At 37.2% G+C, this 60,948-nt stretch overlaps 5 protein-coding genes and 2 long non-coding RNA genes across 18 annotated transcripts; 4 read left to right on the forward strand and 3 right to left on the reverse strand.

Annotated features, from left to right (window-relative positions):
• The first annotated feature begins 23,773 nt into the window (after positions 1 to 23,773).
• Positions 23,774 to 29,754, forward strand: LOC147508322 (serine carboxypeptidase 24-like). Of its 2 annotated transcripts, none has more exons than XM_086600866.1 (9): positions 23,774 to 24,377; positions 26,750 to 26,857; positions 26,981 to 27,076; positions 27,203 to 27,295; positions 27,406 to 27,491; positions 27,794 to 28,194; positions 28,298 to 28,393; positions 28,810 to 28,915; positions 29,237 to 29,754. In XM_086600866.1, the coding sequence occupies exons 1-9, from the start codon at positions 24,116 to 24,118 to the stop codon at positions 29,378 to 29,380; spliced, it is 1,392 nt and encodes a 463-aa protein (XP_086456992.1). In that variant the 5' UTR covers positions 23,774 to 24,115; the 3' UTR covers positions 29,381 to 29,754. The 2 variants fall into 2 exon arrangements, with proteins under 2 accessions (XP_086456992.1, XP_086456993.1); XM_086600867.1 differs by having other exon boundaries at positions 23,978 to 24,377; positions 28,810 to 28,899.
• A 1,779-nt stretch (positions 29,755 to 31,533) lies between these two features.
• LOC147508323 (putative xyloglucan endotransglucosylase/hydrolase protein 6) lies at positions 31,534 to 34,222 on the forward strand. Its single transcript, XM_086600868.1, has 4 exons — positions 31,534 to 31,754; positions 31,874 to 31,974; positions 32,319 to 32,512; positions 33,635 to 34,222. The coding sequence occupies exons 1-4, from the start codon at positions 31,586 to 31,588 to the stop codon at positions 34,020 to 34,022; spliced, it is 852 nt and encodes a 283-aa protein (XP_086456994.1). The 5' UTR covers positions 31,534 to 31,585; the 3' UTR covers positions 34,023 to 34,222.
• A 438-nt stretch (positions 34,223 to 34,660) lies between these two features.
• On the reverse strand, positions 34,661 to 41,021 carry LOC147508324 (Sas10/Utp3/C1D family). The gene is made up of 6 exons (XM_086600880.1): positions 40,710 to 41,021; positions 40,550 to 40,605; positions 40,422 to 40,476; positions 40,247 to 40,327; positions 39,905 to 40,156; positions 34,661 to 35,061 (listed from the first exon to the last, which is right to left on the reverse strand). The coding sequence occupies exons 1-5, from the start codon at positions 40,933 to 40,935 to the stop codon at positions 39,924 to 39,926; spliced, it is 651 nt and encodes a 216-aa protein (XP_086457006.1). The 5' UTR covers positions 40,936 to 41,021; the 3' UTR covers positions 34,661 to 35,061; positions 39,905 to 39,923.
• A 29-nt stretch (positions 41,022 to 41,050) lies between these two features.
• Positions 41,051 to 50,224, reverse strand: LOC147508325 (uncharacterized). Of its 6 annotated transcripts, none has more exons than XM_086600871.1 (20): positions 49,712 to 50,224; positions 48,676 to 49,156; positions 47,543 to 47,610; positions 47,331 to 47,461; positions 47,129 to 47,225; positions 46,764 to 46,910; positions 45,790 to 46,090; positions 45,497 to 45,637; positions 44,993 to 45,379; positions 44,636 to 44,754; positions 44,314 to 44,532; positions 44,119 to 44,203; positions 43,974 to 44,030; positions 43,651 to 43,758; positions 43,210 to 43,413; positions 43,059 to 43,142; positions 42,529 to 42,672; positions 42,309 to 42,449; positions 42,075 to 42,218; positions 41,051 to 41,994 (listed from the first exon to the last, which is right to left on the reverse strand). In XM_086600871.1, the coding sequence occupies exons 1-20, from the start codon at positions 49,919 to 49,921 to the stop codon at positions 41,210 to 41,212; spliced, it is 4,053 nt and encodes a 1,350-aa protein (XP_086456997.1). In that variant the 5' UTR covers positions 49,922 to 50,224; the 3' UTR covers positions 41,051 to 41,209. The 6 variants fall into 6 exon arrangements, with proteins under 6 accessions (XP_086456997.1, XP_086456996.1, XP_086456995.1 ...); XM_086600870.1 differs by having other exon boundaries at positions 44,338 to 44,532; positions 44,993 to 45,415; XM_086600869.1 differs by having other exon boundaries at positions 44,993 to 45,415.
• LOC147508326 (uncharacterized) lies at positions 41,891 to 42,525 on the forward strand. The gene is made up of 2 exons (XR_015218039.1): positions 41,891 to 42,029; positions 42,204 to 42,525. It is a non-coding gene; the product is annotated as an uncharacterized LOC147508326 (long non-coding RNA).
• Positions 44,327 to 45,144, forward strand: LOC147508327 (uncharacterized). 2 transcript variants are annotated; one of them, XR_015218038.1, is made up of 3 exons: positions 44,327 to 44,442; positions 44,539 to 44,764; positions 45,006 to 45,144. It is a non-coding gene; the product is annotated as an uncharacterized LOC147508327 (long non-coding RNA). The 2 variants fall into 2 exon arrangements; XR_015218037.1 differs by having other exon boundaries at positions 45,002 to 45,125.
• Positions 50,225 to 50,376: 152 nt separating the features above from the next.
• LOC147508328 (uncharacterized) lies at positions 50,377 to 58,371 on the reverse strand. 5 transcript variants are annotated; one of them, XM_086600878.1, is made up of 17 exons: positions 58,164 to 58,371; positions 57,345 to 57,825; positions 56,355 to 56,422; positions 56,143 to 56,273; positions 55,938 to 56,034; positions 55,632 to 55,784; positions 54,420 to 54,813; positions 54,115 to 54,258; positions 53,614 to 54,033; positions 53,279 to 53,397; positions 53,137 to 53,194; positions 52,951 to 53,013; positions 52,656 to 52,823; positions 52,495 to 52,557; positions 52,076 to 52,300; positions 51,424 to 51,567; positions 50,377 to 51,345 (listed from the first exon to the last, which is right to left on the reverse strand). In XM_086600878.1, the coding sequence occupies exons 1-17, from the start codon at positions 58,293 to 58,295 to the stop codon at positions 50,537 to 50,539; spliced, it is 3,669 nt and encodes a 1,222-aa protein (XP_086457004.1). In that variant the 5' UTR covers positions 58,296 to 58,371; the 3' UTR covers positions 50,377 to 50,536. The 5 variants fall into 5 exon arrangements, with proteins under 5 accessions (XP_086457004.1, XP_086457003.1, XP_086457002.1 ...); XM_086600877.1 differs by having other exon boundaries at positions 53,125 to 53,194; XM_086600876.1 differs by having other exon boundaries at positions 53,119 to 53,194.
• Between the last annotated feature and the right edge of the window lie 2,577 nt (positions 58,372 to 60,948).

The raw sequence follows: 60,948 nt of genomic DNA on the forward strand, positions 1-60,948 counted from the left end.
CCATTAAGATTTGTCAACATAATATAATCCTCTAGAATCCCCAAATGTTGATTTGTAATAATTCTTTTTCGTTAGCTATTTTTCAAAAGGTTTATTATTATTATTATTATTATTATTATTATTATTATTATGAGTGACGTGTGTTTTTCGATGGATCATGAGTGAGTTTCGTTAGAATTAGTTTAAGTATTTAAATCTCCACTTCTATCACCATCCCTGCTATGTACTGTTGCATACTAATAATGAATGACACCATTTTGATTATGAGTGAGTTCCATAATACCCTGACGTCAACCATGTAAGTTTGTGAATATAAGAGTCTCAGCTTGCCGGCAATAGAAAACAATTTTTTTGGTATGTGTTCTTATTATACGCATATCTTGCATTGAATCCGATTGATTATGTAATTTAGTCAAGATAGGGACGAGGATTTTTTGAAAAATAGTTTAGTCAAGATAAAGGAAAATTTGTCTCTTGCAGATGATCAAGAATAGAAGAGAAAAGTACAACTAGATTTAATGTATTTTGCTTCATGCTCATCAATTTTTACTGGTGCCCTGCTATACAAATTAGCTATATGCATGTGTTAATGACTCAATTAACTACATAAGAGGAACTTAAGTAGTTTCTTCTACATGCTTAATTTCCCCTTTGTAATTTTTAGTGTTATTCTAATGATTTCTTTGATGCTTTGTTACAGAGAAAAAGTGGTTTTGACGAAGCAAGTTATAGCAGGGGATAACATAATGCTGAAACGAAAGGCACTTTGAATTTGGCTTCAGACCATTGAATCTTTGTATTTTGTTTAAAGTCTAGAAATCTATGTGTAATAATCGATTGTATACGTACTAGATGTGCCTAAAGCTAGCGCGTAAAATATTGAATATAGTTGACTAATTCATGGCCATTTTCTGGCAAAGGAGTATGACTAGGGAAATGGTTTGTAAAATTTCAATCTCAGCGTATATTCACATGAAATTGATAAAAACAATGTTATGCAAGTGCCAGGAAAGATAAAAGGTTATCTTTGCGACTCTGCCCCACTATAATTAGAAATTGAAGTACTACTAACATTCTAGCACCTTACCTCTAATTTTGTATTTTTATTTTGTACTACTACCATAATTGAATTTATATTATATTAGAACATTAATGTTGCAGGGTAGATTATGGCATTCACCGTACAAAGGCATTCACAATGCCGATTTCTTTTATTATGATGTTCTATTTGTAATAGTCATCTAACTTTGTTTGAAAAAGTCCCTTGACATGCATATTGCACATGAAACTGCCCGTTCACATTATTATTATTATTATTAACAATGCATTCACACTGCACAAGTCACCCAAATTTGATAATAAATAAATTCACGTGCAACGCACGTGCACAAATGTAAGTTATTATAAAGCCTAAAGCATATCCATAGTATTGTTAGCAATTCGGGATACGGAAATAATTCAAGAATTATTCAGTGACTCTAAAAAATAGTTCAGTCAAATATTCGCAATACGGAAATTATGCGGTGTTTAATTAATACGCGTTTTAAACGTTTGGTTGCAAAAATTCATGATATTATGTTAGAAAATATTAATAATAGTTGTCATTCTTTACAATATAACAAACATATCCAAGCAATTTCGCTATCAAAAACATTGAAACTAATTGAACGGTCCATATAGATAGCTTCATTTATTTGTTATTGGATTGAAATTACAATTCAAACTTCAAAATATGTACACATTATGGCATGACAATTTAAATATTGTCCAAAAAGTATAAAAACAAAGTTTTTGAATTAATTTATCACTAAGAATGTAAAAGTGAGGGATTTAAGTAAGAGTGAGGACACAAACTACATAAAAAACGACAAAAGTGCAACCGAATTTTCATTCACTTTTTTTTTTTTTTTTTTTAGCCAAATTTTTTAGCCGAATTTTTAAAAATTCATCAAATACCGAATTATTCGTTTCAAGGCAAAAAATCACGAATCATTCCAAATCTTTCAAACATTCAGAAGTATTATACGTATGACCTTCAAAAATTCGCGAATTGCTATGCCTTCAAAAATTCGATTTGCGAATTGCTAACAAGGATTCATGGTAGTGCTAGTTATTCTACTGTACTTGTCAAAAAGTACCAATGAGTAGTATATTGATTTTCTTTTTTAGAAAAATTATAATAAATGAGGCCGACTTACTGACTTACGAATTATGGTATTGTGAAATGTTTTTTAATTCACATAATCAATGCCTCGAAGCCAGGACTTAGTTAGAGATACGTAAATTTAAGATTCAGTCACCATTGGGACCATATGACTATATATATGAGAATGCGAGGCTAGGTTTGTTTGTACATGAATACATCAAACGTTCATAAATAGAGGGGTGAAAGAGATGTCTTCCACTACAGTAGAGGAAGTCTCATGACCCCTTCCCTTCCCCCTCAGGTCGCCTATCCGACCCACTTCCTGTTGCCCGCCCATGCCCAGCACGATTTCTCTCCTCCCCAGTCATAATGTCGCTATTTTCCCTATCCATCAATGACTCAGTCGAAGGCCCTCGAGCAGCTCGTCCATGCACCCTCTTCTTCTGGTTACGCCTTTTCAATCTAACCTCACGACCTCCCCTCTCTATGAAGTAGTTCGCTACCTCAGGAAGTTTTTCTTGTTTCTCAGCCTGGCTCCGCCTAGCAAACTTTTCAATCACACTGCGCTCAGTCCGTTCTCTGATAGCGACCTCTGCAAAACAATACAGAAATATATCAAAATCAAATCCAACAACTAAGACATCAATACAAAAGACAGTATACTGGTATATACCAGCAAAATTGCAAATCCTAGTGTGTACACCAAACCTACTAGCACAGAAATTCCCAATCAACAACAACGTCCTTCTCTCCCAAGGCTCGTTGCTTACACCGTCCAGAACGCTAGACTTCCCAGTCAAGGTCTGTAAGCTAAAATTGTTAGCTCTATATCATTTCACAGCAAAATGCTCAACAATATCTGCAACCCCAATGTGGTACTCACCACTCCCATTCAACAAGTCAAAAACCTTAAGCAACCGCCAGGTATTACCAACGAACTGGCAATGCGCTTTTTCACAAAAATTTAAAAATTCACAGGTAAGCTTTGAGAACTGTATCCTCATTCCAGCTCGCAACTGCCCCTCACACACAATGACCCCGTAACCTAGCGGTGAGAATGCATTGTTAAAAACATCTGCATCATCTCCCAGTTCATGTATTTCCAGATCGCTAACCTTTATACCATATGCCTCCCTTAATTCTAAAAAGCTTTCTAAAGCTCGCTTATCTACTATCCTGGGTGGCAAACCACTAGAGGACGATGACGTCCCACTATTTGAACTGCTAGCTATAACAACAACATAGTCAAATTTAACATCCTCCTCCACACCCTCAAATCCTATTGACTCCGCCACATCCTCCTCTACCTCGTCATAACCCAAAGACACTTCTCGAATCTCCTCAGATCGAGTGTCATCTGAATCAGACATATCTTTGAGATATTATAATACCAACAACAATCACAACTAAAGACGACCTTAAAACCAAACAAAAATAGCAATGGCAGAAGAAAAGGGAAAAGCAAGCAACAATGGTAGGAGGAAGAAGACTAACCTTACGCTCTCGTTTTCAATTGGAAGCAAAATGAGAAACCCTCAGTTCTCCAGGCGTATATTGCAAGCCACCGGTTCATTTCCCAAAGAAACGTAATCATTCTATTTAGCCCTAATGTGCCACGTCTTTCCACAAAACGAGGCGGTTCGACTGCAACCTTTCAAATCAACCGTACCACGTGCCACTCAAAACTCAAGTCAGGTCGCCATTCAAATAACGACCTGATGAGAGGGGTCGGTTGCTATCTCTGCACAAGACCATTCGCATCCTCACATATGTTTAACACGTGATATTGTTCTCTCTCAGCAGATCGCTCCTTCGCAAAAAACGACCTACTGAGATGGGGTAGTGTGAGGAAGTAATATTCACATCCAATGAATATCACACACGTGTCCAGCATATATAGAACTACCAACCGACCTAGTATCCTCGTCCTCAGAGCTCGCTTCATAGTGACTCTGATCCCCTCAGGCAAGCAGCTTATTCAACTCACACCCAGAGCAGTGTCATCATCAACCGATCTCACGTACTCCACCTGAGAGCTCGCTTCCAAATTACTCGAAGTCGAGTAGACAATCTCACTCATAAGCGACCTCCATAGCGCCCGCTCTTCTCTCTTCACAATGGCTCGTAACGTAAGCCTTCATTGCAACCATCAAGACCGAAGCTTCAGGCACGCAGCTCATTGATTCTTCATAACTCGTCTTCATGGCTCATAAGTGACCTGAAGCAGAAGAGCAAGAGATACGGGCTCCTTGTCTATATAAAGAGGATGAGGAACTACGTCTGACCTGATTCAAGTTTCCCCCTTAGAGAGAACTTGATACTTAGGCAGTTCGTCCATACAAACTCGGTCAAACTCACATTCATACATCATCTCCCTCACTCTCTTGAATATGTAGGGTTAAACCAAATATAACATTTACACACTTCATGTGGAACGGTGGAAGCCTACACCTTAAGGTGCGGCCCGTATGCATGATAAGGAAGCACCATGAAATATACACGACAATTGCATCAAGGACTTGTTTTAATACCTTTAAAAAACAAGTTAGCTGTAATTGGATGCTTTAAAAAATTGTTGGTTACGGAAATACTTGCAGTATATGCTTAATGCATCTTATATGCACCCTCACATATGGAAACCCTATTGTTCATAGACCTCAGCCTAATATAGTAATGGTGCATTTCAATTAGCTCAGAAACCACCGTAACCTTTGTCTTCTTTCTTTCAAATCTATAATCAACATGAGCAAGTCATTTACGAGAGTAAAAAAAATATCATTGGAACAAAATGACAAATTATAAGAGCAAAGCACTCCCCTTGCAATCCCCTGTACAGGAGCAGTCACATGTACTCACATTCTAAGTTTCAAACCCCGTGCTAGGTTCTCATGTTGGGCCAGCATAAGCCCAAGGCGGAGGAGTAAGTTATGTAAGGAGATCCAAAAGATATCCAATAATTACAAGCAAGTCCAATATTGCATAGAGACTTGGCCCAGAGCAAAAACTTAAGAGTAGAGAGACCCTTTTTTTTTAATAATTGAATTTTAGTAGAAACAAAGAACTGTTGTGAGGGAGATCCTCACACACAGGGAGAATACATCACAAGCAGGACCCCACAATACATGAGACTAAAAGACTAACAGAATGGCATTAATCCCACGTACACCTAGAGGCTAGAGCAACATAGCATATCAGGTGAGAGACTTTTCCTTGATTATTAAATGCTAGCTTAATTAAAGCCATACTAACGGGTCGTTTGTTTTTCTGAGTCTCTGAAAATGCTGAATGCTGAACTCAGAACTCAGAAAAAACATGTTTGTTTTCTGTCACAATGACCTGACTCTGAATGCTGATTATAAATTATTTAGACATTTTTATCCTTACAATCTATTTTGAACACTAACTTGATTACTTGTAAAACAAAAGAGTTAAAAATGGATTTGATATATTTTCTTTTGTTTATTCAACATTTTGACGCCTAAAAGACTCATATAGTAATATGAGATAAAAAAAAAATACTAAAAATATAAACATAAATAATAGTTTAATAACCATAAGGTCATCCATAAAATCTGAATACCAAGTGAAATGACATTACAAGTAACTCCAAAGTTTGGCTCTTGTAAACTTGATCATATATGTCCATTAAACAATTGTTCTGCAAGTTGAGCGTGTACTCATGTGTCTCGGGTCCAAATGTGTGATTTATACTTGGTGGTGTTTCTGGTCTGTCAAAGTTAATTGAAGACTTCACTGGAATAGTCACATTTTCTTTTTCATGGGGTCCCAGTTGTGTGTTCCATGTTCTCCTTTGAGACAGACCATTATTTCATAAGTACATTCGGGGAGCATTGAGTGGACAGTTTGGCATAGCTAAAATCATGTCTTCACTCAAAGAACGTTTCTATTAGCCTACTATGCGTAAGGAGACTAATGCTTTTATTCGTGGCTGCTATGTTTGTCAGACAGCTAAGAGTACTCACTCTAACACTGGTCTCTACACACCTCTCACTTTAACGTTTGTCAGACACTCGCGGAATCAATTGCTCCACCGGAGGGGTCGACACTATGAAGGAAGTGATCTGACAGTTCTTGTTCCTGATTACTTTCTAAAGGTTCTTAACCTATAACAAAAGGATATTCTCCACATCCTATATTCGACTAGAACATCATGTGCCTACCATTGCCTTGTAGACACAATGCCTCTGAAATTTTAAGACCACCATCCTAGTATCTCCAAGCAATAACAGGATGTGATCATCTTCTAAACCATAAACAAAAACCAGAAGGTCGTCTTATACAAGTTGTAATACAGCATGAAGGACGAAGGAATCGATCTGCCTATTTAGTACGTAAAGCTTTTTACTTTATGATCTATGCTTAATTAGCTAGGTAGTCTTATATAAATAACACATAATAATCAATACTAGCTATATGCATCATTCAAAACATGTTGATTAATCAATACATATTACAATGAAGGAATTGTTTCCAACGCATTCAAACATCTTTGTCAATCAAAAGAACAACAAAAACACAAAAACAAACATATATATAAATGGTACACACTACATATTAAGAATGGATCAAAGATAAATAGAATAGAGAAATCGATATTTGTTGGAAAAAAATAATAAAACACGACTTTTACGTACCTAGTTATTATAGCGCAACAACCAAAAGTGGGAGAAGCTGAGTTACATTGTGGAAGAGTTATCAAGTTATGGATGTTGGGGATTATACCAATACCAATCGATTCCCCCACTACACAGATAATTTGTATTTGAACACAATTCAACTCCGGACAAAATCTAAATATCAACTACAGCCTATACTAACATGCCCAACTCGCTAAACAACTATCAACAACAAATAATAATGCAAAGCAGTAAAGGCAAACCACAACACAAAGATTTACCGTAGTTCGGCCAATGATGCCTACTTCCACAAGAGCCAGTTCTTTATAAAGTGGGAAGGAAGATTACAATCTCTCCTTTCAGTCTCTCACCTTACTAGATCACTCTTATCTCTTTACAGGGTTATATCTCTGTAAAGGTTATCTCTCAATCTTGATAGCTTTCAAGATTGGGTTTCTCTCTCTTTGTTTTAGTCTGGTTCTTAGTCTTAGGTTTTTCAAAACCTTGATTTTTGGTTTTTTATCTCCAAAAACCAAATTTCGCGGTTAATGTAGCGAAGCCCACGAAAATTAGACACGAGCGAGTCGCTTTGAAAGCTGGTCGCCTAAACACTGGAGCTATGAGCGCAGGTGCACCTCATATGAGCGTGGGTCGCGCCCAAACACTGGAGCCATGAGCAGCGCAGTCGCCCCCGGCCTTGAGGCACACTCTCGACATCTCCAACATCCCAATCGACTCGTTTTCTCTCCTCATGTGAGGGATAACTCCAACAATCTCCCCCTCCCGAACAGTGAGGGGGGATACCTCCATGCAATTTCCAAATCAACAGGAGGAGTCTACTACCATTCCGGCGGTAGCACAACAAATATCAAACTTACCTTTCGGTAAGACTTTGGTCATCATATCCGACCCGTTCTTGTCGGTATGGATCTTCTCGATACACAAATGCTTGTCTTCGAGTACTTCTCTAATCCAATGATAACGCACGTGTATATGCTTGGATCTAGAATGAAAACTCGGATTCTTGCTCAAGTGGATGGCGCTCTGACTGTCACATAGAACTACAAATTGTTTCTGCTTTAGCCCTAGTTCGTCGAAGAACCTCTTCATCCATAGCATCTCTTTGCAACACTTAGTGACTGCAATATACTCGGCTTCTATAGTGGAGAGAGCAACACACTTTTGCAACTTAGATTGCCAAGAAACTGCTCCCCCTGCAAAAGTAACCAGATAACCGGAGGTGGACTTCATCGAGTCAACATCACCTGCCATGTCTGCATCAGTGTAGCCTTCAAGTAAGGGCTTACTTCCACCAAAGCACAAACACGATTTGGAAGTGCCTTTGAGATATCTCAATATCCACTTAACACCTTCACAATGCTCCTGACCCGGATTTGACAGAAATCTGCTTACAACACCAACGGCGAAAGCAATATCCGGTCTAGTACACACCATGGCATACATCAAACTGCCCACTGCGGATGCATAAGGAATCTTTTCCATCTGACTCTGCTTATGCTCACCCTTAGGACACATCTCTTTGGTCATGCGGAACTGGCCACCAAGCGGACAACCGACCGGCCGGCGATCCATGTTGAATCTCTTCAACACCTTCTCAATGTAGCTTTCTTGAAAGCCACAACTTCCCACTCTTTTCTCTCACGAGTGATCCACATCCCAAGTATCTGCTTTGCTTGACCCAAATCCTTCATCTCAAAGGACTTGCTCAAGTCTTTCTTCAGCTTGGATATCTTGTTGATGTTTGGGCCAACTATCAACATATCATCCACATACAGCAATAGCACTATGAAATCCCCATCTGGAAATCTTTGAACAAACGCACAATGATCGGAAGCAGACTTCTTGTATCCTTGCTTCGCCATAAAGGAGTCAAACTTTATGTACCACGCACTGTCTCGGTGCTTGCTTCAACCCATACAAGCTCTTTATCAGCTTGCATACTAGGTGTTCCTTGCCTTTGACCTCAAACCCCTCTGGCTTTTCCATGTAGACATCTTCTTCAAGGTCTCCATGAAGAAAAGATGTCTTAACATCTAGCTGCTCAACCTCTAGGTTCATACTTGCGGCCATACCCAATACCACCCGGATAGAAGTCATCTTCACTACGGAGAAAAATCTCATCAAAATCAATCCCTTTCCTTTGGCCGAATCCCTTCACAACAAAGCGAAGCTTTGTGCCTTGGGTGAAGATTGTTCTCCTCATGCTTGACTTTGTATATCCACTTATTCTTGAGAACTTTTCTCCCCGTGGGTTTCTCAACTAACTTCATAAGTGTGATTCTTATACAAAGAATCCATCTCGTCATGCATGGCCTTCAACCACTTTTCTTTGTCTGTACCTTCAAGTGCCTCTTGATAGTACATAGGTTCTCCACCATCCGATAGTAGCACGTACGTATGTGGTGGATACCTGGTTGAAGCTAGTCTCCCTCTGTCAGACCTCCTTGCCCCATCTGCTGGTGCCTCAGGAGGATGCACTTCTGCTTGCTCTGGTGGTGGTTCATGTATCTCATCTGCATCTTCTATACCAATAGGTTCTATTCCATCATGAGCAATAGGATCCTCATCATGAGCTTCAAACTCATGGTTCTCTGCATTCTCAATGCCTTCTGCACGTTCCATAGTAGGAACTTCTAGTTCTGAATCAACAAGATCATTGGTGAAAGCCTGTAGCTTCTCACCCTCCTCAAAGTCTGCTATGGTTTGGTCTTCTAAGAACACAACATCTCGACTTCGGATTACCTTCTTGTTAATCGGATCATAGAGTTTGTAACCAAACTTTTCATCTCCATAACCCAGAAAAATGCACTGCTTGGCTTTGTCATCAAGCTTGGATCTCTCATCCTTCGGAATATGCACAAATGCCCTGCACCCAAATACCCTCAAGTATCCATAATCAACATCTCTGCCTGACCATACTCTCTCTGGATAATCACTATTCGTAGGCTTTGCGGTGACAGGTTGATCACATGCACGCACAATGCGCGCGTTATCTACCCAAGTAGCTTCTAGGTAGCTTAGAGTGAGATAGCATGCATCTCATCCTCTCTACAATGGTACGGTTCATTCTCTCTGCTATTCCATTCTTTGGGTGTCTTGGGAACGGTGCGCTTTCTCATGACGAATCCCATAACTCGGCAATACTCTTCAAATGGCCCAATGTACTCACCCCCATTATCTGAGCGAATACACTTCAACAACTTCCCAGTCTCTCTTTCCACCATGCTGTGGAATTTCTCAAACACGCCAAGTACTTCATCCTTAATTGGTCTTTAGACTATAGGCCCATATCTTTCTTGACGCATCATTAATGAATGTCAAGAAGTACGAAGCTCCTGGTGGGACTTTACTCTCATAGGACCACATAAGTCTGTGTGCACTAGTTCAAGGACAGTGTCCTTTCTGTGAGATGGGAATCTTTGGAAAGACACCCTGTGTTGCTTTCCTACCAAACAATGAGTACATGTATTTAAATGTGTACCTTTAATGTAAAGCACGGCCTTTTGCTTAGCAAGAACTTCCATTCCTTTTATGCCCATGTGACCGCGGTCTCTTGTGCCACAGGTCGGATGAAGTTTCTTCTTACGCGCGTTCACTCGCTTTACACAAACTAGCGTGTTTTTGTAAAGAGAGCAAGTTTTCTTTCCTCAACTGCTACAATGGAACCTCTGCTTTCGGTTTCCATACCCCATTACCAAATGAGTTTATAAAGCCATCGTCATCTAATTTCCCAAAATTAAATTAGGCTTAACCAGATGTCGGGGACATGTCTTACATCCTTGAGTGTCAAGGTGTAGCCGACATTAGTTTCTACATGAACATCTCCAATGCCTATAATCTTGAGACTCCATCATTTACCCATCCTTACTTCACCATATTCACCACAAATGTAGGTAGTGAAGAATCCCCAATGCGATTAATGGCGTGATAGGATGCTCCTATATCTATCACCCACTCAGTATCGACATGAGGTACTAAGGCGGACACACCACAATCGACCTGATTCCCACTAGGTCGCCGACTAGTCGCGGTAGTATCTCTGCTGTGTTTCCGTTCCTTTGCACCATGTCTTCATGTACACGTTATTCTTCTCATCCCTCTTCATTTCTACACTCATATCTGGAAGTGGCCTTTGGTGGCACAATAGTAACATTGCCTCTCGCTTTTAGAGTTCTAGCTTCACCCCTAGATTTATACGTCATCACCTCTAGAACGAGATGGTTTTCTGTTTTGACCTCTTCCCCATTTCTCTGTGAAAAGGATCTCTCGAGTGAGAGGAGCTGCTTCTTGCACTCCTTCTAGTCTCCTCATTCAACAAAGGCGTGGTAGCCATCTCCATGGTAACAATTCCATCCTTGGTTGCTCCGGTATAGAAAACCGCTAATGTAACCCAACTTTCGGGTAGAGAGCCTAATAGGAACAAAGCCTCAACTTCGTCTCCCAAATTGATCTTCATCAAATGCATCTGATTGATGATATTTTGTACTTCATTAAGATGCTCAGACATTGAAGAACCTTCTTGGTACCGTGTGGTGCGCAAACTTCTTAACGACTAGCACTTTGTTTCCACCCGACTTCCTCTCATAAAGGTCTTCGAGTTTCTTCCACAGATTGAAGGTTGTAGTCTCTTGGGGACACATGGTGAAAGACACTTGTCGTCAATCCACTATCGAATGTATCCAATCGGCTTTTACGTCAAGCTTTTTCCACCAAATTCATCGATCTTTTTTCGGTTTTACTCCCTCATTTTCAATGGGAAGTGTCAAGTCCTTGCAGTATAGCAAGTCTTCCATCTTGGCTTTCCAGATGATGTAGTTCTTCCTATTCATACTCATCATGCGAGTGTTCACGGAATGGTCCATCTCTACAAGTTATTTAACCTCAAATCTTCTCTCAGGAATTTAAATCAAACACCTTTCCCGACCAAGATTCGGATAACACCCTAGGCTATTCTAACCAAGGCTCTGATACCACTTGTTGGGGATTATACCAATACCAATCGATTCCCCCACTACACAGATAACTTATATTTGAACACAATTCAACTCCGGACAAAATCTAAATATCAACTACAGCCTATACTAACATGCCCAACTCGCTAAACAACTATCACCAACAAATAATAATGCAAAGCAGTAAAGGCAAACCATAACACAAAGATTTACCGTGGTTCGGCCAATGATGCCTACTTCCACAAGAGCCAGTTCTTTATAAAGTGGGAAGGAAGATTACAATCTCTCTTTTCAGTCTCTCACCTTACTAAATCACTCTTATCTCTTTACAGGGTTGTATCTCTGTAAAGGTTATCTCTCAATCTTGATAGCTTTCAAGATTGGGTTTCTCTCTCTTTGTTTTAGTCTGGTTCTTAGTCTTAGGTTTTTCAAAACCTTGATTTTTGGTTTTTTATCTCCAAAAACCAAATTTCGCGGTTACTGTAGCGAAGCCCACGAAAATTAGACCTGGGCGCGGGTGCGCCCCCTTTGAGCGCGGGTCGCGCCTAAACACTGGAGCTATGAGCACGGGTGCGCCTCATATGGCCTTGGTCGGCTTCAAACATCTGGAGCCATGGCATTAGGTCGCCCATCCGGCCTTGACGCGCTCGACATCTCCATGCGAATCACTCCGTTTCTCTCCTCATGTGAGGGATAACTCCAACAATGGAAGGGTAGAGGTGGAAACCTATAACTTGTGCGACTCTTTCTTCAGCGTTCAGTGAGAAAATAAATACGGAATGTTGAAGTTGGTTTGGTACCTTTGAATGCTGAAGACTCCAATAAAAACAAACAACTTACCTTTTGCTAAATGTTGAAAACTAGTTTTCAACCATGTTGAATGCTTAAAAATAAAAAAAACAAACAAGCCCTAAGCTAAGATGTTTTAACTTTTAAAAGGTGTCCGTAACCACAAAAGTAGCAAGTTGAAATTCAGCATCACTTGAATGAGAAATTTAGTCGATTTTGGGCGACTTATTTGAAAAATTATTATGTACGTAAAGACAATTGATAGGGGCAAAGTAGCTAGTTCATACTTCATACATCATACTTCAGAAAATTAATTCAATAGAATTAGGCAACTAGCCAAAGATTTCCGATCCTGTCAGTTCCACTTAATCCAACATTCAGTTCTTCATTTCATTTGAGTTAACACTACCTACATTTGTTGGGTTTGTGGAACCGTCGAGCTTTGCTCCGGTGATGGTAGTGAGGAACTAACAGTTGTGAAACATAGATGGCTGGATTAAGCCAGTTTTTCACTCTTGGACGGCCCGTCAGCACTGTCCCACCTTTGTGTAGTTTTTACTCTCCTGCATCGAAGTCAGCCTGATCTGACCAACTTTAAGAAGTTTAGACGGCCCAAGAGAACCAACTGAGATTCATGCACATTTCTTCCTTCCTGTTTCGAAGTCGGCCTGATGTGACCAACCTTGAGAAGTTTGGATGTCCCAGTGAAACCGACCGAAATTGCCTTGATTTAAATATTATGAAATTTTGACGGTTTGTCGAAATTTCAATAACCAAATCCACTTTCTCATGAAATTTTCTCCCCACCTATATAAAAAGAAACTTATGGTTAGGGTTGAGATAACTTTTGAGAGATTCATTTCTTGGGTATTGTGGGAGCTCTATTTGGGGGTTTGAGTGAGGCATTTTGTTCTTGATTCTTGATATCTCTTGTAAACTCTCCAATCTTTGCTATAAAGGAAACTCGGCTCTTGTGTGGATGTAGGTAACATTTACCGAACCACCTAAATCTTTGTGTCTCTTTGCATATTTACTTCCTTATTTATTGTTTACTTGTTATGGGTGATGATAAATTAGTGGCTTTGCTTGTTTGAGTTTGTTGTGATAACTACCAAAGTCTTGGGTGGGTGATTTCCTTGGTGTGATCTCCAAGTTGAAATCATTTGGGATAGAAAGTAGCTAGATTGAGGTGTGACTTTCTAGTGAAATCTCCCAACAAGTGGTATCAGAGCACGGTTTTGAATCATTGGAACAAGGTGTGTGAGGAAAGACTCCACCTTTAGCATTGAGAGCTAGGTGTTTGAAGAAATTCCTCTGAGAGAGTCTCCACCGTTGTATTGGTTCAAGTGGAAGTCATGACGACCGAAAAGGAAAGCTACAAGATAGAGAAGTTTGACGGAACAAACTTCGGCTATTGGAAGATGCAAATTGAGGACATACTCTATCAAAAGGATTTGTATGAACCTTTGATGGGAGAGAAGCCAGCGAGTTGCGAGCAAAGTGAATGGGATTTGCTAGATAGAAAAGCATTGGCGACAATCCGATTGAGTCTCTCGAAGTCCGTGGCCTTCAATATTAAAAATGAGAAGACGGCGACGTCTCTCATGAAGGCACTAACGTGCGTGTATGAGCAACCTTTGGCCGCGAACAAAGTCTATTTGATTACCAAGCTCTTCTCCATGAGAATGTCGGAGAATGATTCCTTCAAGGACCACTTAAATGAATTCAACCAAACGAATGACCAATTGGAGTCGGTTGAGATTACATTTAGTGATGAAGTGAGAGCGTTGGCGATAATAGGACAAATGCCTCCAAGTTGGAAGGCTACGGTTGTGGCTATTAGTGGCTCGGCGGGAATGAATAAGTTGAAATTTGACAATGTGGTTAGTATGATACTAGCGGAGGAAATTCGAAGGAGTTCGGATGGGGCCTCGACATCGGGTTCGGCTTTGAGTACCGAGAGCGAAGGGATGCACATGCACAAGGGTCGTGGTAGACCGAGAAATAGAAGGGGGAGGATGAACTCTCATGCCCCTAGTGATGAGCCTAGAGATGATAGTATCATTATATGTTACAATTGTGGTTTGCCTGGCCACTATAGTAACCGATGCCAAACACCAAGGAATGACAACTACAAGAAGAATCAAGAAGCTAATGTAGTTGAAGTGGAAGATGATGCCCTGATATGTTCGATGGAGAACAATAAGGAGTCTTGGGTTCTAGATTCCGGCGCATCATTCCATGTGACCTCAAATCGAGAGTTCTTTGTGAACTACACCAAAGGTGACCTTGGAAAGGTCTTTCTTGGTGATGACCAATCTTGTGCCATTGTTGGCAAAGGTGATGTCCGTGTCATGTTGAAAGATAGGACATGGTTATTAAGGGATGTTCGACACGTTCCGGATTTGAAGAAGAATTTGATTTCAGTGGGTCAATTGGCTAGTGAAGGATTTGTTACAATCTTCATGAAGGATACTTGGAAAGTCTCTGTCGCTAAAGGCGACAAGGATGGTACTCTCTACATGACCACACACGGGTGTGGGTCGAATGCTGTGGCAAATGGCAAAGAGGATCCGAATGTTTGGCACCGCAGACTTGGTCACATGAGTGAGAAAGGAATGCAAATCCTTCACTCCACTGGTAAACTCCCGTTAGAGTCGACGGACTTTGACTTCTGTGAGAATTGCATGTTTGAAAAGCAGAGAATGGTGAGTTTTCAGGAGATGGGTCAAACTCTGAAAGCTAGGAAGCTTGAGTTGATTCATACAGATGTCTGGGGGCCAGCTAATGTCTCTTCACTTGGCGAAAAGTTATATTTTGTGACTTTCATTGATGACCATACTAGGAAGGTGTGGGTCTATTTCTTGAGACACAAGTCCAAGGTATTGGAAGTGTTCAAGACGTGGAAGGCCATGGTTGAGAATGAGACATGCTTCAAGGTGAAGAAGCTGAGATCTGATAATTATGGAGAGTATGTTGATTCAGGTTTTGAGAAGTATTGTGCTAACAGTGATATCAAGATGGAAAAGACTTTGCGAGGGACACTTCAAGAGAATGGGGTCGCAAAGTGGATGATTAGAACACTGACAGATAGGGCTAGGTGTATGCGTACATTAGCAGGCTTGCCTAAGCAATTCTGGGCAGAGAGTGTTAGAACAGCAGCTTACCTGATCAACCGAGGACCGTCAGTACCTTTGGATTTCAGGATTCCAGAGGAAGTGTGGAGTGGGAAGGATGTGAACCTTTCCCATTTGAGAGTGTTTGGGTATGAGTCCTATGTGCACACTAGTGACCAAGCTAGGAGTAAGCTTGATGTCAAGTGTACCTTCATTGGATATGGCGATGATGATCTTGGTTATCGTTTTTGGGATGACCAAAACCGGAAAATTATTCGAAGCAGAGATGCCTTGTTCAAATGAGATGGTTTTGTACAAGGACGAAAAAAGCTACGGCACCGTGGAGCCGGTTCTGGATAGTGACACCGAAGATGTTGAGTTGGAAGGCTTTGATATGAGTCGTGGTGTTGTGGAAGTTCCACACCGATGATTACTGATGGTGACTTCGGTGAAGAGACTACGCCACCAAGTCCATCTCCACCTCGTGCACTAAGGAGGTTATCCAGGCAAACTGTACCGAGCATGAAGTGTCCTCCCTCCACCCATTTATTTACTGATGATGGTGAACCTCATTGCTATGATGCGGCATTAGAGATTGGTGATGCTAGCGAGTGGGAGCTTGTTATGCATGATGAGACGAAATCCCTCGTCTTTAATGTCACTGGGAGTTTGCCAAAGTACCCGAGGACATGACTCTACACAGAGCAAATGGGTGTATCGAGTCAAGAAAGAACATGATGGTTCCAAGAAATATTTGGCAATGATATTCTCCCCAATACTTTTCGGTCGGTGTTTAGTATTATTGTAGCGGAAGGTTTAAATCTTAAGCGCTTAGATGTGAAAACCGCTTTCACCTCCATTGTGACCATGTTGAGGAGATTTACACCACGACAATCGTTGGTTTTCCTACCGGAAGGATAGAGAATATGGTGCGCAAGCTGAGAAAGAGCTTGCATGGTTTCCAACAAGCTCCTAGGCGATAGTACATGGTTTGCACGCACCCGGATATATCCCATGCAGTGGGAGTTGCTTGGAGGTTTATAGCTAACCTTGGCAAACATCATTGGGAAGCGGTGAAACGGATATTGTGTTATCTATGGAGTACCACGGAGACATGTCTATGTTATGGTAGGGGTGTTGTGAAGATGAAGTTAAAGTGTTCAACTTCGTCTGGTCTTCTTGCTTGAAGACTATATTGGATGAGCCGAATGTTTCATTAGTAAATTGGATTTGGATGGAGTTTTTACAATTGAGATGTGATGTGCTTGTAGAAAATCTCGACAGGTTCCAAGTGGGAGATTGTTGGGTTTGTGGAACCGTCGAGCTTTGCTCCGGTGATGGTAGTGAGGAACTAACAGTTGTGAAACATAGATGGCTAGATTAAGCCAGTTTACTCTCCTGCATCGAAGTCAGCCTGATCTGACCAACTTTAAGAAGTTTGGACGGCCCAAGAGAACCAACTGAGATTCATGCACATTTCTTCCTTCCTGTTTCGAAGTCGGCCTAATGTGACCAACCTTGAGAAGTTTGGATGGCCCAGGTGAACCGACCGAAATTCATCTTGACGAAATATTATGAAATTTTGACAGTTTGTCGAAATTTCAATAACCAAATCCACTTTCTCATGAAATTTTCTCCCCACCTATATAAAGAAACTTATGGTTAGGGTTGAGATAACTTTTGAGAGATTCATTTCTTGGGTATTGTGGGAGCTCTATTGAGCTAGGGTTTGAGTGAGGCATTTTGTTCTTGATTCTTGATATCTCTTGTAAACTCTCCAATCTTTGCTATAAAGGAAACTCGGCTCTTGTGTGGATGTAGATAACATTTACCGAACCACCTAAATCTTTGTGTCTCTTTGCATATTTACTTCCTTATTTATTGTTTACTTGTTATGGGTGATGATAAATTAGTGGCTTTGCTTGTTTGAGTTTGTTGTGATAACTACCAAAGTCTTGAGTGGGTGATTTCCTTGGTGTGATCTCCAAGTTAAAATCATTTGGGATAAAAAGTAGTTAGATTGATGTGTGACTTTCTAGTGAAATCTCCCAACAACATTTTGTTCCATAAATTATATGGTCGATCTGTTTTTTAAAAGCGAACCCTAATCTTTGCAATACATGGCATCATATCCATTGATCCATGTAGTCATAATTTTTTAAAATTATTTATTCTCCTTCTCTATTCATCATTTTTTTTTTTAATGACGTCGCAAAAACAGTATACAATCAATCAGCTGATGGGCCTTTCAAAACATTAGCTTTTAAAACATTTGCACGCTCGGAAGAGATAAAGGTCTTCCAACAACAAATGACGAACGGAAATCGAAGTGAAATATAAGTTACCAGTTACCACCTACTAGAAACGTAATTTCAAAATCCGAGCCATGTATGTAAAACAAAGGTGTTTCTAGTTTGTCGGATTATCCATTTCCATTGTACCAATAATTCATGTTCTGAGAGTTACTAGTTATAAAAAGTATAACAATGACTTGCAGTATAGCTGCTGGAAATCTGGAATGAAGACTTGCAGTTATACCAAATAGAAACTAGAAACACTAGGAGAGATTCCTGGGCGTGGTTAGCTGTTATCACTATCGGTGGTGCTGTTTTATGTATTTGATGATGAGAATGTGCTTATGTGCCACAGAGAAATCTTTTGCACGCTTGAGAGCACATGGGTTCCGTAGATGCTGGAAACAAAAGATTTGGAGCACATCTCATCTTACATTTCAGTTCACAAGTTTCGTCAGGTTGACAGATTTTGATTACTACCATTACCCATATATATATCTACTTGAAGCAATAACAAATTCTGTTGAGAGAAAAAGTGACTGAATGGTTTCTATATATTGAATGGTGATCATTTGATCCAATCATTGTTCATTTGTTCATCATAACATCATTCTGCATTTCCTGTCATGATCATTAACATGGGAACTTGGGTGGGCTACGCCTGTTACGTACGTTTCAATTCAAGTTCGTCCTAAGCTTTAAAGAACTCAAAACATGCATCTCAAAATATTTTCAATTTCGGGTTAATGAGGTTGCCGTGGGCAGTAACTTTTATTTAGATTCGCATTCATAAAGTTCAACTATCTGATGGGTTCCAGTTCTAGTTCTCGTTTGGATTATTGATCAAGATTTGAAGAATCATATTTTATACATGCTAGTGAGGCTACACACTAAGCATTTCTGTGAAAATATCCTTCCTAATTAGCGCCTATTTATACTTGAAATTTCACTCACCCAATTGAGTATCTTCCCACAAACTTTTGATTAAAAAGTGGAATATCACCGCTACTCTGCTAAGTCAACATATATAGACCTATATCTTTTGCAAAAAAAAACATATTTTTTATGGAGTTCATCTTTACTTGGAAACCTCAAATTTTTATGAACAAACAATCATGAAACCGAAGTACTTGGACAATAGTGACTTCCTGATCAATGCCCCACCTAGCTCAAAACTGCCTCTCCATGTGCAGAACATTCACCAAAGTAGATCAATGTTTTTTTTTTAGCAAATTGGCCAATGGCTCATGAAAATCAATGCTTAGAATGATTGGTAGGTGGACATCTCACAACTCATGTCTGTGTACTCTTATTCAGTTGCCGAAGCAACCATGCATGATCCCGCCCAGCACTCACATAAGACAATATCCTAAACTATTTTGACTCGACTCTTGGGAGTCTTGAGACCATCACCCTTCCACTCTAGCAGTCTTCTAGCTAATGAAAACTCAATGAAGAAGAAACAGAGAAATGGGGATTCACCTCTAATTGAGAAAATGAAAGTTTATTCACATGATCATTCTCAGGTTAAGTTCGATCTATTTATATGAACTCATTACAGTTAAACTTTAACTACCGTAACAAACCATTGCTTACTAGGATTATTCTATCAGAATTAGTTACAACAGAATCTTAAGTTGACTAGTCTTCATTCCTTTGACTCAGTGACTTTGACTGATTGCTCATTACTAGCTAGTTTTTTTTTTTTTTTGGTATAGGTAATTTAAGAAATTGTGTAATGTGGTAAGCTAAATGACGAAAAGAAAAACAAATAAAACAAATAAAGAGAGAAAAAACTTGAGAAAATATATTGTAATAATAAAGTCATATACAGTTAAACGCTTATCCCTAATACCTTGAACAATGTAATGAAGATTAGTTAATTAGTCTCCATATTAATTTATATCACATTGAACAAAAAATATTCATATGAAGCTTCGTCAGAAGTAAAAGTTCAACAATAGAGGATCCAAAAAGTTTGGATTATTGTTCACTTGCATTGGAATTTAATTATTTGATTATATATTAGTGAAAAAACATTAAAAGTCAAACTATATATAAGGTTCTTTCTTGCACAAGATTACTATTTAAAATATGTTACAGTTTATTATATTGTATGGATTGATTGCTAAGAGTAAGTCTTCCATATTTTGTGTTGCTTTCGCTATATATATATACTAGAAAGCAAACCCGTGCAACGCACCGACTCTTTTAAAAATTTGCTCAACAATCATAACAAATTGTGATTTACTGTTTTAAATTAAGCTAACTTTGTTTTAATTTCCTAACAAATTGTTTTAATCAAGTCTTAAAAATCCGTTTTAATTTCTTAACAAATTATTTTAATTAAGTTTTAAAAACCCGTGTTTTTTAATTGGGGGATGAATCTCATTTTAATTTGGAAATAAAGAGTTTTTATGCTACTATTTGAGTTTTGGTTTTAAAAGGAAAGGAGATTCCCGTTTTAAGTTGGATTCTAAAAGAAAAAAAAAATCCCGTTTTAAGTTAACTATTAAATTGATGGCGTGAAATTTTAATAGAGCTCGAAAAATACCCCTTGTGGGAGCTTTAATATTAAAATTATAAATTAGACCCGTGCATACGCCCGCTCTTTTAAAAATTTGCTCAACAATCATAACAAATCGTGATTCCTATTTTCGTCGCTAACCTGTTTTAATTTTCTTACAAATTGTTTTAATCAAGTCTTAAAAATCCGTTTTAATTTCTTAACAAATTATTTTAATTAAGTTTTAAAAATCCATGTTTTTAAATTGGGGGAGGAATCTCATTTTAATTTGGATATAAAGAGTTTTTATGCTATTATTTGAGTTTTGGTTTTAAAATGAAAGTAGATTCCTGTTTGAAGTTGGATTCTAACAGAAAAAGAGTCCCGTTTTAAGTTAACTATTAAGTTGATGACGTGGAATTTTAATAGAGCTCGAAAAATACCATTTGTAGGAGCTTTAATATTAAGATATAGATATATAAGTGTGTGTATATGTGTGTGTGTGAAGATCAAATCCCAACTTAATTAAATATGTGAGCTACAACTTTTTAAGTCTTTAACTATTACTTAGTTTTAGCTAGAAATTAATACTCTGTTTTATACCATTTTTGAATAATATGAAGAATACTTATTCAACGAACGTTTCAAACCTAAATATTAACACATGAATTCTATAGTATGGGCTTATAATTGTCGAATAATAAGATTTGATCCGTATTTTTAAATAAATGACAAAAATAGACTTCTTGTTTGTCCACTGAGATGAATCCGTATGTTTGGAATATATATGTGTGTGTGTGTGAAAAGATCAAATCCCAACTTAATTAAATATGTGAGCTACAACTTTTTAAGTCTTTAACTATTACTTAGTTTTAGTTAGTAATTAATACTCTGTTTTATACAATTTTTGAATAATATGAAGAATACTTATTCAACGAACGTTTCAAACCTAAATATTAACACATGAATTCTATAGTCTGGACTTATAATTGCCGAATAATAAGATCTGGTCCGTATTTTCAAATAAATGACGAAAATAGATTTCTCGTTTGTCCATTGAGATGAATCCGTAGGTTTGGAATCCACCATATATCACTTTAACCAAAGCTTCTGACTCCAAAACCTTCAAATGAATCTATGAAGGCATCCACCAATTTGTATTAACATGAATATTCTATATACATATATAAAAAGGCAATCCGTAAATATTTGACTATCTCGGGATGCCATTTAGCTTTGCCCGATTGATATGATGCACCCCCGATCGACCAGAAGTTTTATGTGGCTCATACTATGGCATGTGTTCAAAAAGTGCGAACCTTACTCAATTCCTAACGGCATAGCAATATGGCAAATGTTAAAACTTTGAAATGGAAGATTTTTGAAAATATATTTAAATTAAAACTTTCAATACCAAGAGAATATCAAATAAAAAGTAAAATTTAGCAATTATATATATATATATTCCTATTTTGTGGCTCATTAAGCCCACGAATCCAGTCCAATACTAAATCTAGTCCAGCAATTTAGATAAATCCAAGACAATACCCTTCAATCAAATAGCAGCGGGCGGAACGAGGCGGCAAGACTTATAGCACTGAGTCACTGATGATGCACGTACTCAGTGATGCAGTTTCCACACTCTACTTAAAATTTTCACACCCTCCATATTAGCCTACTGCTGACATCACCTTATATTGTCGACTTGGCTAAATTGGAGTGTTGGAACACGTGAGCTATTTAATATGATACATCAGACAGCAAAGTAAATACAAAGTGACGTGCACGCACACACGTACTGACAGAGTAGATTTGCACAGCTTGGTAGTTAACCAACTCATGGAGTAGTATATCATCCTTTATATACTGCTATAGCCTAGCTTCTGTGTACATACATAATACACTCACAATCTCACATGCATGCATTGATGCACATTCATAAATGATTAATGGCCTAATTTGCATGCATGCATGCATGAACGGATCTAGGATTCAGAGTTTGCGAGAGTATGTGACCAATAAATCAAACAATTGACAAAATTTGTACTGGTCATAAGGATTTCTACTAAAATAAGAATAAGACTGCAACGAATTGAAAACATATAAAAATATAAAAATACATCTTTTTATTTGTCATTAACTTAAAAATATGATAAATAATTATCAGTCCTAATTAGGCAATAGAAAATGTACCCGGCGATCTTTCTTCATAGCAAAAGCGTCAATCATAGAGTCTGTATCGAATTTTCGAGCAAGCGATATATTTCCTATTGTGCAATTTAGTCTTGACAGTTTTCATTGCTGAGAATGCATGTTCAGATATAACAGTGAGAACGGACAATGTCACCACAAAACCAATCAATCTATCAACAAGAGGATAAATTGTTGACTTACCTGTTTTTACCAACATTTGACACAACTTTTATATTGTTGACAATTTTTGAAATTTCGGATGTACAAGAACTTCAAACTCATAATTTTGCAATTGGTACCTTGTATGTAATTTTTCTTGCTCACTGAAGTCCAGGGTTAAAATTTCTCCGTGGATCTTTTCTATTTTTTTTTCTCCAACTTTGACTCTATATTTTAAGAAAATTTGGTGGTGGGGGCAGTAATAAAACTTCTTAAAAGAAAATTGGAGTGGCAAATCTTTTACTACTTCAGCAATTACACATTCCTACACAAGGAGTCAAGGACTACATATATATCTATGGGGGTTTTCAAATTTTTGGGGTGGCAGTATCCGTCCCTGTGCATGCATTGCATTGATGTATATATATGTGCGTGGGACGACATATATTTTACTAATTATTATTAATATTAATATTGTTATTTTACTAACTATTATTTTGGAACTTGGGATTTACGCGGAGGCTGAGAATTGAAGGTTTTTTCAACAAGTTTAGGTATGTTAATTAATGGAGTCCACTAGTCGTCAAAATTCAAAATCCCACATGATTCAATAGGAATAAATATATACAAGCAAATATATAACGAACTATACTAACATATGATACAACGAAATAGAGAATTGTACGTACAGGTCATCACCAACCCTTAAACATCTCACAGAAATGTTTATTTGTTAAAATAATCACATAGAGACACTAAAACAAGAAATTTATAATTCTGATGAAGATTTAAGTGAATTGGCTGGCATGGTGCCCAATTTGGCTTTAAAGTTTAAACAACTTTGTCTTATATCGATGTTACAATTCAAGAAATCAAAAATGCAGGCTGGTTTGTATTGTTGTTAGACTTTTAGTGAAGGTGGTCACAACTTATAGCCACAGGCCACAGTACATCATGTGTAGGACCACAGCATTACCTGAATGAGCAATAGACTTGAGACTTGAGAGAAGATAGGGAGTCCTGTGAGATGCATTTAATGTCACTGCTTTTATTTGGGTTAGAAACCCCAGTTCTGATCTAGTTTTAAATGGTATTGTGGACAGTACGTAGACTACTTATCAGCTGTTCTCAAGGGAAAAGGTCCACATACATACCTTACTGCCCAACCTACAAGGTTTTAGTGTAATGTGTAGTTGTGTATTTATATAGTTACGCATTGAAAACTCTCTGACTCTCACACAAACACCAGATTGAGAGAGTTTTAGAGAGGCCGGAGAGGGAGTGAGGACTACTTCACTACTGATGAAGGGTGCTATGGCAAGACATGGTAATAAGTTGAACCTGTTCTTATTCTTCATCTCTTTGGCAATTGTCATTAAGGCTGCACACACTTCACAATTGCATGATCGAGTAGTGGCACTCCCTGGACAGCCACAGGTGTCCTTCTCCCAATACTCCGGCTATGTTACCGTCAATGAGGGACACGGTCGGGCTCTCTTCTATTGGTTGATAGAATCCAGTAGTCAGCCAGACAAGAAGCCTCTTGTGCTTTGGCTCAATGGAGGTTAGTTTTTTTTTTCTTTTAGTCTTATATCTCAAATGTAATATCGATCAGTTTGGTCTGTGCTTTTGGTTTCAACCTTTTTAGTTCTGTTATAAAAAAATTGGTATTTCGGAAAATTATTCAAAATAGCAAAACTAGGTAGGCTAAAGTGCTGGAACGAAACACATTAAAAGAACTTCGATATTTCATATCAATGGAAGTATGGAACTGCATTTTTCAAATATTCTCTACCTAATTTTTTTTTCCCTGTTTATTCTATAGGTTTAGATCAAGAGATGACAGACTAACAAACGTATTTCTAATATATTTATTTATATTTCATTGGATTGAAAACTATGTATGGTCAAAGATGTTATATGAAAAGAATATTGTACAAGTACTCGAGACATCAATCAAAAATAATTATTGAAAATGAAAATACAAAAAGAAGACACGTAAGTAGTCAATCAAATTCCCTTTGAGCAACTTTTGAATCATTAATTTCGTCATAATTGTTGGTCTTTTTCATAAAAGTTAGTGTTTTGGGAAGTTGAGATTTATTCCGAAATGATGAGCACAGCAAACTTCATAAAGGTTCTTTCTCTCAACATGCCACTATTAATCATTCATCTTGCTATTCCACAGAGTTGCATTTTAGGATTGTTAGCAAATGAGTAAGGATAGAACTAAAACAATGAGTAATAGACAAAGGAATATAAACGACACAATAGACTTTGCATCATCACCGCAGGTTAGCAGATCAACGCATAGTAGTGCTACGATGCGCCAATTCAGATTCACTTCGATCATTGAATAAAATTTCGTTTCACGAAGTATTTTGGTATTTCAGAAACTGAAAAGAGGAACCATTATTTCGATAACGGTACTCTGATGAGGGGACTACATCACATAGCCCAGCAACAAAAAAAAAATATCCGAAATCGGCTGTGATTGGGTGGTGAAGAGAGAGTTTGACTCCTTATTTTATTTTCACCAACAATCAGAATCGACTTAGGTCGTTTTTTTTTGCTGTGTTAGTTCTATCCTACTTTAATATGTAGCAAACCTCTTGCAATTTTGGTAAAACTTTCCCAAATTTCAAGCAATTCAATATTTTGAACTGTGCACTGAAGAGCATGCACCAAACCGGTTTTTGAGTTATTGGCTATTGAGTGCACCAACTTGGTGACTCGTGAATTCTTTCTGTTAGTTTTCTTTTTATTCCTTCAGTGAGTGAAGATTATTCTCTAAATAAAGGTTAAAAAAGCTCTGTAACTTTTCGTCTTTTCCCAAAATGATGGATGAACACTGAACACAGAACTACAATAGGAGAACAAGGCATCACATGAAATAAACCGACTTTTTTTTTACTGACTTCACCATTTGTCTTCATGAAAAGATGCATATTTTATGTCTCTATCTCTTGTTCTTTTTTGTTGATGTTGCTTTCGATCAGTCAATTCTTTCTTTGATCTTTCTTGACTGGAAAAATGTGGAGGTGAATAATGACGTTAATGAAGACTCTACAGTCCACACACTTCCACTGTTGAGCTTTTCAAGAATGCCTGACAAAGTGCCAACGGCATTTCACATCACAGAATTGGGCTGGACCTAATTTTTTACTCAACCACTGAAACAGATGTTGAGTACGGTACAAAAATTTGACAACCCAAAATCAAGTTTGGTCCAATGCTGAGTTAAAAGATTCATGTTAAAAGATCCAGTACTAAGAAATGGTTATTATCGCCCTGAGCCCTATTAACACCCCCAGTTGCAATCTTGACTAATCATTTACCAACTAAAGTTACAAAGTTGTTTAACAGTGGAGTCACTATAAGGTTATATGAACTCTACCTTATAGTGACTACCTTATAGTGACTGCAAAATTAATCCACTTCTAAAAGTAGATTTGCAAGATGAATTAATGTTTAATTTTTTTTGTAGAGATATACATCACATCACATGATGGTCAACACTCTCATCAGCTCAATTAAATATGTTTAATTTTATTAAAAATTGTTATGAAGTTAAAAAAATTTGAGCCGTTAGATAATTTCGTAACATTCTAAATGATTTTTGACAAGGCTGTACATCTTCGAATGAACTGATATTATGTGAATATAATTTCTATTATGTGAGAACATCTACACCAAAAACCAGCTTATAATTAATTGTATTTAGTGATGGAGTACTTTGGACTCACTTTAAGTGGAGCTCATATAACCACCCTCTTTACTACTAATCCATCCACGTTTTATCTTCTATCATTTCTCTGTCATTTTTTTTTTCTGAAATGTTTTTCGATTACAAGCATATTGTTTTAGCTCAAAAGATCATATACAGTACATTTTTGAGTGTTTTTGTGGATTGAAACTCTATATTGGATGGTGCAGGCCCAGGATGTTCATCAATTGCATATGGAGCATCAGAGGAAATTGGGCCGTTCTTTATAAACAAAACCGGCTCATCTCTCTATCTCAACAAGCATTCATGGAATAAAGGTATACATACATTCTACTGTTCCCTTTGATAGTATTTTTCACTTATGGGCTTTAGTTTTATACAATTATGTCCTTAAGATGTTAACCATGATAGTGTTCACTTCTTTTAATTATCTTCTGCAGAAGCTAATCTTCTATTCCTAGAGTCACCAGTTGGTGTTGGTTTTTCCTATACTAATACAAGCTCTGATCTCAAACATGCTGGAGATGAACGAACAGGTAAAACAGGGGTAACATGAGCAATTAGTTTGTTTAAACAATGTACACTTTTCAAAAATATTTTTAAGCGATTCTCATTTTTTATAATCTAACGGTTACATACATTTTCCAACTTCCACTGTTCAGCTCAGGATGTTCTAATATTTTTGAATAGATGGATATTAAGGTTTCCTCAATACAAATATAGAGATTTCTACATGTCTGGGGAGAGCTATGCAGGTAAATAAAACTTACAAGTATTTTTACTGTATAATTAAATACATCGACAACTTTAAAGTTCAAAACTATTTCTAAGGTCCTAACATTTCATTTTATTGGTATCTCTGAAGGACATTATGTTCCTCAAGTGGCGAAGAAAGTCCACGATTACAACAAAGCTTATTCAAAGCCCTTCATCAAACTTAAAGGATTTATTGTAAGTTCAGTTTAAAACCCTTCACTATTCAGACGGTATTCAATCAAATTAAGGAATAATAGGACTTAAATGAAAGTCATTTGTGTTTCTATCTGTGTGAAAGTTTAGCTTGATCAGACGTATAAACAAGCATTAGTGCTAGTTGGCATATTGCTGTTAGATGCATAAATATAGATGATCATATGAAAAGCACTCAACTGTTTACTGCTTAAACTAAGCTATTTTGTATGTACATGCTTATAATTTTCCTAGAAGTAAAAAAAGTTGGTGTCTATGCTTAGTTTCTAATTTTGCCAATTTAGGTAGGGAATGCCGTCACAGATAGTCACTATGACAGCATAGGGACTGTGACATATTGGTGGAGTCATGCGATGATTTCGGATCATTCCTACCACACCATTTTGTCTCTCTGTGATTTTAAGTCATCTAATACATCCGATGCATGCAATCGTGCCATTGGTTATGCCATGAACAAAGAATTCGGTAACATTGATCAGTACAGCATCTACACACCAACATGTCCTGCTGCAACAACAAATTCTACACGATTAACAAGACTCAAGAAATCCCTCTTAAGACGGCGTGTTTATGGATATGATCCCTGTTCTGAAAATTATGCAGAAAAGTACTATAACAGACCTGATGTCCAGAAGGCTATGCACGCAAATGTAACTCGCATTTCTTACAATTGGACGGCTTGCAGGTTTATCTCTTTGTAATTTTTTGAGTGAATTTATGCAATTTCACTGAATTATATTTCAATAGGGAACTGACTGAATGAAGTAATTGAGTTTTGAATTTTGTAGTGATGTGCTTTTTAAGAACTGGAAGGATTCTGACTTTACAATGCTACCAACATACAAAGAATTGATTGATGCTGGCCTTAGGATATGGGTTTTCAGGTAACAAGTCTCTAATGGATGGTATTGAGGCAGTGAGGTGCAAAAGTGCATTGCGAATTTATATCATGTATGATGAATTCCAGATATCGGAATATGCATTTGAACTCATAGGTGTCATTGTGTGATCAAGTGTCAGATCCTAAAACAGAATTGGGCTTTTTACAATATCAAATTACAGGGAGCGTTTCCACCTCAAAAACATTACAGGGTTCCTGGCCTGTTGTAAACCTACAGAACTTTAGGTCCAAGCACAGATCATTCTGCCCGTAAAATTTTCAATTCGCTTACAAATTACAGTGCAACTTATATCAAATAAAGTTCCTTAGCATGAAAGAGCTGCACCGTTTAGATCACTAGCTAGTTTCTTAACTCAGATATCAATTATTTCTAACTTCTATTGCTGATTCTATGCACAGTGGCGACACGGATTCAGTAGTTCCAGTGACTGCGACAAGATTCTCCCTCAGCCACCTCAATCTCACTGTCAAGACTCGATGGTATCCATGGTACTCAGGCGGCCAGGTCCATTATAATACCTTACCAAAATACAACTAAGGCACCTTAATTAGTAATGAGTAATGAATGTTCCAGCAGGTGATGCACCTTGTGAGTTGCATACGTGCTCTGCAGTAACTCACATGGTGCGTTGGTGACTTGGTGTTGCCTTCTAGCATCTTGTATTTCAAGTTTTTTCTTGAGAAAGGACCTTAACAAAATGCCAAGAAACATTACGTCAAAGTTGCATAGAGACTATTGAAAGGAAACACAATGGTTTCCTTGGAAGAATAGAAACTCAACAATGGTGCTATCTGACAGTTCTAAATTCATGTTTTTTTTGGCTAGGTGGCTGGATGGACTGAAGTTTACAAGGGACTAACCTTTGCCACAGTGAGAGCAGCAGGTCACGAGGTTCCGCTCTTCCAGCCTAAACGGGCATTTAGTCTATTCCAAGCATTTTTGGCCGGGAAGGAATTACCAAAATCTTAATACTAGACATAAATATGTCAACAAACTTAAAATACAAATTTATAGAGGGACTTAGTCTGAGCGGATCGATTAAAACATTTAAAAGACATGGGTATCAAAATATCATTCATTTATGATTCGAGCAAACGATTTGTACGTCTGAAACCGTTCCATACAAAACCTGAGGATTGGAACCCTTAGAGCAGGTTATTCATGTAGCTGTTTTTTTCTTGTATGTTTGCTTGAGACGTTACATTCAAATTTTTCATCAAGATGTATAATTTGATAGTTGTTTTTGTATTCCTCATTTTAGCACAAAATGTATAATTTTCTATTTCTTGTAAATGGATTTTCATGTTCAACTTTGATAAGAGGAAACAAACTTGTAAGAAGAATTGCCATTATTTCCGACTTTTAGTTTAATTTTCGGTGAAAAAATTTCCATTGTTCACAATAAAACCCAACAAGCACACCCAAAATTAGCATTTAGCAACATCCCAACAACCAAGAACTTGAAGTTTTGTTTAAGTAACATTTTGAAAACAACCCGTGCAAACTTGAGGATGCACCGTTTGTATCTTTAAAGTTCCCGCAAGCACAGGGTAAATTTAAGGGGCCATCTGGGTTCCTTGTGTTGGAGATTCAATTCTTCACTGCCATATGACACATGGATACAGACTAGGATCAAACGTTAGTAATCACTTTATCTAAGGAACGTGTCAGTCAGATATCCATCAGTTCTCAATCTTCATCACTTTCCTCATTTCTATGCAGATATCCAAAGCTCGATCAGCTTATCCAACACTGACACGTTAGAATCTGGACAATTTCTTGTAACTTTTGCTACTAATTCAACAACGTTTAGTATGATGTTCTTTTAAAATGCCACTCTACCACTTTTAAATTGGGTGACATTCCTCGTTTTTTTTCACTTGAAGGAGTTATCTAATGAGATTGAGATGCGATCATTCAAGAAAAAGACTCACGCAACATAAAAATTTGAAATAGAGATTGGAAAACGAATAGAGGATATCCTGTTGTACCTCATGTCCTCATTACAAGTGATACGAAAGAATTGAAATTGAGTTGGTACATCACTACATTGTCTTTTTTAAACAAAGGGATGAAAATAACAATGTACCATCCCTCAAATTGCAAATGCTCATATAGGAAACAAATTATGACATCCGTGTGAGTAAAAATATGGAAGACCTTGCACACCACCGGCCTTACATAATTGCAATAGAAATGACATTATGGCAAACCACGAAAAAAGGATTGAATTTTGCGGTGGATAAAGTAAGGGGCGAATCATAACAGCTAGAAAAAAAAGAGGAGATGAACCAAGTGGGGGTGGTGGAGGGCCATGGAGGAGCTTTGAAGCTCGAAATGAGCTGGATGAGAATGTCCACTGGCATCTCCCATACTGAAAGGCTTTGAACCGACAACCATAACTGCATTCATCCCATACATGTTAAGGAAGGATAAAGATATCTCAATTCTGTCCAACTTGTGACAACCATGGCTGTAAAATAATTAAATTGAAGCAAAAACGGTAGTAACAATTTAATACATGGAACCCAAACATAAATCTCGAATTATAATTATTGGTTCTAAGAATTGCACGTTATTTCCCACCTTCTTTATTAGAAAGCAATTTCCTACCCCCACCTTCTAGAAAATTTGCTCAGGAAAACTAATTATTATATTTTTTTCACATGTTTTTATTCCAGACTCAAATCCGTACAAATAAACATTCTAATAAGAATCCCACTTGATAAAAACTTGTCGGTATCAAAGGCAGATAATTGCGTATGATATATTCTCGTAAGCACTCAAACATAACAATAATGCAGTTTCTCGAGAAAATTTCATTTGTAATCTTTACAGAACATGTAGCAATTGTTGAGAAAAATGGTCTAAGCAATTAATTAAACTGTGTTAATTCTTAGTTTTTCCTGCTTTTTGTAGTATTTACTTCCATGTGTCCTTTTTAATTAATTAAGGTTGTTTTTTACTTGTACCATGCATTGAATTGGTGTACAGTGTACTTACCACTAGCTACATGGTAGTGTACTTAGGAGTTAGGCCTACATATGATTAATATTCATAAATTCTGTACCATTACATACACTTAATTATAATCGTATGATCGTAGCTGTTCTATAAATGAAGAGCCTTTCCTCACACACAACCAAAGCTTTCTTCTTAAAGCTTCCAAAGCATATGGCAAAGCTCCTACTTATATATGCAGTTCTTGTTCTGCAGCACTTTTGTCCATCAATTGCAAAACCAGCTACATTTCTACAAGATTTTCACATCACATGGTCAGAAGGTCATATCAAACAATTACAAAATGGCACTGCAATCCAACTCCTCCTTGATCAATCCTCTGGTAAAGTGCCCTACTTAGTTGGTACATCAATTATATTTCGTAGCTAGTTTTAGCAGTGTCATTTCATTTTCTTGCTCTAATACCATTGATCATATTCTTTTGTTTCCATCTATGTTAAGGCTGTGGTTTTGCATCAAAGAGCAAATACATGTTTGGACGTGTGAGCATGAAAATCAAATTGGTACCTGGGGATTCTGCAGGAACTGTGACTGCATTTTATGTAAGTACTTCAGACTTTATCTTTATTAGATTGTTGAAGATGACTTTAAGGTCTTTCTTCAACACCAGAGAAATTTTTCAAAGTTGTACAATTTTCAGTTTGGAAGAGAGACCGATCGACAAGTACATTGTATACATCAACTATGAGTAAAACAGCTAATATTAATATTATATATAATGTTAGCAATCCCACTTTTTGAATCTATAACATCTTTATTCATATTATAGAGTACTTCGGGATTTTGCAAAGGTGGTGCAAAGGCAGGCATCACTTGGATAAGCTGACCTGATAATATTTCAATTTTTTTTACTTTACATTTTTATTCAAAACCTTTTGGTATTCAGATGAATTCAGACACTGGGAACCGAGATGAATTGGATTTTGAGTTCTTGGGAAATAGAACAGGGCAGCCATACACGGTTCAAACGAATGTATTCGCTCGAGGGAAAGGTGATAAGGAGCAAAGAGTGAACCTATGGTTTGATCCATCAGCTCAGTTTCATACATATTCTATCTTGTGGAATCGACGCCACATTGTGTAAGTGCAACGCGAATCTTCCCTGTCCGATAATAGTTATTTCTTCAAATTTGAATTGCATATAACAGAGGTTTTCATATACTAAGGTTTCTAGAATTTGTACATGCAGTAGTTAGCTTCAAACGATTTTTTCCTATACAGAACTCCTTCATTCCTTTATCACTAGCTATCTTCGCCTTTTCACTAAGACTGAAAATGTGAGATGCTGTAGGGACCAGTTTTGTGTATATAACTATATATTGTGCACATGAATACATGATTGATACCCTACCATTACATTACATATAAATTGTGAGTGTTGGATATCTCTAGCTACTTCAAAAATTATACAATAGGGTTTGTATGTACTTCACCTGAAATATTGTTTTTCATTGGACACTAACCTTCAACTAGACTAGTACATACCAAGTACAAAAACTCAGCAATCAAGTCTCCTAATACAACTAAAATATAACGGTCAAATAATTAAATGTCGGTTTTTTATTTTCGATAGTCATAAAATAATCTTGATAAGATACTCGATCAAATATTACAAACATCTGAAGAAAAGAAAAGGTGGGGGTACGGTGTTAATTTTGATTTGGACATGACTGCAGGCTGCTTTTTACTATTCGAATATAGTTTAATGATATGCAAAAGCAAAACTGGTGGCTTACACCATATATCCATTTATGTGCAGTAATAAACTAATAATCCACCACCAGGTGGAAGTGCATTGGGGAGGAAAAGACCTACCAATTTTATAACTTTTATTGGACTGAAAATATAAAATACTCAATTACTCACAATACCACTCTGCAAGGAGTAAGGAGTAAGGAGCAAGGACCACATTTTGAAACTATTGGGACCTAAACAAATGCCAGCAATTGACTCAACCTCATATTGGGGAAATTGGCGCCCAAGTTAATCCATGCAGCCATACATTTGTGGTCCTCAAAACTTGTTGCACGCTTTGTTGAGAGTTCAACTTCAATTCATTTACAAAACAACTAAATTGGATTCTACTCATTCAAGTTCTTGAGCTCCATGATTCAAGAGTTCAAAAACTTATACAATATTTTGTTGATAAACTGAAAATGGCACTTTAGGAGCACTTTACGACAGATATTACTTGCGTTACAGATTCTACGTGGACGATGTTCCGATAAGGGTGTACAAGAACAATGAGGCCAAGGGGGTTGCCTATCCGAATTCACAACCAATGGGGATTTATTCAACACTTTGGGAAGCCGATAATTGGGCAACACGTGGAGGATTGGAGAAGATCGATTGGTCCAAGGCCCCATTCTATGCCTACTACAAGGATTTTGACATTGAAGGTTGCACCAGTGGTCCTGCTCGCTGTGCCTACAGTCCTAAAAATTGGTGGGATGAACCATTGTACCAGCAGCTCAGCACAATCCAAGCCAGAAACTACCGCTGGGTCAGAGTAAATCACATGGTCTACGATTATTGCACTGACAAAACGAGGCACCAGGTTCCACCACCAGAATGCTTGGCCGGCATTTGAACAGCGATTCGCTACAACTCAGGTCTAATGTGAATAAACAAAGTGATGTACTTAGTGTTTGGTACCATGGGCTACTGAATAATCTGGTTTGTAAAGAATGGGAAGATTATCAAGAAATCATAGCCCATCTTTTGTGCTTCTCTTTTATGTCTCTCTAATTCATTACAAGATATAAAGTTCATATTCTCTTTTCACCATAATTATAGTACCTACTGTTAATTAAACCTACTAAAAGCCAATTGCCATGCTGTTGGGCAAGACTGTCTTAATCCATATTTCAAGATTTTGAAAGGTAGCCTTTGTTCATTACTTAGTACACTTTTGTTCCCTTCTAAATTCTAACGAGGACTTGTAGGGTCAGATTCTTTTTTCCCTTTCGATACATTACCTGTGTTTCCAGTAGCAAGCACTATCGAGTGGCTAAACAAGTCGAAGTGCTCAATCACTTGCCTTTTGCTATCGATAGTATATCCTACATTCACTTAAGCTTTTCTACATGCGTCCCCGTACAAACTACATAATGAAATTATGGGAAGAGCTCAAGAGCCTAGTTCTTAAGCAGTGGGTTTGAAATATTTTCTAAAGCTTCAATCCAACTGTACAAGTAAAAATGATCAATATACACACAAGAAGAGTGATTCATACAACTTCAATCCAGCGGTGCTGTTTGTTTTTTTTTCATTTTTATTTATAAAGTGAACATTTTATATTAGACAATAGATAAAAGATTTTACAAGTAATACATAACTTGGTATGTAACAAGACTCAACGAGGATAAGGATTCTATTACTGACAACAACATTGAGTTTTACAACCTTTCACCTAACATTAAGTCTCTATAAACACAAAATTTTGCAGAAGAAGAACTCTTCCATCAAGACTCACTTCTTGTAAAAAGAGAGAACTAACACAAGGGATAGCCAGTTGTTCCCCTTGTGAACTGATGTCAATTCCCCGCAAGCAACCAAACTAAAGTCACAATAGTCCAAAGCTGATTGAAGACCTGCCTTTTGTGCTGCAATTTTGTCTTCCTCGCTCCCTGCAATGTCAGATAATTGAGACTGTTTTGAAATAACAAACCAAATTCAAGCTTCATATGTTTGTTTACAAAAAGAGCTACCAGAACCCGATGCGGATTTAACTTGAGGTTTTCATTGGAAGTTCATATTACAGACCCGATCAGCATTTATAGATGATGAATTAACTCAGATTCGATCAGTTTAAATAGCTTCATGTGTTTGTATAACTCCCACCTAAATGCATTTGCACTGTCCTTTTCACAGTTTTGCTAATATATATATATATATATATATATAATCGGGAAATGAGCTATAGTGTTGCTTTAGACAACTAAGTAATGACCATGAAGCATCTCTGTATCTTACAGTCTTAACCTTTAACAGGTAGCACAGTACTCCTAATAGTTACAAGTACCAGTATTGGTCTTTGCACATGCTTGCCCATCTCAAATGATTAATTTGTTTCTTATAGGAAAATCTGAAGCTTCTCAATGTAAGGTGTTGCTTCGCATATCATTCATTGTCCTGCTTAAAGACCCTAGGTTTCGGACCCCTATGATTCTAGTCTTAAATTTTCTCCTTCCCGATTGATTGATCAACAATATAGCATACGGCATACCTATTCTGACAATATAGAGTTAGCCCGGGACATGTCTTCCAATGGAGCACTGATCACAACTTAGCTCTATATGCACTTGCTTTCAAGGTCAACAAGGACCAAGCGTACACCACTATACCTCTGGCTTCAACAGTTAAACTCCCTCGAAACTCATCTAATTTATCCCATTATACACAAAAGCAACCAAGACAACAACTACTGTTATAAAACTAGATACTGATCTCTTATCCACACCTAGACCTACATAATAAATTTAAAGGCTTGTTTTCTAAAATTCCCAAATTATTGGTATTGAACCATCAACTATGGGTAGGGAAGATACTAGTCCACTGTCCAAATATTTACAGGTCATCTACCCTAAACCAAGGAATAAATTTGAAAGGAAAAAAACAATGCCTGGGATATTCTTCTCAACTACCATTTACGCTAGCAGAAGAATTTTGGTCTCAATGTTGTTTTGGTATTTTTGATAGACGTTTAAAGAGAGATAAAACAGAAGCTTGAGCCCGGTTTTGCTGTCCCAGAGATTTCGTGTCCAGACAATCAGAAGGCTTGAGAATAGGACATCTTTGCAATTAAATATTTCTAAGATTTTGCAAAATTTTGACAATAGTCCCCCCCTAATTCAGCCATTACTATCTTTGTTTTCATCTTAATCTTCTCCAACTTTTCTCCCTTTGTTTACAATTCCTCCATCATATTCTCACCAGAAACATATTATGGTTGACGAATTGGAGAAGATGTTGTATGTAAAATATAGAAGTTTGATATATTATAGAGCATGTTAACCTGATCTAAGAGACTAAGACCAAGATTAACCATTCTTTCTCTCTGATTAAAAATAAATAAAAACCATCTTTCTCCGTCTCCCTTTGGATTTGTTTAACGTTAAATTCATTTATTTGTCAAAGAAAATACTTCTCTTCTTGTCAATTCCATTTAGGGTAATTTCTCAAGTAGTAACCCATAATGTCAATGTGTTCCCAAGTAGTAACCACTCTCCAATTTTGACTTTTCAACCTAACTTTAGACACTTTTGCCCTTCTTATTTTCAGCCAATGCCCACGTGGACCTGCAACACTCTCTTTCTTCTGTTAGTAATTATTTTCTTGATTTTAACTGATTTGATGGGTGTGTGGATAGATACCACAAATTATCTTAGAGATGAAGAGATGCAAATTAATAGTCACGAACGCATCTGCGGTTTGAAAGCATCGAGATTCGTAAACATTGAGATGAACAGTTTACATTAACACTGTTCATATTTTTATTATCAAAAAAATATTTTTAATAAGAAAAATGTAGAGATATTAACAAGAACCAACAAAAACATTAATTATGGTAAAAAATAATAAGATTATGGTAAAAAATAACAATATAAAATCATGAATTAAACCCTTAAACCATCAACAAAGGATGAAAACAAAACCTACACATCATCCACAAGACATGTTCTAGTTCCACAACTATCAACAACAAAATCACCAGAAACTAGGACAACATAAACACAGAACATAACAACCCTTAATCTTCGTCGTCATAGTCATCGTTTTCATCTTTCTCCTCGTCTTCATCACCAGAACTGGAACTATCATCATCATGTTGGTCTTCCCACATGTAATCAGTAGGGTCTTCATCAAAATAAGGATCAAACATCACTTCATCGTCTTCTTCTTCGTCAGTGTAATCATCACTTGAATAATTATCTCACATTTTGTCGTCCTAATCACTTGAGTAATCAGTGATTTCACTGCTTGAACAGTTAGGGAATCCAGGAAGAGGCATGTTGATCAAAAACGATAGAGAGAAAAGTTTTAATTGGTCGATTGTTGCTAACCAGTAAGAAGCTTAGAATGTGAGAGAAATCAAATTGTAGATGACTATTACCCACTGTTATTTCGAAGTGGTTCTAAAGATAAATGTTTGCGGGAAACGAGACATTGTAATTATGTGGGGTGGTTAGTTTTCTTTTCACCTTTCTTAATGTACCGTAAATGGTCATCATAACACAGAAAAAATGAAGGGACAGGCAAGACCAAATTAATTTAGAAAATGAAGTGAATTTTGACCCTTTGTCAAACCCAATGTAATTCGTAGCAATTAGAGGACATGCAAGTATGCAACTCCAGGGCTTGCAACTCCAGGACATGCAAGTATGTAATTCGTAGCAATTGCTACGACTAAAGGGTCAATTAGAGTTGCATACTTGCATGTCCTCTAATTGCTACGAATTACATTGGGTTTGACAAAGGGTCAAAATTCGCTTCATTTTCTAAATTAATTTGGTCTTGCCTATCCCTTCATTTTTTCTATGTCAATAATGTCATGATGACCATTTATGGTACATTAAGAAGGGTGAAAAGAAAATTAACCACCCCACATAATTACAACGCCTCGTTTCCCGCAAACATTTATCCTTAAAACCACTTCGAAATAATAGTGGGTAATAGTCATCTACAATTTGATCTCTCTCACATTCTAAGTTTCTTACTGTTAGCAACAATCGACCACTTAAAATTTTTCTCTATCGTTTTTTATCAACATGCCTTCTGGATTCCCTAATTGTTCAAGCGGTGAAACCACTGATTACTCAAGTGATGAGGACGACAAAATGTGGGATAGTTATTCAAGTGATGACTACACTGATGAAGAAGAAGAAAAAGACGATGAAGTAATGTTTGATCCTTATTTTGATGAAGACCCTACTGATTACATGTGGGAAGACCAACATGATGATGATAGTTCCAGTTCTGGTGATGATAAAGACGAGGAGGAAGATGAAGATGATGACTATGACAAGATTAAGGGTTGTTATGTTCTGTGTTTATGTTTTGTCCTAGTTTCTAGTGATTTTGTTCTTTTTGTTGTTGATAGTTGTGGAACCATAACATGTTTTGTGGATGATGTGTAGATTTTGTTTTGTTTTCATCTTTTGTTGATGGTTTAAGGGTTTAATATATAGGTTGACTTAATTCATGATTTTTATATTGTTATTTTTTACCATAATTCATGTTTTTGTTGGTTCTTGTTAATATCTCTACATTTTTCTTATTAAAAATATTTTTTTGATAATAAAAATATGAACAATGTTAATGTAAACCATCCATCTTAATGTTTACGAATCTCGATGCTTTCAAACCACAGATGCGTTCGTGACCGTTAATTTGCATCTCTTCATCTCTAAGATAATGTGGTATCTATCCACACACCCATCAAATCAGTTAAAATCAAGAAAATAATTACTAACAGTAGAAAGAGAGTGTTGCAGGTCCACGTGGACATTGGCTGAAAATAAGGAGAAAGACAAAAGTGTCCAAAGTTAGGTTGAAAAGTCAAAATTGGAGAGTGGTTACTACTTGGGAACATATTGACATTATGGGTTACTACTTGGGAAATTACCCTTCCATTTAATTGAGAACACTTGTTTTCAAATGGATTTTTTGGTTGAACTTCCGTTCGAATTTTATCACCATGGTGGTAGCTATCCATACCTTCTCTGGTTTCTAATACTCCAAAACAATATATTTCAAAGAGATGGTGAGGTTGGACTTGGGACTTTGGAGAGGAGAAAGGCAAAACACCAGAAGTTTATTCTCCGGTTTTTATCTTTGTCTTCAGAAGTTTCCGTTGAATCCCATTGTGAAGTACAATCAGGAAACGTTTGTCAATTTAGTTAAGGACTTGGGTTGTAATTTCAAAGAGTGACTAAGAATAATTGTTTTAAAAAGTCCCTATATGGTCTCTTCTGATTGGCTGGACAACTGGACACCAAATCTTTGGGACAGCAAAACCAGACTCTATCTTCCTGTCCATGATATAAAAGTACAGGCTTAAGATTGGTAGTGTGCATAAAGTGTGTCAGGTATAAATAAACCAGTGCTCTAGGTTTACATACATACCTATGTTCACCAATTTCACTGTCAATTACACTGACAGGCTTATAAGAGTAGATAAAAAAATCACAAACGATTGTTAGAGCAATACGTTCCATGCTAACGAAAAAAAGCTTCTCTCATGTCTGTTTATTGCAGTGGTGAGGTTCTAACTTCTAACAACTAGTAGAAAAGAAATGTTTTTTTTTCATTCCATAAGGCAATTAACAGTTTAACCTTAAAAGAAAATCAAGACAAAAACATTATCATCATAAAAACTTTAAACATTCCAAAAGTAATTAAAAATCCTAAAACTATTGCACACAGCTAAACGAAAGAATAAAAAGACAATCCACAATAGTGTTATGTTACCTGAGTAACAAAGCGAGAATTAGTCCATCGGTTCATCCTCTCCATCTGAAATTTCATGGCGAGAGGGTCCATTGTTATCACCATTATTAGCACCTAGAATCTCTTGCCTTGCCTTTTCGAGAAATTCTTGGGCAGCGGTTCGAACAGATTTTTTCTCTGATGACTGAACTTTCCTTTTCTTTTTTGCATTAAGGTGCACCCTACTTCTCACTGTTTCACCCCTACTGATATCCCTCATACTCTGCCTTTGCACTACAAAAGCATACAATCCTTCAACTATATAATGATGAAAGGAAATCACTTCAACCATATAATTTATAATAAACAAAACTTGTCACACACCACTAGTAAGATCTGGCAATGAATGTTCAATAAAACGAGTCGCAGCTTGATAATTCAATGTAGTAGAACGACGCAACGGCGCTGCACAAAACGTATTATAAAATCAAACAAAACTAAAGAAACATATAGAATGACATGAATTAACAAAACAACAAATGCCCAACAAGAGAAATACCTTTACTTATCGCCATAAACCGCTCCAGCTTATCTTCATACAAGTTTAATCTCTCCTACAAAAAAAAAAACACCCATCATTCAAATTCATCAAAATAAACACACCCAACTCATCAAAACAAAACTTACGAGCTCGGTTTTAACAGGGTGGTCATTTGGATGAACACCATTACATCTCAACCGCACTATAAACATTTCAAACCAAAAAACAAATCAACCCCAAGTTAAAAAAAAAAAAAAATAAATAAATAAGTAATTAAAATGCAAACAAAAGGGTTTGATTAATTACATGCAACGAGTGTAGAAGTAGCTTTGGCCAAAAGGAGAAAAGCTTGAGCACGTTGAAGAGGAGGGAGTTGGGTAAGAACATCTGGTTCAGAAATAGATGATAAGAAATCTTGGAGATGAAGTCTTAAATCTTGTGTGTTTGAAAGGCTTTTATTTGCTGCTTCTATTACTGATTCTGGTATTATTAATGCACCACTCTCTTCTCCATTTTTTTTACCTTGTCTCATTTTTCGATTGTGAGTTTTTTTTTCATCTCTCCTCAACTTTTAGGGTTTTTGCTTTTTGTGTTTTGCGTTGAGAATGACTATTTTAACCCCCAAAATCCGGCCCAGGCCCAATATCGAAGTGGTAATGCAGAACCAGAAAGGGAAATAAATTCGTACAACAGTACAAGTGTTCAAATACGAGGTTTAATACATATATATACATATACAGCCCAGGATCACTGGATACAAAAGTCCTAGATGTTTTGCACATTCACTATCCACCTTCTAATGCTACTTACCAAGGGCTAGCAACCAAACTGTTGAATTCCGATATGGCATCTTGAATGCTTTCTTTGATTGCATCTATGGTCCTTTGTAGGTCAGCTGCACTACGGCTTTTCGACTCCTTATCCACCGTAAGCACTTGGAGATTCATATCCAGTTGCTTGATATGTTCTTGTAACTTATCAAATTTAACCTTTTCTTCAACGACTTGCCTTTGAACTGTCTTTGAATTGTCATCAACCTCGTTGTAGCTATCCTTGATCCTTAGCAGCTCTTCAACTCGAGTTCGTATTGGTTGAACAGTAAAACCACACTCCTCGATATCAGTGAGCACCTCCAACTTGTTCTCAAATGAACTCCTAGGTTCGTCAAGTTGCAGCGCCATTGTTCTTTCCATCAAACTGGCAAATATCAACATTTGCCCTATAGCCATCCCTTCACGAGAATCCTCATTGTACTGTTCTAGGGGACCAAAATGCGGCTCTTGGGGCAAAATTTTGAAGACTTCCATAGACTCGATAGTTCCCCACAGAAGTGAGCTCTTAAGGAAAGGCAAGCTTCTACATGCTATAGGTTGAACCGCACCAATATGTTGCAATGGAGATGAATGTGTAGTTGCTGTGACATCAACTGAGGAATTTAGAGCTACTTCATATCCTTTTGCATTGTTGTATTGATCAGCACAAGATTCTACCGACCCAAATAGATTCCCCACCACATTTGATAATTGTGGGTGTTCAAAACTGTTCGTTGATGCCACTGCAGTGATTGCTAGATTTGAAATTAGCTGTTGATCTGTTGAAGATCCAAGAATGGAACTGGTGATCAAGGTAACAATTTTAACAATGGAAACTTTTCAATTTATTTAACATTACCTCCATTCATTTCCACTATAGGCACATCGGGGTTTTCATGACATGGAAAGGAAGTTGGATGATCCTTTTCAGTGGGGCTCAACAATAGTCTACATTCTGTCTGGATAACCATCATTTCTTTGCTGCCAGCTTCAAGTTCAGGACCTACAAATTGAGCAAAGTGTGCAATTCAATATGGACAACTACTATGTACATCACCAGAGTTAACAACTTTAGCAATGTTTTTGAAGTTACCTCCAGTCTTTTCCACCATTTGCGCATCGGAGTTTTCAAGAAAAGGACACAAAGTTGGATGCTCTTCACTGGGGCTCAACCGTTCTCTACATTCTGCCTGGATAACCGTCATTTCTTCGCTGCCAGCTTCAAGTTCAGGACCTACAAATTGCACAGAGTGCAATTCAATCGAGACAACAATTTTAACAAGAGAAACCTTTATAAATTCATTTAAAGCTACCTCCAGTCTTTTCCACTAAACACACATCAGAGTTCTCAGGAAATGGAAACAAAGTTAGATGCTGCTCTTCAGTGGGGCTCAACCAATGTATACATTCTGTCTGGATAAATGTCAATTCTTCGCTGCCAGCTTCAAGCTCAGGACCTACAAATTTGACAGATTGTGCAATTCAATATAGACAACTACCATACATCATCGGGTGAGGATGGGAGTCTGATCAAGTGAAAAGAAAATTTTAGTCCATGCCAGATGCGGCACCAAATCTCATTCTCTCGAAGATAGAGTGACCAACAATTCCAGCAATTAGTTTCCTTAGGTTAGCAGTTAGTTTCTGTTTTCTTGAGGGGTCTTAATGGCAACGACAAACCCTCCAACATAAATTTATGCACAAAGCAGGGCCTTTACTATCCGTTTTCTCAATCTCTTGGTTGTTTTTTTTTAAGTAGAGATACTATAATAAAAAAAAATTAAAATGTGTGGCTCTAGCATAGGAGTTCCTAATCATAGAAGAACTTCAGACTTTTTCACACCTGCTTCTGATGCTTTTATGCTAGAGCCTTTTGGTAGTCCACCATTTCTTTTCAAAACATACAGCACTTGCTTGTCCACCTCTTCTACATTAACACATTAACAATTAGCCAAACTAGGCTAACAATGCATTACAAAGCAATTCTAGATTACCTCTATTTTCTTTCTGTATTGGAGAATCAGAGTTGTCAATGGACATATAAATAGGTTGATGCACTTTTCCATAAATGCTCGTCTGAGATTCTGTTGCTCCATTGATGATAGATTTACGAAACAGTGGAAGAGATTGATTCTCTTCCACATTATAGCTTGTCTGAGAACCTGTCACTTCATTGATGGCAGATTCCTGATCTGGACCTATACAGTGCCACAAAGGATTTACAAAATAGATCCATTTGAAACATGACTTGGCGAAGTCCTATGGAATAAGTATCAAGTCTCCGAATAAAATATAAACTTCCAACATAAACTTTACCCAAGAGCATTGCTTATAATCTCCCTCTTCCTGATTTATTTTGCTTCTTTTATCAGTGGATTACAAGGACCCTGAGTTTTAGAGAAGTTTCCTAATCAGAAAATATAAGTATTTCATACCTCCCACTGATGGTTTTTTGCCAGAATCCTTTGATCGTCCTCTTTTTCTCTTCACGACATCGACTACTTGCTTGTCCACTTCACTGATGGCAGGTTCATGCTCTGGACCTATAAAGCGACACAAAGGGTTTACATAATGACAAATTTGATACAATTTTAGGTTTAATTTAACGGGAAAAAATATAATTTTCGTAATAAAATTTGTACAGGTTTAGTGATGGAAATAAAATGCACACAAATGTTGCACACTTTGCACTGTCCCAAGGATATAAACGCGTCTAGCGCTTTCCAAATCCAGTGTGCTATGATTAGTCTTTTCCTACCTTTTGATTCAAAGGCCATGGCCATACACAATGCTTCAGGCATTCCTCCAATATTACCTACAGAGTTAAACATGTGATGTCAGTTTTCGCAAAAAAAACAAATCCTGATAAGGAAAATAATATCATCCATTCAATAATTCACCACCTTTCCCCAATTCTTTATTAAGTGAACCTTTTGGTTGACTTCTTTTCCTTGTTGAAACACTCTCTGTTTGACTAGCCACCCCATCCTGTAGATCAGTTTGCAAAGCAAGTAGAGCATAAGACAGGTAATTAATTAATTAATATAATTGGTGATCACATAACAAAGAAACGCTGAACATGGTAAAAATATAATTACAATGCTATGCAAAGGTTCTTGAACCTGTCGTGTGGGTTGAGTAACATCCTGTTTTTTCTGACAGTGCACCAGAGGCTTAGGAAAGCCAAAACCAGCAGGATGTTCGGCTTTGACGACATTTGACTGAAGGTGAGAACTAGAATTTTTGTTATGTGAACCTTTCGGTCGATCTCTTTTCCTCGTCGAGGCATTCTCTGTTTGACTTGCCACCCCTTCCTCCTGTAGGTCAGTTTGCAAAGCAAGTATAGAAAATTAATTATTGAATATATACTTTTATGGTCACATATCAAAGAAATACAAAATGAGAAAAGGATAGAATTACAATGCCACGCGAAGGTTCTTGAATCTGTCTTGTGAGTCGAACAACATCCTGCTTTTTCTGACAATGCACCTGAGGCTCAGGCAAGGCAATTCCCTCAGAATGTTCGGCTTCAACGACATCTGAATGAAGGTAAGAGCTAGATTCAATTGACAGATTCCTTCTTACATTAATCAATACTAAAATACCTTTTGCCTTGTAAAACAAATATACAAAGGGTACATAGTTGTCTTGGCTGTACCTTTCAGATGGGGAACATTACTAAAACCAAAATATATATATGTTAAAAAACACAATATCTAGTAATACTAGAAAATATCTGGTTTGGGCTCTTGCGTATTGCAATTTACGGTCTTTTACCTTTTGAAGTTAGGGAGGAAAAGCTATATTGTGCCTCCACATGAGTGCAGCTTCGCGCAGATATACCTCTTGCATTGCATGCTTTCAAGGACAAGGAAACTTCTGCTGCTTCTGCCCTTGCCTTCCTAAAAGGTCTTGATGATTCTTCGTCTCTCTCAGGAGCTGACAGCATCATATTCTTCTGGCTCACAAATACAGCATCAGAAGGCAGGTCTCTTTCCCTAGGAGTTGAATTTGAAGTTGTTGAAACATCAACTGAGGAATGAAGAGCTCTCTGATCTCCTACTGCTTTTTTATACTCGTCATTGAAAGTTTTCTCCAAACCAAATGAACTCTCAACCACATTTGATAACTGTGGGTGTTTGAGACTCTTCATTGATGAATCTTCTGCAGTGATGGCATCATTTGACATATTTTGATCATCTGTTGAAGCTCCAAAAGGGCAGTAAAGATCAACCTAACCAGTCTCACAAGGAAATGAATAACAAATTTATTCGAGGTTACCTCCATTTTCTTGCAAGATAGAAGGAACGGACTTTTTAAGGCAACGAGTCAAACTTTGATGTTCTTCTGAGTTGCTCAAGAATTGTCTACTTTCTAAATGGACTACTTTCATGTCTTTGCTGGAAGCTTCACGTTCAGGATCTAAAAGGAAAACAGCAAGAGCCTCGTCATAGACAAATATGATACAAATTTGGGTAATTCATGTGTTTGAAAAAGTGGTAACAATAAAGAATCCAAGCAGTGGTAGAATGCAAACGATAAAAAAAATCTAAGCTTTCTATATTGCGACTTACATCTATTGCCTTTTGTAGTTAAAGAGCGGACATATTGTGATTCTACATCAGCATGACTTCCAACAGACGTTCCTCTTGCTTGGCACGCTTCTAGGGACATTGGAGCATCTGTCGCTTCTCCTTCCCTTGCCTTCTTCAGAGGTCTTAAAATTTCAGCAATGCCTTGAGGACCATTTTCACAGACTTTGTCCTTGGCTGCACTTGAAGTTTGTTGAGTAGCTATAGCAGTGGTAATAGCAGGGATGGTTGGTGAGCTAAGGGATTTGACACTTCTATCATTATCTGCAATGGTCGAAATTGCCTGAAACAAACGACGAATATAATTGTGTTGATCATGCATTATTTGGAAATCTGTAATATTCTTAAATTTCTGTATCCTAAAGAATGCAACATCCCATCTAATTTATTTATAAAATGAGACGAAAAACAAAAATCTCCATCCAACATAGAAAAATGAAACTACTTGCACAATGAAACCAAAAAAACAATTTGATGCTACAAGAACACATTATATGTCAACCAACCAACCAAATTACATTGAGCCAACTTTTATAAGCATTCAAAAAGTAACAGTCTAATTTGAGGAATTATTTTGAAGAAACAGTGCTTTTCCCTGACAATGTAGGTCCTGCTCCGCTTACTGGTTCTTGCCTCTCGTATCGATTAGATTCGCCTTCCATCTGTATCTGAACAAATCTACTGAATTTGGGGCTAAGGTAATAAGGTCTCTGTACAAAGTTTAAAGATCTTGTTTAATAACAACAGGCTCATATGGATTGCCTATCAATTGCGTTCTACTAACAAAATTTTATTTTCTGAGGCTTTATTGCCTTTCAGCTTGATTTCAAATCATAGTTCTAAGTCAACACTATATTTCACTAATTGCAAATCAGGATGATTCAACAGTCCACACTATATAGAAGATCCTGATCATGCGCTGAAAATAATAAAAGCTGGTCAGAAATGCTGCTTACTTGTTGTCGGTGGTTGCCATAAACTGGATAAGTCCCATATGCTGTGCTAGACGTGCTGGGATCTGGAAGTGTTGTTGCAGGTAAACCTTCCGAAATCTGACTCCTACAATATGCTCCATTCAACTGATTCCCATAATCCACCATCAACTGTCCAGCGAACATATGTGAATCATAGTAAGAACTTATAACAAAGTGAAGATCAAATACAGCAATAAAAAATGGCTTAAAACTCTTTCAAACGGATACCCAAAGAATATGAGGCAAAAAATTCAGCTCAACCTTATAAAAAGTATCGCATCAACATTTCACTTCTAGGTACTCATTTCTTTCTTTCTTGTGTCTGTGTGTGTGGACACTAATTTTACCTGCTTGTTTAGTGGATTTCTGCACCAAGAAAGACGAACAATTTCATTTCCAATAACTTTCATATTAAGCTCCCGCAATGCCACCTCAGCATTACTTCTGCAAGAGGAATAAAGACATGACAGAAAACTCGTTAGCTGAAGAATGCAACCATAGGCAACTGACTTGCATTTTATTATATTTCATGATATGATTTCCCCGTACCTGTTGGCAAATTCAACAAACCCGAATCCTTTTCGACTCGGAATTCTCACAGACACAACCTCCCCATGCTGAGAAAATATCTTCTTGAGATCTTCCACACTTACACCCGGATCTAATCCATTAACATAAATCTACAAAAAAGCAAAATTTTAGTCACCAAATTACATAAGTAATTAATGGGCAAAACAGACGGGTATGAGTGTATGACTCACGGTTGCGCTGATAGAGTTGCCATTGCACTCGATTGTTTGGGCAAAGCCTCCAGGTGATGCATATTCATCTACGATTATCGCAAAAGCTAATTTAAGAAACTTAAAAAGAATTGTTTAATAAAGTGACAAAGTAAAAAAATGTTCATTTGCTTCCATTTACAAATGTGTACTACTATTATGTAATTAATGCATTCTAATGGTTACCTACGTCATCAACCATCAAGGCATCACATGATTAATCAATAATCAGTAGATTGGAAGTAAGGAATGAAAGATTATCAGAACTTGTAATGCATCTCAGTACAGTGTTCCAGGTGTTTGAAGCCTGCATACAGGGTTCATTAAGAGCAGAGCTTCCAACCTGTCTCTGGATATATTTTTCACAAAGCTTTACATTTTTCAACCTCCTATCCAATTCCTTCCTCCCCAAGTAACATATTTGCTTGTCACTGTTAGTGGCAGATCCTATTTTCTCCAGGGTTACCATTCCTCACATCGAGGGTCTAGGGAGTATATAGACATACCACTTGTCTAATTTTTTTTTTTTTCTGGTACGGCATTACTATTAACACCCAGGTTATATTCATAAAAGAAGTTTCTTCCCCCTTCTTCTAGAGTTCCAGCTTGTACTAGACAGATAGAGTAATCTCTCTTTTCTCTCTTCGTTCTTCTTCTCTATCGTCTGTAATTTTCAGACACTGTCATCTTTCTGTGCACCTTTTAAAAGACTTGGATTAACTGAACGTCTGAACTCCTTTTGTAAGACTTAACCACTTCAACTGAGCTAACTCCTTGAAGTTTGGTTTTGTCTGGCAGAGTGAATTTCAGAATTTTAGCATGTGTGTTTTATGATACAGTTAGCAGGAACTGACTGCTGATGTAGGAACTAGCTTAGGATAACCAAAATCCTTCTGTACAACATAGCCAAGGTTAATCGACATCCCTTTGTACCTTGGGGGAAGGCTTGGGCAATGTGAACCGGTGTCTTGTAGTCTTGCAATGCACCAGTGCCTAGAAGTGTCATGTGATTCGGGTTTCTCAGACATGCAATTATCTCACCTAGATTCATCAACAAACCTAACCCACCTATATATGCTCAACATGCATTTGCATGAAAAATCCTTACCACATACCTTGTGATGGAGATTGTTGCTGAGATCCACACGATTTCCTGCAACTCGCAAGTCCAGTGCGCATGGGCCAACTACCACAATATGCTCCATTCATTTCAGCCATTGCTTCTGACATCTCATCATAATTGCCAAATGTCACGAACCCATAATTGTTTGAACGCCGAGTTTTTGTGTCAATGGGAATATGGGCCCCTATAACAGATGGATATATACAGGCAAAGGTTTCTTGCAATACAGTATGAGAAACATCTGGAGCCAAATTTCCAACAAATAAAGAGTACTCAGAATCCAAATCTGAACGCTTATCACCTCGGTTTAATGATTCCCAGTTGAGGCGGAAGGGTTGTTCAGTCTGAGGCATAGTTGTGCGGTTATAAGTCTTAAAAACTTTCTCAGCAGCTGCATGAGTACTGAACTTAAGCAATCCATACCCTTCTGATGCATCAGTCTGCTTGTTGCGGACAACCTTTGAGCAGAAAACCTGCAAGATGCCAAAGGTCCGAAATCACATTTCTATTACCCAGAAAACTTACTAAAAACATAAGAACGCTAATCACATTGCAAATAATTTTAATTCATTCCACCTGATATAGCCGAAAGAAAATGATGTATAAAACCAAAAGATAACACTTTCATTCATTTTTATCTAAGATTTTGGCTTGACATGTCCAATACACTAGTGGTGACAATCCCATCCACACACCAATCATGGCATTACAATGTGCCATGGTGACACCCTTCACCTACACAACTCATCACATTCCTCAGAAAACCAGCTTGCCCACAGACTATACTTAATGTTGCCATGGTAGAATCCCAAACAAGAGTATAGAAAAAATCCGAAATTTCTACTAAAACTTTGGTATTTTGACATATTTTAGTAAGCAAAGTGTGGATAAATGATGTATACGTATATTCCGTTTCAAAATTCCAAAAAAAAACTGAAACCTTTTTCCCAAGTTTCAACATTTCCAAGCTGGTAAAAAAAAATTTAGTAAGTAATAAAACAAAGCAGAGAATGATTTTTTTTTTTTACCTCACCACAGGGAGCAAAGCAAGCGTTTAAGTAATGTTGATCCATCCAAGAACGAAGGTTTCCAACTCTTAACGTTTTCTTGTCCACCTCATCTTCTCTTGTTGTATATCCTTTCCGCCGTTCCATGTTGGAGAGTTTAGGCCAGAGCTCAAACTGAGATGAAAAGGTGTTCAGGTGGAAAGTGTGGACTGTTTGTCCGAAACAGAACATAGAGTGAGCTGGATACTCTTTTTTTTTTTTTTTTTACCTGCTTATTGGTTGCCAACTGCCTTTCATCCACGTGTCTTTTTTCAAAGGCTTTTGGAATTAATAATAATATTGATTGAAGCAAGGAGTTGTTGAACGTGAAATTATACACCTCATTTTGGATGCGAGATAAAAAGCGCTTTAACTTACCCAGAGCCATATCAAGGTTTATTTTTGTGAAAGAAATTATGAATGATGAATAATAGGTTCAGTGTTAGGGTAGATGACATTATGACAATACCATAATAGGTTTCTCACGATGAACTGAATCTTCTGTGTGTATTCAATCAAGCTTAGAAATACTACTGGGCTGACAATAAAGGTTATGGGTAGAAATTTAATGATAATTTCACGTTAGAGATAAGTAGTAGTTAATATCTACAAGATTCTCTGATGCAATGCACTAATAACACAAGTCCTCAAAAGTCAAAACAAGGCTTGATAGATACCACCAGCTAAATGCCTAAATACATATAAAACCTGAAGTGACTAGATACAAAAATTCCACAAATTTCTTGATATTGTTTCAGCATGGAAGTTTTTCGCTGCATGCTCACTGTTTACACAGATCAAAATTTTCTAGATATTTTGAGAAAGTTCATCTCCAATGCTAGTCCACCAAGGAGAAGCAACCAACCTATTAAATTCAGATCTGACATCTTCAATGTTTTCTTGGATTTCATCTATGGTCCTCTGCAGTTCAGCTACATTATGGTCTTTCATCTCCTTATCCATCACAAGTACTTGGAGTTCCATGTTCAATTGCTCGAGAGAATCTTCTACCTCGTCATATTTAAGCTTTTCATCACTGACCTCCCTTTCAATGGCCTTTGACTTGTCATCAAGCTCATTGATGCTATCTTTAATGCTAAGCAACTCTTCAAGTCGAGTTCGTATTGGCTGAACAGTGAAACCACACTCCTCTATGTCCATAAGCGCCTCCAACTTGTCCTCAAGCGTACTCCTAGGTTCGTCAAGTTTTACCCTGCCTGTTTTTTCCAACAAATTGGCAAAGATCAACATTTTACCTATAGCCATCCCTTCACGAGCAACCTCATTGTATTGTTCTAGGGGACAGAAATGTGGTTGTTGTGGCAAAATTTTGAAGACCTCCATAGACTCGACACTTTCCCACAGGAGTGAGCTCTTGATGAATGGCAAGCTTCTACAAGCTTCTATATGTCTCGATGGAGATAAATGTGTAGCTGTTGTGCCTTCAACTGAGATATGAGTATCACTTTCATATCCTCTTGCATTGTCATAATGGTCATCAACAAATTCTACCAAACTAAGTGAATTCCCCGCCACAGTTGATGACTCTATGTGTTTGAAACTATGTGTTGATGCATCTACTGCATTGATTACTACATTTGGCATAAGCTGTTGATCTGTTGAAGATTCAGAAAGGGAACAATGATCAACCTAACTATTAGAAAAGAAAACTTTAGAAATTCATATAAAATTACCTCCATTGTTTTCTGACATAGGAGCGTCAGAGTTTTCAAGGCATGGAAATGAAGTTGGAGTCTCCTCTTCAGCAGGGCTTAACAATTGTGTGCATTCTGTCTGGATAAACATCATTTCTTTGCTGCCAGCTTCAAGTTCAGGGTCTACAAAATGAACAGTGTATGCAATCCGTTATTGACAAATAGAATAAATAATGGGAGTCTGATAAAGCGAAAAGAAGAGACTGTACATGACAGAGTTAGCAGAAAGTTTCTCTCTCAAGGATAAGAGCGGCCAACAATTCCAGCATTCAGTTTGCTTAGTTTAGCAATTATGTTTTCTTGAGGAGTCGTGGAATGGGAACTACTGTCTACTGACCTCCCAACATAAATTCATGCACAAAGTAGCGCTTTTAGTCTTCCTCCACTCAATCTCTTGGGGTTGATCTTTTTAATCGTAAGTTTATTTCAAAATGTGTGGCTCTGGCAGAAGAATTCCTAATCATAAAAGAACCTCAGACCTGCCACTGATTCTTTTTAACTTGAACCTTTTTATAGTCCAGCTATTTTTTTTCGAGACAAATACCACTTGCTTGTCCACCTTCCCAACATGAAAATGCTAATTATTAACCCAACCACTTTACGAAGGCATTACAAAGTGATTCTAAATTACCTTTATCTTTGTTGTCTACAAGAGATTCAGATTTCTCAAATGACAAATAAAGAGTATGCTGCTCGTCTGCGATAGAGCTTGTATGAGAATCTATCGCTTCAGTGATCATAGATTCATGGAAAATGTGATGAGATTCATGCTCTTCCGCAGTATGGATCATCTGAGAACCTGTCGCTTCATTGGCGGTGGATTCACGCCTGGGACCTATAAAGTGCCACGAAGGAACTACAAAATAGACAAGTTTGAAACATGTTTTGGTGAAGTCGAATGGAATAAATATATAAGTTTCCAAAATAAAATTATACAGTAGTAAGTGATAGAAGGTAGAATGCAAACAGAAATTGCACTCTATCAAGGACAAAAGCATCCACCACTTAAGAATTCCAGTGTGCTTTGATTAGTCACTACTACATACTAACCTTGTACTTCAAATGTCATGCCAGAAGACACAGCTTCTGGCCTTCCTCTCTTCTGTTTTCCACCTACAAATTTGAAAAAGAGATGTCCATTTTTGTAAAATAACTTCTTATCAATGAAACAAGCTCACATGTTCAACACCATTCACCAAATGCTTTTTTACCTGAACCTTTTGGTCGACCTCTTTTCCTTTTCAACAAATTCTCTGTTTGGTTGGCCACACCTACTTCTTGTAGGTCAATCTGCTTAGGAAGTAGCGGTTGAGACTCTTCTGCAACATAGCTCGTCATAGAATCTGTAACTTCATTAATGGTAGAATCATGCTCTAGACCTATAAAGTGCCACAAAAAGGTTTACATTATAGACCAATTTTACACAAGTTTTAAAAGGAGAAAATAATTGTCCCAAAAAAATAAATACTGCTCTCCCAAATCCTACTTTCATTAGTCATTACCCACCTTCTGATTCAAGAGCCATGCCCAAAGACACTGCTTGTGGCCTTCCTCCACTGCATTTTTTACCTACAAAATTAGACATGGGATGACGGTTTCTGAAAAGTAATTTCTAATAAAGGAAGGAATTTCATTTGTTGACTAATTCAACACCTTTCACTAATTTTTTATTACGTGAACCTTTTGGATGACCTTTTTTCTTCGAGACATTCTCAGTTTGACTGGCCACCCCTTCCGGTTGGTCACTTTGCTGTTCAAATAAAGGAAATGAATTAATAGAAGTATTTTGATGATCACATATCAAAGAACGCTGAACTAGAAAAGAGAGAATTACATCGCCACACAAAGGTTCTTGGATCTGTCCTGTGGGTTGAACAATAAAATGCTTTTCCTGAAACTTAGCATGAGGCGCAAGCAAGCCAATGTCCTCAGAGTGTTCAACTTCAATGACATCTGAATGAAAGTGAGAGCTAAATTCAATTAACAGTTTCCTCCTTAACCTATTCCACTCTATAAATGGCAAATCCTTTTCATTACAAACATACATAGATACAGGGTTCTCTTGGCTGTATCTTTCGGATGGGGCAGCAACAAATAAATGAATCAAATAAAACAATGGAACAAAATCCCGGCTTTTGGCTCTTTCTATCTCAACTTAAGGTGTTCTACCTTTTGTCGTTATGGAGGAAAGAATAAATTGTGCCTCCACATCAGTGCGGCTTCCCACAGATACACCTCTCGCATTGCATGCTTTCAGGAAGATGGGAACTTCTGTAACTTCTTGCCCACCCTTCTTGAGAGGTCTTGATGATTTCACATTTTCAGGAGCTAACTGCATCATATTCTCCTGGCTTGCAAATACAACATCAGAAGGCAGGTCTCTTTCACTAAGAGTTGAATTTAAAGTTGTTGAGACATCATCTGAGGAATGAAGAGCTCTCTCATCTCCTATTGCATTGTTGTACTGGTCATTGAAAGTTTTCTCCAAACTAGATGAACTCTCAACCAAATTTGATGACCATGCCTCTTTGAGACTCTTCACCGGTGCATTTTGTGGAGTAATTGCCTCATTTGACATAAGTAGATTGCCTGTTTAAGCTCCAAAAGGTCACTGAAGACCAACCTAACTAGTTTAACAAGAAAAAGTATACCAAATTGATTCGAGATTACCTCCATTTTCTTCCAATATAGGAGGATTGCACTTTTCAAGGCAAAGAGTCAAACATTTATGTTCTTCTGAATTAAAACTCAATAATTGTCTGCTTTCTGTGTGGACAACTGTTATGTCTTTGTTGGCAACTTCAAGTTCAGGACCTAAAAGAAAAACACAAAGAAGCTCGTCATAGTCAAATACACTACATATTTGGATAATTAATGACTTGATAAAGTGAAGAGAATAACACATCCACGGCAGTGGTAGAACGCAAAGGAAAACAGAATTTAAGCTCTTCTACATTGCAACTTGCTTATATTACCTTTTTTAGTTGAGGAGAGGACAATTTCTGATTCTACATCAGCATGGCTTCCAAAGGACAATCCCTTTGAATGGCACGGTTCTAAGGACATGGGAGCTTCTGTCACTTCTCCTTCACTTGCCTTCTGTAGAGGTCTTAAAATTTCAGTAATACCTTCAGAAGCCGACTGGCCCATATACTCCTGGACTGAAAATACAGCATCAGAAGGTATGTGTGTTTTGTTAGGAGTTGATTCACTATCCATCCAGCCAGACAAGTTCCCTGAAGACGACAGATCATTTTCACATAATTTGTCCTTGGTTGCACTTGGAGTTGGTTGAGCAGCTATATCAGGGATGGATGGTGAGATAAGGGATTGGACACTTTTATCATGGTGTGTTATGGCTAAAAATTCCTGAAACAAAAGTCCATGTATATATAACTATGTTGATCATGCAGAAATCCAGAATTTATAACAAAGCCCTCTCAAACTTCAGAAAAAAACTATGATGTTATCTCAAGGTTCAATGCCGGAATCTCTAATCACTTTGAGGGATGAAAATCCAAATTAAAAATAAAATAAAATAATCATAATCATAAATAAATAAAAATAAAAATGCTATGGTTTCAGTTACACCTATCAATTGGGTGATCCCATCCCGCCTCATCCTCTTCTTTCATTGACTATTCCGATAGAACTAACCTAGACACTCCTAATTTTGTAATCAAATTTTCCTGCAGAGCTTTCATGGAAACTCCTTTTCTTTTTCTTTTTTGACATCAATACTAAGAAAATGGCCACCGGCTGTTCTCAAAAGACCAACCTCAAGACTCCTATTTTTTGACACCCATTTACAACAACCTCTTTGACCAAAAAACAAAATAACGGCAAGGAAAACGGAGGCAAAAAAAAGGCAGAAGCCCAAGCACCACCCACTGATGCGGAGCCAACTAAACCCGAACAAAGAAACTCGTCAAAGACCATGACAAAAGTTAGGCCTCAATCTAATCAAGAAGTTTTGGCATCAAAGTATACACAGCAGCATAAATAACATTTGTCTTCATGTAGACGATGAGACACCATTGACTCTCAGCTTGACTTTGAGTCATAGTTAAAAGTCAACAATATAGTTCACTAATTGCAATTCACGATGATTCAACTGTCAACATTATATATAAGAGCCTGATCGTATTTGGAGAAAAAGATGAGAGCTGATCAGATATTCAGCTTACTTCTTGTTGGTGGTTGCCATATACTGGATAAGTCCCATACGCTCCGCCAGGCATGCTGGAGTCTGGAAGTGGGGTTGCAGCATACCCATATCCTTCAGAAATCTTACTTCCATAATATGTTCCACTCCACTGATTTCCACGATTCACCCTCAACTGGCAAACAAACATATAAGAATCATCGCAAAAACTGATAACAGGGTGAAGATCAGATACAGTGAAGAAAAACAGCTTTGTAACCATATTGTCAGTTTCATTTTATTTTCCTTCTCTCTCTTGTATGTGTGTGTGTGTGGATACCAACTGTACCTGCTTGTTTGCTGGATTTTTGCACCATGAGAGATAAACTGTTTGTTTTCCAATAACCGTCCTATGAAGCTTCTGCAATGCCTCCTCAGCATTACTTCTGCAAGAATAATGAAGAAATGACATATCACTTGTTAGCTGAAGAATTAAACCATAGGCAAGTGATCGATTTGCATTTCACTATACATGCTGACATAATTCCCCATACCTGTTGGCAAATTTGACAAACCCAAATCCTTTCCCACCCGGAATTCTCACAGACGTAGTCTCTCCATACTGAGAAAATGTCTGCCTGAGATCTTCAAGACTGACACTTGGATCTAATCCTCCAACATAAATCTACAATAAAAGAAAAATCTGACACCAAATTGCATAAGTAATCAACGGCAAAATGCTGATGGGTATGAACGTATGACTCACTGTTGTGTTGATAAAGTGTTCATCGCACTGGACTTTTTGGGCAAAGGCTCCACTTGATGCATACCCACCTACGATCACAAAGCTAATTCAAGAAACTGAAAAATATACTTCATATATAATCAGAAACAAAAATATGTCCATGTGCTTCCTATTCAGCATTCTAATTTCTAACTACAACGTCAACCATCCAGTGATTAATCAATAATTAGTGGTTAGGAAGTCAGGAATGAAAAGTTAACAGATACTTGTAATGCAACTCGGTACAGTGTTCCAGGTGTTTGAAGCTTGCGTAAAGGGTTCATTTTTAAACTGTCCTTATCTGTTTCGTAACAAGCTTTACATTGTTCAACCTCTGATCCAATTCCTTTCTCCCCAAGTAACATAGATAGATATGGCTTATTTTGTAAAACTAAAAGAAAAGTTAACTTTTGACACTAGTTTGATACCAGCAAGTGTCTGTGTCTGTGTCTGTGTCGTATCATATATAAGAGTAGTAAAAACAATAGTAAAAGCATGCATGCAAAGGAAAAGAAAAGTGGCAATGCCTAAAAACATCTCCCGACATGAGGAATTATATCAACTTTAGCTAACCATTTTAAAAAGTTAGCTAAGATTGGCTGAACATTTTCTGTAAGATGCTAAGCTTCAAAGTTCAATCGAGCTAAAAACTTATATTTGGTTTTGTTTGGAAGGGTGGATTTCAAAAACGTTAACGTCTTATGTTTTGGTGAGCAGGCAGACTGACTACTCCTGTAAGAATTAGCTGAGGTTAACCGAAATACTTTTGTATGTCACAGCCAAGGTTCTCATTGCAAAGTTGTAAGACTTGGCCACTATGAACCAAAGCAATGTCCTCTTTTAGCCTGGCAATGCACCAGTGCCTAGAGGTGTCATGTAACTCGGGTTTCTCAGACATGCACTTACTCACCTAGACTCAATGACAAGGCACCCTTATATTCTCTAGATGCATGGTAAATCATTACCACATACCTTGTGGTGAAGATTGCTGCTGAGAGCCAAATGATATCCTGCGGTTCGGAAAACCAGTGTGCATTGGCCTACCATGAAAATATATTCCATTCAATTCTGTCCTTGCTTGTGACCTCTCATTATCATCACTGAATGTCACGAATCCAATACTTTTTGAACGGCCAGTATTTTCATCAAAGACAACATTGGCCTCTGTGACAGATGGATACTTTCTTAAAAAGAATTCTCCCAACAGAGTACTGGTAACATCTGGAGCCAAATTTCCAACAAATAAGGAGTACTCAGAATCCAAATCTGAACGCTTATCACACACACTAGAAGATGCCCAGTTGAGTTGGAAGGGTTGTTCAGTCTGAGGCATAGTGATGCCATTATAAGTCTGAAAAACTTTCTCAGCATCTGCATGAGTGCAGAAATTAATAACTCCATACCCTTCTGATTCACCAGTCTGCAAGTTACGGAAAACCTTTGTGGAGAAACTCTGCAAGATGCCAAACGTCCAAAATAGCAATTATATGGACGGATAATATGTATGCATACATAAACAATAATCCACTTAAATGACTTAATATCAGTTAATATATAACTACTATGTAATATGTATGCACACTCTACGGCGTAGCTTTGGGCACATTTACGTACACGGGATACCGATATATTTCAACAACAAAAATGTCGATATATTTCAACAAAAGGAATGTCGGCATTTTGAACTCTTTTAACTTCCGTATATATATTATATTATATATTAGTAGTAGTGCAAGTTGAATAAACAATGCTAGATGTTTAAGAAAAGTTATTATGTATGGAATTGGTTACCTCTTGGGTAGTATGAGCAAAGCAATTTTTTAAGTAACCTTCGTCCATCCAACTTTGAAGATCTTCAACCGTTAACGTTTTTTTGTCCTCGTCTCCAAACCCTTGTTGTGTTGTTGCCGTCGCCCATTGCATTGTTTGTTAGTTTGTTTGAGAAGTTAGGGGAAAACGGTCAGGTACTCCAGTTTGTGTGAGTGTGTGTTGACTGTTGACTAAACAGAACCCAGGTGGCTTTTTTATTTATTAGAGTGTGCTTTTTTATTGACAACTGGACTTTTTTTATCTAGGTGTGATTTTGAGGCGTTGGATTAAACGACGTGGCTTTCATATTGACTGTTGATCCGTCTGGGTACGACTTACATGGTTTTGGTGGGCCGGGCATTTAATTTAATGCTGCCCTACTAAAATCTTGTTGTGGAAGCTTTGTGTTTTTAAGTTAAAAGTATTGTGATTTGTGTAGTGGCTGATGATCGGGAGTCATGTGTCCCATAATCTAACTAGTCATAGCACATGCAAGCAACAACTTGTTACTTATATATAGACGCCACATAAAACCATTTCTCTTCGAAGTCATTCTATTGGTGAGAAAAAACTATTTCTCTTCAAACTCTTCAAAGTCATTCTATTGGTGAGAAGCTACTCTGCTCAATGTAAAAGTTATTTTAAAATTTAGATAAAATATTTTATTCCGTCTGAATGTTAAAAATAAATAAATGTTGAAAAAAAACACACTGGACGGAATGAAATATCCCGTCCGAAAGAAAAAAAAAATCTCGAAAAAAACTTGCGAAAACCAAATGAAACATCCCGTCTGAAAAAAAATTGAAAAAACACATGAGACGAAATAAAATGTTTCGCTCCGAAGTTCATAACTCAACATCTATTTTTGTAGCAAGTGCTCCTCCTCATTGTTATTTATTGAAAAACTACTTTTATTATCACATTTGCATTGGCCCATTGTTTTTGGCTCATAAAGTAACAAGTTGTTATTTCCCCACAAAATTGCTTGTATTGGGGATGATATACGGCAATTGGATGCAATTTTGTGAGGGAAAAAAAGTGCCCTCGAGATCGAAGACACATATTGACTCTGGCACGATCAATTGCATGTATGCCCAAACAAATAAAGCATGATGAAAAGAGAAAAACATATGTAGTTACTGACGTTGTAGCAAAATTAGACAGTATAAATCAAAATTTTGGTAATTTTGAAGCACTGAATGAGATACCTAATAATATTATATCTTTTGCTATATGTAGTTGGATAATTGTGGATTCTAAAACCAACGTGTAAGGTACAAGAAAATATATAATCAACTAAGTTTCTTCTTTATCCATTAATATAAGTGTTGTGGTCGGGTTGTTCTGGAATGAATCGGCACTTAGGAGAGAGAAACTCTGCTTTTTATTGGGAATGAAAGAGAGAGAAATAAAAAAAAAACTTGTAACATAATTTCACCATTAATGGATAAAGAAAAAGTTTAGTTGATCAAATATTTTATTGTAGCTTACACAACGCATCTACCCATTATATAGTTGTAGTTTATATAGTTGTAGTTGTTAGTTGTTAGTTTTTTTATCGTATGTAAGTTTTGAGGAGGAGGGATCTTGCCAAACCCCATCCAGGGCGATTTCTTTAAAAAGAAAACAAATATTGAGAAAAACATATTATGGAAGTGTAAGAACTTAATGCCTGAATGCAAAATTTGTAGTTGTTTTATAAATTAGAGCTCACATATATTCAGAAGATGTTTTCCAAAGGAGAAGGGGTTGACAATAGACCGGTTTGCAGTAAACTCGATCCGATAAGGAAACTTATCTACTAGATACAAACCCACAAGTCCATAACCGTCCGATCTATCGTCACAAACATGCTCGTCCCGTTCACCATTTAAATACTAGGGTATGCCCGTGCTCTACGGCCCACGAGACCTCACCGCGCTTGCGGCGCTACCCGAAAAATGAACAATCATGTTCATATATGTTTTGGGTATGAACATTTATTATTCATATATGTTTTGGGTACGAACAATTAATGTTCATGTCTGTTTTGGGTATGAACATTTATTGTTCATATATGTTTTGGGTATGAACAATCAATGTTCATATTTGTTTTGGGTTCATGTTTTTTTTGGATATGAACACGGATTGTTCATACCTAAATAAGGTATGACCAATCAATGTTCATATCTATTTTTGGTGTGAACATTTATTGTTCATACCTATTGTTCATAACCATTAAGTATGTGGTACACATATCAATCTTTGTCTATCCATTGGTTGCCCAGGTGTGTTTACCAGAACTTTGTCATATCTCATTTCTTAATTTTCAATTCCATTGTTTTAAAATGTGTCCACCTGCTACAAAACAGAAACGTCCACCAAACTTTGCAGTTATGTGCAGGAGCTTTTGATTATCTATTCTTAATCCCAAGCAAAGAAAATATTACTTTGTGAGTATCATATATATGTTTGGGAGCTAGAATGTGTATGGGTATCTAATTACCCGAAACCGAATCGGAATTAGAACTGTTTATAGCGGTTATGGGTTTAAAAATGTTAATAGCGGAATTAAAACCGAACCGGAATTAATTAATACAATGTATATGTTAAAATTTAGTGTGTAATATATATTTATATAGATCGTATGTATGTATGTATAGTATAATGTACTCTTGTTCGATTTAAAATGGAAATTAATACATGCGTACGCACAATTTATGAGTTGTACTTAAAGTTTTTCTAAAAAATTCAAAGATTATCGAATTTATGACCATTATAAGTGTTA

The sequence above is a fragment of the Coptis chinensis genome, chromosome 3 (assembly GCF_015680905.1).
Source record: "Coptis chinensis isolate HL-2020 chromosome 3, ASM1568090v1, whole genome shotgun sequence".
Lineage (NCBI taxonomy): Eukaryota > Viridiplantae > Streptophyta > Magnoliopsida > Ranunculales > Ranunculaceae > Coptis > Coptis chinensis.

Coding starts and splice junctions, on each gene's coding strand:
- LOC147508323 (XM_086600868.1), top strand. CDS start 31,586: ATGGCAAAGCTCCTACTTATATATGCAGTTCTTGTTCTGCAGCACTTT. Junction 31,755..31,873: donor CCTCCTTGATCAATCCTCTG/GTAAAGTGCCCT, acceptor ATCTATGTTAAG/GCTGTGGTTTTGCATCAAAG. Junction 31,975..32,318: donor GAACTGTGACTGCATTTTAT/GTAAGTACTTCA, acceptor TTTGGTATTCAG/ATGAATTCAGACACTGGGAA.
- LOC147508322 (XM_086600866.1), top strand. CDS start 24,116: ATGAAGGGTGCTATGGCAAGACATGGTAATAAGTTGAACCTGTTCTTA. Junction 27,296..27,405: donor GTCTGGGGAGAGCTATGCAG/GTAAATAAAACT, acceptor GTATCTCTGAAG/GACATTATGTTCCTCAAGTG. Junction 28,394..28,809: donor CTTAGGATATGGGTTTTCAG/GTAACAAGTCTC, acceptor TTCTATGCACAG/TGGCGACACGGATTCAGTAG.
- LOC147508328 (XM_086600875.1), bottom strand. CDS start 58,295: ATGCAATGGGCGACGGCAACAACACAACAAGGGTTTGGAGACGAGGAC. Junction 54,259..54,419: donor CCTCTCCTCAACTAAAAAAG/GTAATATAAGCA, acceptor TTTTTCTTTTAG/GTCCTGAACTTGAAGTTGCC. Junction 52,558..52,655: donor AGGTCGACCAAAAGGTTCAG/GTAAAAAAGCAT, acceptor TCAAATTTGTAG/GTGGAAAACAGAAGAGAGGA.
- LOC147508324 (XM_086600880.1), bottom strand. CDS start 40,935: ATGAGACAAGGTAAAAAAAATGGAGAAGAGAGTGGTGCATTAATAATA. Junction 40,328..40,421: donor GTTTATGGCGATAAGTAAAG/GTATTTCTCTTG, acceptor CGTTTTGTGCAG/CGCCGTTGCGTCGTTCTACT. Junction 40,157..40,246: donor ATTGCCAGATCTTACTAGTG/GTGTGTGACAAG, acceptor ATGCTTTTGTAG/TGCAAAGGCAGAGTATGAGG.
- LOC147508325 (XM_086600869.1), bottom strand. CDS start 49,921: ATGTTCTGTTTCGGACAAACAGTCCACACTTTCCACCTGAACACCTTT. Junction 43,759..43,973: donor CATGGCCTTTGAATCAAAAG/GTAGGAAAAGAC, acceptor GTCGCTTTATAG/GTCCAGAGCATGAACCTGCC. Junction 42,673..43,058: donor CATAAAAGCATCAGAAGCAG/GTGTGAAAAAGT, acceptor TCAAATTTGTAG/GTCCTGAGCTTGAAGCTGGC.